At 32.1% G+C, this 72089-nt stretch overlaps 2 protein-coding genes and 1 long non-coding RNA gene across 3 annotated transcripts; all 3 read right to left on the minus strand.

Annotated features, from left to right (window-relative positions):
• Window positions 1-3958: 3958 nt before the first annotated feature.
• LOC139847785 (uncharacterized) lies at window positions 3959-7115 on the minus strand. Its single transcript, XM_071837515.1, has 11 exons — window positions 7044-7115; window positions 6672-6739; window positions 6349-6450; window positions 5994-6083; window positions 5840-5914; window positions 5685-5717; window positions 5517-5597; window positions 5199-5243; window positions 5058-5120; window positions 4915-4962; window positions 3959-4421 (listed from the first exon to the last, which is right to left on the minus strand). The coding sequence occupies exons 2-11, from the start codon at window positions 6714-6716 to the stop codon at window positions 4257-4259; spliced, it is 747 nt and encodes a 248-aa protein (XP_071693616.1). The 5' UTR covers window positions 6717-6739; window positions 7044-7115; the 3' UTR covers window positions 3959-4256.
• A 94-nt stretch (window positions 7116-7209) lies between these two features.
• LOC139847786 (uncharacterized) lies at window positions 7210-8067 on the minus strand. Its single transcript, XR_011759675.1, has 3 exons — window positions 7808-8067; window positions 7405-7478; window positions 7210-7322 (listed from the first exon to the last, which is right to left on the minus strand). It is a non-coding gene; the product is annotated as an uncharacterized lncRNA (long non-coding RNA).
• Window positions 8068-22250: 14183 nt separating this feature from the next.
• On the minus strand, window positions 22251-23583 carry LOC139848132 (probable WRKY transcription factor 75). Its single transcript, XM_071837861.1, has 2 exons — window positions 23143-23583; window positions 22251-22586 (listed from the first exon to the last, which is right to left on the minus strand). The coding sequence occupies exons 1-2, from the start codon at window positions 23520-23522 to the stop codon at window positions 22412-22414; spliced, it is 555 nt and encodes a 184-aa protein (XP_071693962.1). The 5' UTR covers window positions 23523-23583; the 3' UTR covers window positions 22251-22411.
• Between the last annotated feature and the right edge of the window lie 48506 nt (window positions 23584-72089).

Below are 72089 nucleotides of genomic sequence, written 5' to 3' on the forward strand. Positions count from 1 at the left end.
TTGGTCACATGGCAAGATTGGTCCCTCAAGTTTTAATCGGGTGCGTGAATTACCTAAACGAGATAATTTAAAACGCGCATTAACGGGAGGTGTTATAAACACATAACGGACTTTAAATAATTAAACAGAAAATTAAACGGAAAAAGGCGGGATGTTACAAATTACCTTCGAAACGGCATTTCGTATGTGTAAATTGGATTCCCGAATCACCATTTGCATTTTTGAGCTTGAAACGTTAAATAATGATCATTTGGCGAGATTTCGGTTATTGTAAATGATGTTTTTGTTTAATGAAATGTGTTTAGTTGTATTCCTCGTTAAATTACCTTTTCAACGATATAAGATACGTGTTTTGAATATTTACGGTTCATTAGTTGTGTTTGAAAGAAGCTTGGTTCGTGCACTTGAAAATTCAGCAACAACACCTGAAACCAGGGGCCTCGCTATAGCGAGCCCTGGTGTGCACAAAATCTCGCTATAGCGAGAAAACCCCTGACCAAACTCAATTTTTGATTTTTGCACTTTCGTTCCCGCTTACTCGCAACTCCGTTTAACATGAAATTTTGCTAACATGCTTATATATGACTACGTTTTTATGTGTAATGGTCGGAAACCTGACCCGACCCCGTTGACTTTGACTTTGAATTTGATCAAGTTTGACTTTTAGTCAAACTTAACCAAACACTTATGCAATCGTTCTAACTTGCGTTTATACTTATATCTTGCATGAAACTTGACAACATGACTCACATGCTATATCATCGAGTAGTAACGAGCCATAGGACTAATTGAACACATTTCGCCCGACCTTGTATCGTAACTGGAAATTGATACAACTTATTTGTTTAGGTCAAGACTAGCATTCGTTCTTGCACACGTTACTTTGTGAAGTACATTTACTTTCGTGCAATCAAGGTGAGATCATAGTCCCACCTTTTCAACAACTTTTACTCTTTAAACTATGGGATGAGAAACATATACGTATTATACTTTTATGCTTTGAACACAAGTACGAAAACAAACATTTCACGTGCAAGTTAGAACAAAAAGGCCTCAATTCAATTATCATTAGTTACACTTGCAGGGTGTAAACGTGAACTTATGTTATGTGATCACATGGGCTTGACAAGCCCTCATTCAGACGGTTCGCTACCGTTAGCGGATGAAATATATTTTCGAGTATATAGTGTAGGTTCTAACACTATGATAACGGGGTACGTGAACAGTTAAGTCTTGATAATTGGGTGCTCCACAAACGAACAACAACTTTGGAATGCAAACGATTTAGATAATCAACGTTATGGAAATACAAAATCTTGTGGTTCAAAAACAACGTTTACAAATACACATATGATTTCACCAACGTTTTTCGTTGACAGTTTTCTATATGTTTCTCAGGTTCATACGTGGCTACTTGATACATGCTTCCGCACACTTTGATTACTTGCTTGGGGTCAAGCATACATGCATACGCTAGTGATAGCACCTTTGGATCCAAACTTAAATGATTACATGCATACGCTATTGATAGCATTCGAAATTTTTCAACTTATATTATATCGCAAGTTATTTCATTTATACTTGATAACTTTTGTAAACTTAAACTCTTTGTCGAATTGTTTGGTAACTTAAAACTTTGCAAGTCATACACGTTTCAAATGAATGCGACATAATTTTGGTCAAACGCGTCTCATTTAGGGACTATGACCACGTAACGGGACCTAAGTTAACGACGCCGCCAATGACGTTTTTGCCGGGTCGTTACAAGTAATATTCATGCGATTGTTGATTTTTCATGATCAACTTCCAACGAACTAGAAATAAACGTACATGATAGGTAATATTCATGCGATTGTCGATTTTTCGAAGATGCAACATCACACCCTGTTTTAGCTTGAATATAGAAGTTGTAGATCACGATAAAGCGATTAATCTGAAAGTAACCAACTTTACAGGGATGGTCAAGAGTAATAAGATCGATAGTTCAAACAACATGTCTTACACATAAGCCCAAGAGTCCATTGATACTCAAAAATCAATTAGTAGTAGAGAGAATTCTCCCTGGACGTACACATTTGTTTGTTTTTATATCCGGTGTGGGACATTGTTTTGCACACTTACAAACCCCCTCAAACCTAAGTCCATATTTAGCCTCCATTCGAACGATAGTCGGGTTCACTCATTCGTTAACAGCTTGTGAGGGGTGCGCCACGTTGCTCCGTGCGCTCAGGGGTACGCCCACTGCGCCGCGACTTTGGTTTGTGCCCCCCCCCCCCCAAACAAAAAAAAAAAAACCTAAGTCCCTATTAGGCCTCCTTTCTAATGATAGTCGGGTCCACTCATCGTTATCAACTTGCGAGGGTGCGCCATGCCGCTTTGCGATTGCCCAGAATCATCGCAGGTGGCCACATTTGTTTGGGACTTTGGTTTGCATACGTGCAAACCCCCTCAAACCTAAGTCTCTATTAATTAGGCCTCCCTTCGAACGATAGTCGGGTCCACTTATCGTTAACAGCTTGCGAGGGGTGCACCATGTCGTTGTGTGCGCTCACTGCACCGTTCATCACATCTGGGCTATAGCATGGCTATGATCCTGCTAAGTAATAGGATCGATAGCTCACATAACATATCCTGCATAGAAGTCCAAGGGTCACTTAGTAAAATATAGCAGGTTGGACGGAGCTTCAAAGTAAAATATATAAATAGTTTATCTGTAAGTGGACCACTGGAGACTGGTTACGCTTCAAGAAATATTTTTGAATTTAACCTGCTCAATAAAATTAAAAAAGACTTCTTATCCAATATAGAACTTGAATAAAATAAACAAATTGTAATATGCAAACAAACGACATTAGTTCATGAGAATATCTGGAAATATTCATGGATTAAAATAATATGAGTGTGTCTTAAAAAAATTGTTGAAAAGAGTATGAGATAATATAATTAGAGACAAAGAAGTTCCTGACAATTATTTGACAATAATCTTTTTTGTTATTGATCTAATTTGAAGGAATGATATGAAAATTAAATAACTAGTTCCTTGTTTATTAGAAACTGTTATTCACTCCCCAAACTTTTGGAGGGGCCGACGCCCCTCTACCCTTGGAAAGCTTAGTCCATTTCTAGCAGCTTCCTGTTGAGGCCATTTTCTAATCTGTCTTTCATTTATTGAAGCTTTATTTAACTAAAACCCGTATCTTAATGTAGGCATAGACGTATAGTCACCTTCTCAAGTCAAGGCATTACGTTTATTGTTGTTGCAGTTTACCTTGTTTTATATTAGTCATGAGATCGGCTGATAAGATGTTTTGAGTTTGCATTTCCATTTTGACAACATAAGCTAATGATGTCCGCAAATATCATTAAGACGATAAGCATCTCTATTTAGCTGAATGGTACTGCCATTTCCCGAGTGTCCGGAGGTCTCGAGAGCCTCAATTTGAGACTTTCATAATGCAATTTGCTTTGTAATTGGTTAGACAGTCTTCTAGATTTCTTACAAATAATGAGTTGTGCCCATATATAACAAGGTTCTCTCAGAAGTTTTTATAATATTTCCTCCTAAAGGATGTAGGAAGTGATCATAACATCTGATTTCCTTACCCACATCAGTAACCTTAATACCGCTGTTAGAAAAATTATATCATTAAGACGACATTATGAAAAAGAAACTATGTACCATAAGATTAAAAGCATTGATAAAAAAGTTGACTGTTGATATGGATTTTACATCTGATTAAATGGAGGGCTATTTAAAGATACCTCGTTGACTTTAACCTTGTAATATCACCTCCCTAAAGCAAAAATGAAATGACACGAGAAAGCAAAAATAAAGTAGACTTTTTAAAACGTGTGCTTAAAAACTTGCATCCAAACAATATCACTAATTAAAAAAATATAGGTGCCATCAAGCAAATTAAGAAGTCCAAAACTAAGTTTATTTATTAACTGAAAGAAGAACAAAATCAAATTTGTTTACTGAAAATGCAAAATTCCAATAAGATTACTACATTGGACTCAATCACAACTCCGAAATATAAACAGAATTTCAGTTGAGGACTCCCCCATTTCAACATGACTGAGACTACACTAATATTCGCTCTACCTGATCGAGATGGTTCATACGACACCTGGCACCACCAGACATGACCCAACCCCTCAAAGGCTTTGTTTTTAACCTATTTTTCTGTTTAGTACAAAATTATATGTTACGGTTTAAAGCAGTGAACAAAAAAAATAAATATCTTTCATTAACGTCACTGTTTATTTGCTGTACGGGCCCTTGTGAAAACAGAACTGAGACTTGAAAGTGTTCGCCCAAAAACATGAGCACTTGAACTTCCATCTTCTGTAACGTTTAACCCATTTGACGGTCTGGGAGTGCTTTTAGCTTCAGCCACATCTAAGTCCTCGTGAAGAATCTGCAAAATATACCCACAACACCAAATTAGATTATTTCATCCTGTACATTATACATAAATCATGGTTGCAAACAGCGGTTGCAGCGGCCGTTGTGGCGCCCGATGCGTCCCGTTTAACTTATGTCAATTAATTGGTCAACCCTAAAAAGTCAGGTCAACATCAATCAAAAGTCGACTTTTTGTCTGACCTTAATCTAGTGTAAACGAAAATCCCAAGGCCATATAATAATTAGCCGGGAAAATCACCATACATAGTATCCCTTAAAGATATTACATATTATTTAAACCCACACCACATCATCTTATTTGTAAATTATTTATTTTTAAAATATATAAGGTTTAAAATATTTATGTTTGAAATATTTATATTTAATATATTTTTATCTTAAGGTCAACGTCCGTCTCGACCTTTCAAGGTCCTGACCGCCTCGTCTCCATTTCGAGTTGGTTTCAATATGGACAAAAATACACTAAAAATGGGAAAGTAAATAACCATTAAGCCAGAGGCAGAAGAGAAAGTGGTCTCCAAAGGTCGTCTAGCCTGAAAAATCCATAAATTAATTAAGTAAAATACCACACAACGTATTTATTTATTATTTATAACATATATGCTAATACCAAAGTGTGAAAACATACTCTAGGGGATACAGGTGGGGATGACTGTAGCTCATCTAATTGAACAGGTGGCAAAGACATAGCCTGCAAAAGTAAACAGAGGAATAACATATAACACAAATATTGGTCGTGACTAATAGATACAATGGTTTGTAGGTTTACCCTCTGTGGCATTTCAAGAGCTGGCCTCGATGATGACGAGCTTCCCTACAAAGGAAAATGAACGATTATTATCAAGTACAACTCATAGGATAACTATGAAATAATTAGTTACAATAGAACGAAAAAAACAAATAAAGAAAAAGGTTCATATATGAATCATAATAGTAAATAGTAAATTTACTGGTTACTAGTTCTATTTTTTTTAATTTACTGGTTACTAGTTCTATTTAAATAAGAAAAGTTACCTTCAAAAGTGACATACCATGTGAAACCAGTTATATTTACGATTCTTTTTAGTGAGAGAATTTTATATTGTACCTGAATGCGTTCAGCAGTCGCCTGATTCTCCAAAGATGCGGCCGTACGCAGCAACTTTGACACTCCGATGTATGTGTCATCCTGCACATGTTAATAATTAATTGGATGGAGTCATAACATAATAACTTTAACCTGACTTTGTATAACATATGCAAAGAGAGCCAGTACCTGCATCAATTCAATCCTGTTCAGCTTACTCTCCTGTAAAAAAAAAGGGGGAAAAAAAAAACTATTAGAGCCCGTATCTAAGTTCTCATTTATACATATTACAATTAGAGGATGATAAAATTAAAGAGTCAAATTTTAACGAATAAGAACCACACCATGGAGTAAACAGCGTCATGTACGGACTTGATATCCAGAGACATCAGTTTCGATTTGTCATGTACTCCAGATACCTGAATGGTTTTAACAAATAGCATAAATCAATGTAAAGTTTGACACGAAAAGCAAAAACCAAACTTTATCTTGTCGTACCTCGTCTTGTATAGAAGCTGTAAGCTCAGCAACCTCATCTAAACTAGTATTCACACGATCAATTCTTGAAGATAGATACCTCTTTGTAGCCTAAACAACATAGGTAATACACTTAGTTAAAATTAACCTGGTATGAAATAATCACACTAGTTCCTTAATCATTCCATAAGTATCAGACAAAATGTGATAAAGATCACCCAACCCGAGTTAAACACCAATCTTATTTGATTTGTTACCCAACCTGCATGTCTTGCCACCTCTAATGTATGAAAGTTTGCAGTACAAAAAACGCACAATATGATATATAACTGTTAGACATGATATGTGGCAGACCTAGCAGTTTCAAAAGACTTACGGCAACTGAAGTGAAAACATTATCGAGTTGTTTAGATACAGCATTTGTAGCATCAGATAAACTGCGTCTTGTAGCAAACATCATATCAGGAAGTTTCCAACCCTGAGAGCAAACACACAAAGTAAGTTCATCAGATGCTGTGCATATAGTAACTGAATAGAAGTATAAGTAGGTATGTCTAGTAAAAAACAATATAACAGCCCAAGATCATAAACATTTTGATGTTAAGAAACTAGTTCAACAATGAGTATTGTAGATGGACAAAGATGATCTGAATCTCAAGACACATAATTATAGAGTTGCTAGTAGTGTATCATTATTACCTTCCACCAAACATATCCATATCCAACAACTACAACGACAATCATAACACCAAACTTGCGGGTAGTGCCTGCAAGAGAGCAAAATATAATAGCTTTTAAGGAATTGGAACTAGTTGCTTACTTAAACTCATTTTAATATGAACCAAGGTCCTACATGAACATGATGCTTTATTTTGGAAAAATGTTCTTACTTTATGAAGTTATTCAATAATGTTTATGGTATTAGATTTTCAATAAAAGCAGCAAATGGTCGAACAACTACACACACACACACACACACACACACACACAATATTAATAATAATAACAATCAAGTACCAATAATGACAACAATAATAATAAAAGCAAATATAAATAAAGCTAACAAAGCACCTGAACCATTAGTAGTCACGATGGTAACAGGTCTATTAGATGCCAGAAGCTGCAGCTCCTGCCTTAGGCTGTTGACCTAATCAAACCAAACATATAGCAGCTCAATTTTCGACTCACGTGTGACGCGAAATGAAATGAATAGCCATGTATATAGCAAGTTAGCCAAGTGTAACTTTGTCCAATAATGAACATTCAAACCTGTGCGACTAACGATTCGTTCTGTAGTTTTGGCTTTGGCTTTGAGGTTGATTTCCCATCATTGGTAATAATTTTAAATACCTAAAAGAAAAACAATCACAAAACCTCAAAATTATGAAGACTCTTATCGTATGTACTGTATATACACGCAAAAAACGCTTACCTTATTAGCACCAGTATAAACATCATACATGGTGGGCATACGTCCTTCTTTAGCCATAACCGCCCCAAAAAGGCCTACATATATACCATAACATGGTAAATAAAAATATCAAACAACTTTAATTCAATATGATCAATAGTACATAACACCAGAGTTTAATAGCTAAAATAACTACTTTTAAAAATATCAAACAACTTTAATTCAACAGTAAATGGTAAATAAAAAAAACACGAAATATTGCTATCACGAAAGTTAATCTATATAATTAACACACTTTATCATACTAAAACCCTAAAAGTTATACAAACCACGAACAACAAAATTAAAATGAATTAAATACTGTAAAATAATGAAACATAAACACCGGCAATTGTAATTAGGTTAATTGAATGAAAAAGAGTACCAGCTCCGACGATTATTGTCAACTTTCCGAGAGGAAGAGTCATGGTTAGATCGATAGAATTAGGGATAGCTTGAAGAACAAGAAGTAGAATTAAAGAGTGTGATTTGTTGTTAGTGTGATAATTAAAAAAATGAATATGATGAATTGTGGTTGGAAGATGTAACACGAGGCGAAAACAACAAACCCTAGTTCATCATCCCCCCGCCTGCTTCGACCTGGATCATTATACAATCACTCGCACTATTTGTTTTTCTTTTTTATATATGTTTTCTATTTTTTATTTTTATTTTATTAATTTTTATTTTTATAAGTTAAAATTAGTTAGTTAATTAATTAAAGTCAAGTTATTTCCTTTATGGTTAAATGCGTAGATAAACCCTACATTCTTTTCGGCGCAAGTACGTCCACCGTGCACAAGCCCAACACCCCTAGACCCTAGCCCATCAGAAGCCCAAATCAATTACTCCTATATCAGTTATAAATTTTCAATTAAATCCATTGAAAGCAGTGCACGACTTGTTAAATCGTTTAAACATTTGTTTCATACATACAATAAATCATACGTATCATTACCAGATTCAATTATATCACATGTAATTAACTCATTTAATTATGCTACGTGTATTCACCATATTTTCTTTAGAATAAACTTACCATATTTTCTTTACATCATATATTTCTCTAGAATAATCCTACCATATTCTTCTCTATAATAAACTTACATATTTTTCTCTACAATAAACTTACCATATTTTTCTATTGAATAAACTTACCATATTTTTTTTTAACAATTTAATTTTAAGTTTATTTTATTACGAAAATAATTGTATTATTAATAACAAGAAAATATAGCTCAATATCTATTATTCCGTGGTATTTTCAACTCTAGGTAATATATTTTGTTTTATTTCAGTAGCTACCACCACCCGACCGTATTATTATCCATGTTAGAAATATGATTTTATATATAATTCAATGAACATTTAATTAATACAAAATATAAAAAATAATAACATGTACTCGGATGTTAAAAAGAGTATATCTAAAAATTTGCATATAATTTGATTAAATAGTTTATAGTTTATATTTATTATTACTACCTAACTAAATAATTATTTGGTAAATCTTTAAATGATCTCTAGCAAAACCTTTGTATCAAGATTAGTATATTATTATGTAAATATAGCTCGATTAGTATGTTCATTTAACTTTAATGGTGCAATTTAGTTTTGATTAAAGCGATTGATTTCTAAACAAAAAAACTCGAGAAAGCAAAAAATCAAACATCGTCATGTTATGCTAAATTTGTTGTTTTATGACTTTTATGTATCATGTTATACTTATTAATATCAATATCAATATTCTCAACTAACCTAATACGTCTCCTTCAATAAATCTAAATCAATCGCAAGAATATATAACAAATCCTCAAATCACGGGCTCATAAAATGACTGTTTCTTATAATTGATAATTTCTTTAGTTTTTACGTTTTCGTACAACGCACGAGCACATAAAACTATAGATTGTTAGACGAATTAGGTTAGGCCCAAGTCCGTTTGTGAGCGTGGGTCCATTAGGGTTTCCATGACTTTTAGGGTTTGTATTCGCTATAAATATCATATCAATAAAACTGTATCACCATGTGGTTTCACTTTGTTACATGATATTAGACTAGGTTCTCTAATCCACGTACCGCTTCCGCCTACTACCACTAAATATCCTCCGGTCGTCGACTACTTGTCGGTGATTCGGAGGGATCCCAATCAGTCGTTGCTACTAAAGTACTAATCTATTCATCAATTTTCAAACTTCCGTTAGACCACCCCCTATGGTATTCTCTTCCTTCGTTACCAGTTGCCACATCATTCATTACCCACATGGTGCCATAGGCACCAACTCATCATAGCTCTTCACCATAGGACTTCACCATGAATTTAACGAACGTTTCTTAACTTTTTCTTGAGTCCCAACATATCACTTTTTACATTAAAATACCCCCTTTCAACATTTGTACAAGTTGATATGCATGTTGTACAACTTTTATTATGGTAGGTGGAAAAAAAAAGATGAGTAGAAGATTGAAGATGGTAGGTGATGAATGATGATAGATAGATATTTACGGAGTATATTTTTCATTTATATTTAACTTTTCATTATAGTTATAACTAGTTGTACATTATGCATGGGTCATTGTACATTAATGAAGAAACTATCCCGTATTATCCAATTGTACCTCCGACACACTTCTCAATTGCCTTTTTAGGCAAAATATGATTATATGTATGTATTATTTTTTGTGTTAGTCAAAAATTAAAATAAATATAAATATAAATTAATTAATGACGTTGCAGTTAAGAGGATAATGTTTTAGTCATGTTAGGAAGGGTTTAGTTATATAATTTTATGAGTTAGTTATATAATTTGAATGTTGATGTGGCGCTGATGTGGCAGGTTAAGAGGATGAATAGTTTAGTTACGATAGAGAGTGAACTTAATATTATTTTTTATTGTCGCATCACGCTGCCATGCCTTTCTATATATCTTTTTTTTTTGTCAATACCTAACTACACCTTGCTGTTGTTGTCTTTCTAAGACCTATGTTGACTTTCTACAATCTAAAACCAAAAACAACAACCTCGATGTCATTTTTCTATAATCTTTCAAGATTTTTATTTTCTTTATTATTATTATTATTATTATTATTATTATTATTATTATTATTGAAACTCTTTTAATAATCGATGTGAGGATGAGCCGCATAGCTTAACTATGTTCCGAACCTCGAAAAAAGAGGAATATAAGAAAAGAAATAAAACACTCTTTTGCAGCATTGAAAATGACTGTTATCGTCGACAAAAGTTCTATGCCCAAAATCTGCTCAATCATTAGGCAAAGCAAGCCACGTCGTAAAAGGAAAAAAAAACGCTACGGAAAAGGAATACACAGTCAAGCAATATGCAACCACATCCGCGAATATCTGTCTATTTGGCGCATCAAACAAGAGAAAAAAAAGAAGTTACTTTTATTTGTTTATTTTGTATTTAGCGTTTTCTTCCAGTTCGAGCTTTCGCGATTTTGTCGCTCGGACTGCGGGAGAGTGTCAGACGGATTAGGTTAGGCCCAAGTCTGTTTTTGGGCGTGGGTCCATTCGGGTTTCCATGGCTTTAAGGGTTTGTATTCGCTATAAATAGCATATCAATAAAACTGTATAACCATGTGGTTTCACTTTGTTACATAGATCAATCGCAAGAATATATAACATATCCTCAAATCATGGGCTCATAAAACGATTGTTTCATGTAACTGATAAAATCTTTAGTTTTTATGTTTTCGTGCAACGCACGGGCTCATTAAACTAGTACATTATATAAGGCACGTGACAATAATCCTACGTGTCAACTCCTGATTAGTTCATGCCACGTGTCAACTCCTCATTTATTCCTGTCACGTGTTAATCTATCAGTTATTTCTATATATTAATCGAATTTTTAAATTTCCTAATTTAATTTAATTTACAGATTTCGTTACCTAAAATATTATATTATCATATAATATAATATTAATATTATTATTATGAAATTATTTTAAATAATACATTGATTAAATATAAACTGTAGTTGATTTTCATTGTTTATGTTACTTGAGATAGTAAGTTTTTTTTTCATTCATATATATGTACGTAGTTTAATAAAATATGACGTTATCGTTTTCACATTTCAACCCATTACGTGGCGATTAGAAATATGTAATTTATATTTATAATATTATACATATATCATTAAACTAACTAGTAAAATGACTCGTGAAATCACGAATTTGTTTATACGAAATAGTTTAATAATATGTTTTAGATATTAAGAGAATGTACATGCTAAAGTCATTTAGTTTAATGACCCGTGGAACAACGAAATCCGACTAAGAAACTTTTCGTTGTTTTTACAAATATATTGATGTACTTAACTTGGTCAGAATAAATGAACTACCTTGATGTACTTAACTTTGTCATAAAAGCCTACATTAAAACCTTTTATTGAGACATGTATTTCGCAATATATGTAACGTAATTAATCTCATAAAAAGTACTCATATTTGAATAATAATAATATAATAACTACATGCGAGAGATGGATAATGAATTGAACATATGGTCATCAACAAAAGTAAAAAACTATTAAACTGTATTCCTAATGACTCAGTAATTTTGGGTAATCTTGCAAGCACTACTTTAAATTTTTAGTTCTGCAAAGAAATAATGCGTTCATATATGCCTTGAAAACCTCACGAGTACTGTCTCTATTGACTTTAAAAAAAAGTTTTGAGCTTTAGTTGTGGACTTCACCAATATACCTATAAGTAATCGTGACTGTACAATTGCCATTTGAAATGACTTTAACCTATACAGCTAACATATGCTTGGTTTTTATTTGTAGTTAGAAAATAAATGTTTTTCAATATTATTTATTTGTGATTTCTATTCTTGGTTGTGTTACACAGGATGTACTCGACAAGTACTTTTACCTATCAAATTATAGGTGATGAGAAAGTTGTACGTGTTTCCTTGACTTTGTAGTATACAAAAGTTTTATACTAAGAATTATCATATTTCTTTAATGTTCTTTAAGGTACAGAAATAGCTTTAGATATATATTCACGTTTTTGTCAAGGTGTATGTACTTAGTTTGTATGACGTAGGAATTGCAAGGATATTTTCGGGGACCTCCATGTAGTTCGAGACTTTGGAGTAATTCATATGAGCATCAGGTTACTTAGTGGCTTGTGTTGTAAAGTAAATGCATGTTCATGTTTGAAACTGACCTATTCGTTGTTACTGATGATGCGATGAATAATGTGTAGGTATATAAAGAAAGTCTTCCACATGGGAAGTTGATCATAAAAAGAGATCTCAACAAGGTGGACCTGAGTTTAAGATCAAGGATCCAAATGGTAATGAATATATACAGTGACGTTTTCGAGTATTTTTCACGAGTTCACGGAAAGGTCGTTTAGGAGCAATTCGTTCATGGGTTCACAAGAAAGTTATTGATCATTTTATTAAAATCCGTAGCAGGTTAAGTTTTATTTATTTTTGATAATTATTTGGTATTATTACAAGTTTTTGGTTGAATTTTGATACTTTTTGTTTCAGGGGAGCAGAACCTTAGCAGCTAACGTTATCGATTGCACTTGGTATTTCATTACAAGTTTTTTTGATTGTTGATTTGTTTTTGTTCAAAAATTTGCTTATGATGAATAATAGAGTTGTAAATTGGGGTATGTGGCATATATGTTTATTGAATTATAAGTGTTCATTTTACATTCACTAATCACAACGCTCCGTCTGCACATGTAAAGTTGTGGTTGGTAGACACCAATAATTTGTAGAGTTTTCCTCTTTATGGAATGGACACTATGGTATATATTTGGTATATTATTTTGAAAATCGTAGTGTACGATCATTTTTAACTTTTATTATGGTTACAAGTATTCGTTCGACGAGAGGAGTGTAAGATGATTTCTTTCTTGACACCTGTAATTTGAAAAGTTTGTTGGGATAACAGTCAAATGGTCTGAGAACTGAATTTGGGATCCACAGTAAGATTAGGAAACTTAAGGAATAGACAACGTTTAGGTAGTGCACTCTGCGACCCACAATAAGATTAGAAAACTTAGGGAATAGGCAACGTTTAGGTAGTGTACTCGAATAGATTCTCTTAATGTAGTATGAGAATCGATAATTTGAAGAATCATTTTTTAGTTTTTCTACCCATAGTTGAACGATTAGAAAACAGATTCAGCTATATGCTAAACTTTAGGAGATAGAACAGGCAGTTTGTACTATACGATACTCCCTCCGCATAAAAAAAGGTTACAAATAAGTATAATAGGCTTGCCATTTTTATTACATTACTGAGTCATATATAAAAAATTTTATGTATAAGCCCCCGAAGTCGCGGGTTATAAACTAGTTATAATAAATAATAATAAAGTTTGTTTAAAAATTGAGTTTTTATATTTTTAATAATAATTATTAGTAATAACAAATGTCTCTTGAGAATGTTTTATAAGATTAGATAATCCTTTATTAATGATATCATTAAGTAAATTTAATTTAATTATAAAAATAACTCTATTTATGATATCACCTACATGCCCTCGCAATTTTTCCTTTTTTTCTTTTTTGATTTTTTTTTGTAGAAGAAAAAAAAGTAATTATTACATCATCATTTTAGAATTTTAATAGAACTTATAGATAAATTCCTAACATTCAAACCATCATAATCACCAAATCACGAATCCAAATGTTCCCATTAAGGGTGTGTTTGACATACAAGTTTTTATAAGCTTATGAAAGTTTAAGCTTCTTTTTTCATAAGCTCTAGCTTCTAGCTTTATTTGGTAGAAAAATATTCTAGAGCTTATGGAAAAAATAAGCTCTAGAAAAATAAGCTCTAGAAAAATAAGTTAGTTGAAGTAGCTTATGAAGTTAAGCTAGAAAGCTTATGGAAGTAAAATTACATTATTAGTGTGACGCCCCGTACAAAATCATCGTGTACGGATCATCAATAACATGATCATTACAAGGTCAAACACTATATGCTGTTTAAAAACCAGTTTTGCATTCATGAAAAGATAACGTCAAACGTTTTACAAAAGATAACGTGCTTCTACGAATAGAAAGCATAAACATAAGTTCGTGACTCGAAGGTCATTACAAAGCCATTATTCAAAAATAACATAAGTTGTGAATGCAAGATAAAAGTTCCATGATTGAGACATCTCTAAACAATGCAACGGAAGTCTAACACAGCAGTCTATTACAGCGGAAGCAATAAGCGTCTTAGTTACCTGAGAATAAAACATGCTAAAAAGTCAACATGAATGTTGGTGAGCTATAGTTTTGTAATTAACGATATAATGTAGACTACGAGATTTCGTTTTCAAAACAGTATGAAAAATATATGCTTATCCATAGGCACCCGGTAACTAACTTAACGTAAAAATAATATATTACCCCCTAAATGTACACTTGGCGAGTGCGTATGTTCTCGAAGTATTAAACACCCGTTAAATGCTAGCACGACTAGCCCGAGTGGTGATGCCAAACCATATGGATCCATATCTAAGATTCGCGTCTACCGGTTCAAAAACCAATAGTTAAACGTTACCGTGCTAAGGGGGAAGTTTATGCCGTTATATAACCCACACATATATAAAGTTTAAGTACTCGTGTCAAGTAAGTAAAACATAAAAAGCGAATGTATTCTCAGTCCCAAAAATAGTAAAGTGGAAAGGGAAGCTATAACTCACAGTGATAAATGCGGTAAAAGTCGAATGAAAAGTATGCAAGTAGTAAGTCGGTCCGAAAGGTACTCAACCTAAGTCAAAGGTTACTAAGTCAGTATATTGTCCCAAAAGGTTTAAAGTGAATAAATTAAGTCTTAAGTATCATCATCATCATCATTCGTAAAAGATAAAGTAAGTTTTCAACAAGAATAGAGATCGAAACAAAAGGCTGACTTCGGACAGCTGTTACGACCTCTATACAAACTGAAAAGACGCGTGGTCAGTGGCCAAGGCTCCGTATGTGAGTCCTCGTACAGCTGTCCAATTTCCAGATGCGTGCCGTTTGACCGTGGTGACGGTTCAAGCGCGAGTAGGTCAGAATTTTCAGCACGTCGTTACAAAGGCGTAGTGATTTTCGGAAGGCTATAAATCCTAAACCGTATATCGGATTTAGGCGAGTCTTAAACGAAAAGTCATCTACTCGAACCGAACTATCTGAAAATTAATTTTCCAGAAGTCCCAGGAGTCTGATCAGACCCGAAAAACAGAAAACAAATGCTCCGGTGGGTTCCTTGGTGCTTGATGCTCATCACGGTTCTCATCCTTGATGCTCATCACGGTTCTCATCCTTGATGCGTGTAAGCTTCAAGTGTACAACTCTTTGATGTCTTAGCATCACTTTGACCAAGTTTCAACCATCAATACATAATGTCAAGACTAAGAAGTAATACAGCTCACTTAAGAGTTTTAGATGGATGATGAACCAAGGTTACATCATATTCCTAGTCTTAACACAAATACAAGTTCTATTCAAGATTAAAGCTACAAACTTTGATTCAATCAAAAAAGCAAGACATAAATTTGACCAATCAAAGTAATGGAACCCTAAGCTAGAGAGCTTGGATCCTTTAACAAACAATTATGAGATTTCAAAGCTAGAAAGCTTGAATCTTTTATGTTCTTGAAGATCTTTAAAGCAAGAAGCTAGATCTTCAAGTTTTATGAAGATCATAAACACAAGTTTTGATCTTTTAGCAAAAACAAAGTGATCTTAAGCTATAAAGCTTAGATCCATCAAAGTAATGAAGATTCAAAGCTAGAAAGCTTGAATCTTTTATGTTCTTGAAGATCTTTAAAGCAAAAGGCTAGATCTTCAAGTTTCATGAAGATCATAAACACAAGTTTTGATCTTTTTAATAAAATAAAGAGATCATAAGCTAGAAAACTTAGATCCAACAAAATTAATGAAGATCAAAGCTAGAAAGCTTGAATCTTTCATGTTCTTGAAGGATTCAAATCAAAGTTTGAATCTACAAGATATAACAAGATCAAAAAGCTAAAAAGCTTGATCTTATGATGATGATGATGTCGCGTAGAAGAAGAAAAGAAGAAGAAGAAGAAGAAGAAGAAGAAGAAGAAGAAAATTTGAAACTTACAATTTTTAGTGTGAGAAAGACTAGAGAGAATTAGAGAGCAAGTGTGTGTAAAATGTGAATGAGATCAAGTGTGAAATGGGTGAAATAAGCTTGATATATATAGTGGTGGAGGGTGGTGGTGGCCGTAGGTTTGGGGGGACAAAAGGGGGACAACTTTTGCTTTTTGCTTAGTGGTGGTCTAAAGGTGGTGCTTATTGTTGAGATCTCATGCAACATGTGTGGTAATGGTTAACAAAAATGCTAGTATGTTGGCTCATATTAATAGATTTTTGTCCTACATCTTAATGGGTCATAAACTTATTAAAATTGGGCTAACTTAAGAGTCCATTAGCTAGAGTAAGGTGGGCTTAAGTCCAATAAGGTAGAAAGTCCACTAAGACTAACTAGTGAGCATAAGTAAATTACTAAGCGTAATTAAGCAACCAATAAGCCAAGTAATTGTCATTAGAAAATAACAATTAGTATTACGTAGTCATAATATTTCAATTATGACAAAAGTTAAACGTGTACCAAAATAGATAGCTCGTTCTAAACGTCAAGTGACACTAACGGTCATAAAAGCATTCGAGGATCAAGTTAAGTAACTACGTACTTAACAACACATTCTAAAATATAAACGAAAGTAATCAACATGAAATAAGATCCCAGAATATAATCTAACACAGTACGCACAAATACGCAGTTTCGTGAAAGTAACAAGCACAAATATAAGTCGAAAAAGTCGAGTCATTACAATTAGTCCCTAAATCATTATTTATCATTATTTTTTTATCCTTTTATGTAATTTCACATAAATAAGCTCTAACTACTTTACCAAATACTTATAAAACATAAGCTCAAACTTCTTGCTTATAAAAATAGCTCCAGTTCCAAGCTAGGTTCATTCATACACACTTTAAGAGTGTGTTTGGATAAAACTAGCTTATAGCCGGAGCTGAAAGCTGGAGTTTATTTTTAAAGGTAGAAGCTCGAGCTTATGTTGTATAAGTGTTTGGTGAAGTAGTTGTTGCTTATGTATGTAAAATGACATAAAAGGACAAAAAATAAATTATAAATAATGATTTCGGAGCTAATAATGTAATTTTATTTTCATAAGCTATTTCACCTATCTTATTTTTTCAGAGCTTATTTTTTCATAAGCTCTGAAATATTTGTGTGCCAAACAAAACTAGAATGTGGAGTTTATGAAAAATATAATCTTAGGCACCCATAAGATGTTATTTCCTGGGTTGTGATTAGTCGTTTCACACTATTTACTTTATGACATTTTTCTACTATCATTTTTTTTTCTCTTTGCCTAAATTTTTTTTTTTTTGCATCTAATTTTTTTTCCCGAGTATCATTTAGAAAAATTAATTGGAGACATTTCAAAGAGAAATACTGGAAAATAGACTTCGAGACAAAAATAATACAGTTGTATATGTTTATGTTTTTTTATAAATAGTTTTAATATGCTCAAGGAGTACATAAAAATGTATAAATTTTTTATCAACGCATCACAGATAATAGTATAATGTGTTAAATTTATATGATCACTGTAAAGATAATAATTCTAAAACACACACGATACACCATGCATAACGAAGTCTAACAAATGGTTTGTACCAAAGTGATAAATTATGTTATGTAAAAAAATATCGCTCAGATATATGAAAAATAGGCTACACCATTTTGTACATTTATATGTATAACTAGTTCCGGCGGGGTTTTTCGGTCCGCGTATTCATATTTAACGCAATTTTATTTACAGAAGGGAAAACGGCCCATGTGTTATGCGTCGTTGTTATTATTGTCGTCTTTAGTGTTTTTTAAAATATGTTCGGTTCAAACGTAGTTAATTTCGTTTTGTTGATAAAATTATTTCGAGCCTGACGGTGGTGGCGAAAAAATTTAACTCCTGGCGACCAGGAAGATACGGGATGTCATTGTCTTTAGCATTTTTTAAAAAGTGTCCGTTTCGAGCGTAGTTAGTATCGTTTTGTTCATAAAATTATTTCGATTCTGATGGTGTTGTCGGAAAAATTTAACTCGAGGCAAGCGGGAAGATACGAGCTGTCATTTGTTTAGCATTTTTTAAAAAGTGTCCGTTTCGAACATAGTTAGTCTTGTTTTGTTCATAATAATATTTCGAGTTTAATGGAGTGGTCGGTGAAATTTAAATCGGAGCGAAGAGGAAGATACGGGCTGTCGAAGGCGTTGGGGGATTTTTTATTTTACGTTAGGGAATTGACAATTTAACCCCCTTAGTGCAGGTTTTTTTTTTGTAACTTGGTAAAAGTTGAGGGGTGTGTTTTGCCATTTTTGTGAGGAAGATTTGGTCAATGTCGTTTTGACCCAAAAATGAACGGGGGTGGGTGTCAAACGACACATCCTCCCACCCCTTTTAGTATATATAGGATTAACTAGTTCGGTTCAGCCCGCGCGATGCTGCGGGGTCTTTCGGTCCGCGTATTCATGTTTAACGTAGTTTTATTTACAGAAGGGAAAACGGCTCATGTGTTATGTGTTAATGTTGGTGTCGTCGTCTTTAGTGTTTTTTAAAATATGTTCGGTTTAAACGTAGTTAGTTTCTTTTTCCTGAGAAAATTATTCCGAGCCTGACGGTGCTGGCGGAAAAATTTAACTCCTGACGAGCAGAAAGATACGGGCTGTCGTTGTATTTAGCGTTTTTTAAAAAGTGTTCGTTTCGAATGTAGTTAGTATCGTTTTGTTCATAAAATTATTTCGAGTCTAACGGTACTGTCGAAAAAATTTAAGTTGCGGCGAGCGAGAAGATACGGGCTGTCGTTGTTTTTAGCGTTTTTTAAAAAGTGTCCGTTTCGAACGTAGTTAGTCTCGTTTTGTTCATAATAATATTTCGAGTTTAACGGAGTGCTCGATGAAGTTTAAATCGGAGCGAGGAGGAAGATACGGGCTGTTGAAGGGTAGGGGGAAGTTTTTATTTTAAGTTTTGGAATTGACAGTTTATTTTTTTTTTTTGATTAGCCTGAGTTTCCTCCTCGCTATGCGAGTCGACTATATCCCAGGGCGACTAGCCGCTTTGCGGGCAGCCCGGAGTCATCGCGGGTGAACCTCCGTGGCTAAGATGGGGTTTTTAATTGCTTGCATGGATTTGAACCCATGATCCCCTTGTTAAAGGGGTAGGCCCTTGTCCACTCCACCACCACCAACTTGGTTGGAATTGACAGTTTACCCCCTAGAGTACAGGGTATCTTTTGTTAAGGTTCAAAAGTTGAGGGGTTTTTTTGCGTTTTTTGAGGCAATTTTTGGGTCAGTGTCGTTTTGACCGAATTTGTGAGGGGGGTGGGGGTGAAACGACATAGTTTCTCACGTGTTTTAGTAATACTAGAAAAAATTCGACCGCGCGTTGCTGCGGTTGTATTCGACGCGCGGTCCAATTTGGATATACGATGTCCGTTTCGCGTATAGTTAGTCGTGTTGTATATGTATATATATGTATGTAATATAACCCGAAATATTTATTTTTTTTAACGATGTCCGTTTCGCGTATAGTTAGTCGCGTTGTGTTCGTAAAATTATTTCGAGTTGAACGGTGGTTTCGGAAAAATTTAACTCGCACCGAGCGTGAATATAGGGCCCGTTATTTAGTGTTTTTTTAACGATGTCCGTTTTGCATATAGTTAGTCCCGTTGGGTTCGTGAGATTTTTTCGAGTTGAACGGTGGCCTCGAAAAAATTTAACTCGCACCGAGCGAGAAGATAGGACCCGTTATAAATTCGGGTGGAGTAAGGTTTTTTTATTTTAATTAAATTATAAATTTACGTTTTTTACCCCTTAAAAAGTGTAAAGTTGAGGGGTTGTTGTGTAATTTGTGTGAAAGTTGGAGGACCATTTGTAGTGTGAACGCAAACTCAAAACGACAACGCGTTAAAACTGAAACGACCAAATTTGAGAGGAGGTTTAGTATGTAAGTATAGTATAATAAGTATTAAATTAATATTAATATTAATATTAATATTAATAACACATGTAATTAAACAATACAACTTCATAAAATGCCCCTAAATAAAATGCCCCTAATTAGTATAGCGATAACTTCACTTCTCCAACACGCTGACACCTCATCACTTTGTAAACAATATGTAAAAATAGGAGGAAGGTCTAATTGTAGCATGTTGATGCGCAAATATGACTTTTAAAAATGCACTTTTGTAACAAGCTTTTTTCTTCAACAGATCTCCCCAATTCGAACAGCTAAACCCAGATTTCAAAGTGTAAACACTCAAGAACATGTAACCAAGATAGGTAATCTCAACTGTAACTGATAAAGGCGAAACCATTACATCTAGAATTAAGGAAAAACTCCAAACATAATTGATAAAGCAAAGCACCACACTTATAGAGAATGAAACCGAGATTTAATAATATAAACTTTTGAATGATAAATATACTACCACAATCAACAATCTTGAAACACTCCACACCTCGATTATAGTTGATAAATATTTCACCACAACTATAAACTTAGAAATAAAGAATTGATTGATAAAAAACACCACAAACACTGATAAAGAAACCATTCGTAGTCACTGAAATCAAAGATTCGTAAAGACGCAGAGATTTTAGTAAATAGATAAATTCTATCAAATTTTTTTATTCATCAACCTGGTGTTTACAATGATAAAGAGCCTCTATTTATAAAGTTAAAATCTAAATGTACTACAAAGTTAATAGGAGTATATTCAACACACATGCTACAGGAAAATGATTTAAAAGGATCGAAACTATTGTAGTTTTTGTGATTATTAATTACTAATATCAAATACTCGCAGTACATACGTGCACTTCTACTCCTTTTATCTGAAACACTATTTTTCTCCAAATACGACAATTAGTAAAATTGTACGAATCCTCGGCAGCACCTCGAGGTGCATTTAATTGTGTTACATGAGACTCGGGATATTACTCACTCCATGGCATGACACCTTTCACTCATCCGTTCCGCCCGCCCAGACGCGACGCCTTTTCTCATTATCATCTACCGCCTTTTTTTCCTCCGCGCTATTCATGCATGAAGATCGTCGTATGTATGCTCAACTTCGGGTGTCGGTGCTATAGTATAGGTAGGAGTACATTATGACAGGATCAGTCACCAGGGCAAACCAACCCTCCTCCAAGAAGAATCGTGCTATGCCCCCTCTCCCAATCCCTATAGAGCGAAAGAGCTTCATGGTGATCCCTGCACGTTCGGTCGTTAACTCCTCGCGCTGATGCCTCCGTTTCTAGGACCGACCTACGCCTCGCCTGCTAGGTACCTACATAGTGTCGGTCGCACATTCAACATAACGTTCAGACTTATGTGCCTTCCATAATCAGGGGTCTTCAAGCCTGCTGCGTACGATTCGCCAACCTTGCGGCGAAAAAAGGATTCTAAGCCCCCATGCTACGGTTCCCTGCAGTCCGAACCCGGTGGCGCATTAGGTTAGAGAACTGGGCGATAATAGCTCCTCTGCATCTCAAAGCGCGCGGCCCTCTGAGGCGCGCAACACTCAGTAATCCAAGTCAACCCGCATAACTAACTAACGGTGGATAATCAAATTTCTTGGCTCTATACTCGTACTCATAGTTTATTCGAAAGTCTCATTTATCAACAATTAATATAATTAATTAATTAATTTTAATAAAAAGAAAGAAAGAAAAAGGATCATTTACCAGAAGAAAAAGGAACATTTACCACAAGATTTAGGCAAAATGTCAAAAGTAACATCTTATTACTTAGAAGATTTACACGGAGATAGAGATACATACATCTTTATAATATGTTACTGATAAATATATTAAAGTTATGAAGTCAAAATATATCAACATTTTTACATCTTTAAATGCCAACATACTACAAGAAAATGAAGCATTATTAACTAATTAGCGAGAAATGATTTGCATTTGTGTTAAAATTGTTTCAAAATTATCAGTAGATTTCTGAATCGGATGCGAATGTACTCCTTCGTACGTTGTCACCACGACTCCATCATCGTTTGATAGTCGTTGAACTTGCTTCTTCACATTGCATCCTTCATGTGTACAACGATAGTAGTTTCTGTATGTATAACAACTAATTATTGATCGATCACATCACATGGAACACTAATTAATTTAATTAGGTCACAGATGAAACTATTTTTAAAAAATAAACCTATTATGACAACCTAAAACCTAACATCGATCAATTTTTGTGTATATATAGGTCAAATTCGATTGTAATTTACTTTAATTTTCAGATGGAATTAGTGAATTTAAAAGTTTTAATGAGGCATATGTAGAAGGAAAAAAGATCACGATCTCTATTTACTTTAATGTATAACATCTCAAATATCAATCACCTAGATGGAAAAGTAATTAAACAAGTTTAAATCCATTTGTAATTTCAGATTTTGAATGAATTTATCTATTATTTTTTTATGTTAAGTAGCATATATAATCATGTTAAAGCAAGCCAATTTTCATATGGTGATTAGAAATTTGCAAGCTAAATATAAGTACAACAAGCTAACTAAACTCAATTCATCCATCCATTATTCATATATATTATTATGTAGATACAAATATAAAAATATAAGTAAGATGTGAGATATAATTAATTCATGAATGGATACCTTGGGAATTTATTGTTCTTGACGGCTTTTTGACCATATTTTCTCCATTTATAACCATCATCAAGAATATCAACTTGACTCCTTGTTTGAAAAGCATGTTTTGGCTTTCTAATCTTCTTTTCACCTTTTTGTATATTAATACTACTACTCTTGCCGCTGGAACGCATATTAGACATCTCGTTACGATCATCATCGTGTGCTAGACTACTATGATCCGCCACAACGATATCGTCTGAATTTTTGTATGTTTGAGCGTCTTGGTTCGATAATAACCTCGTATCCTCGTAAGTAGCATGATTGTTGTTGTGCATCATGTTTAATGTTAAGTATGAAGAAGATGACGATGAGTTATAAGAAAATATATTGTTATTATTGTTCATTTTGGAAAGAAAAAAAAAAGATGGTGTGGTGGTGTCGGAGAAAAAAAAAATAGAAACGTGATGAAACAATATGTGATTTATATAGGTCAAATTTTGCTTTATTGAAGAAAAAATATAAAGGGTGGCGGCTAGACATCTACTCCAGCAAAAAGATAAAATAAGCAGTGGTTATGCCACTGATATTTATTGAAGTTTTCATTTTCATCTGGTTTAAACTCGGGATTTAATATTTTAATTGTTTGATTATGTTTTAACCTTTAACTTTTTTCTTTCGTACTTTAACACTTATTCTATGTTAGCTAAATTTTTATTGTGTATTATTAACCCTTATACACTAATGTCATGAGAATTTTTGTAGTTTTAGTTATATCGGATTGTAATTTTGAATTTGCATTCACATTACAAACTGTCCCTCAACTTCGGTTATATTTACACAACGACCCCTCAAGTTTACACTTTCTCATGAGTTAAAAGTGTAAATATATAATTTTATTAAAATAAAATAAACTAATTTCACCCGAATTTATAACGGGCCATATCTTCTCGCTTGGTGCGAGTTAAATTTTTTTGAGACCACCTTCGATTACGAAAAATCTTACGAACCCAACGAGACTAACTATACGCGAAACGGACAATTTAAAAAAAAACGCTAAACACAACGACAACCCGTATCTTCCTGCTCGCCACAAGTTAAATATTTTCGACGGCAGCGTCAGACTCGAAATAATTTTATGAACAAAACGAAACTAACCACGTTCGAAACGGACACTTTTTAAAAAACGCTAAACACAACGACAACCCGTATCTTTCTGCTCGCCGCGAGTTAAATTTTTCCGACAGCACTGTTACATTCGAAAAAATTTATTGAACAAAACAAAACTAACTACGTTCGAAACGGATACTTTTTAAAAAACGCTTAACCCAACGACATCTAAAACAGCGCTTAACATATGGGTCGTGTTCCCCTCTGTAAATACACAACGCTACGTTAAATATGAATACGCAGCCCGAAAGCCCCCGTCGCAACGCGCGGGCCGGTCCGGACTAGTTTAAATATAAATTTAAAAGCTATTTTCTATAAAAAAAAAACATAAAATTGCAAAAAGTGTAGATCGGCAAGAACACTTAAACTTCGTATTTCTTATGAAAATTCAATAAACACACCCCGTAAGAATCAGATACTTGTAAAGTACTTTCACCGAATATCTCCTATGACCGGAACGAAACTAATACCAACGAGACAAGAGAGGTGCAAACTTTGACATTGAATGAGGCTCGCACTTGGGCCAATATTTGCTAAGAGCTCCCGCATAGTTTTTTTTGAACGGTGATTCTTTTGGCATCAGTAGATCATTTCTTTCAACGACCCTCATCATTTGCACGTAACACACACGTTCGGGCGGAAACCCGAACCCGATCGACGGAACCCGGGAACACATCCATTCGGGCAGTGGTTCCGGGTAGGGGTCCGTGAACGAATCCGGTAAAACCTCCCTATATGGTCAATATATACCACCATTATTGGTGTTCAATTGGTTTAAAGATAATCATGTCATCTCTAAGGATCGAACCCATGACCTCTCCCTATCCCATGACACAAAGTACATGAAGAGAACCGTTGGACTATGCCCGCAAGTTCAGAGCTCCAGCATAGTGAACACCAACTTTTAAAGCAATATAACTTTTGCGCCAAAGTGTGTTGGTAAAATGGTAATACGTATTACTGCAAAAGATTTACGGTAGCAACATGTGGTAACTCCCTTACCCGTAATTAAAGAATTGTGGAACTTTTATAAGAATTGTATTTTTTTTTTATTTTTTTTTTTAAAAGCAAGCAACTTATGAACATATAAAAAACGATGTCGCCAATTACAAACGAACGCATTAGAGGGCATGACATATACACTTAAAAATAGCCCCCTGAAGCAAAAACAATTACCAATTATACAAACAATGCCAACATGCCGATGTCAACTAATATGTGAACTATAAGAATTGTATTTATATTTATAATTAATTGATTTAATTATAATTAAATTTATTCCATATATATATAACATCACTTCGTTCACTTTGTTAGCTTTAAAGTTTCGCTAAACACTTAAAATATCAGTCATCACTCTACGTGTTTTTATGTGTTTATCGTGTGTAAAGCACTTTTTGATGCTCCATATTTAAAATTTAGTTTTCAAAAATTGTTTGATTCTTACTCCGTATAACATAATCTCAAACCTATCATATCATGTATCATATATGTCACATTACATGGAAATTAATACTCAGTGGTAACTAAAATGTGGTTTAGGTAATTTGTCGAACAAAAAGTTTAAAATTGTGCCCTGTTGATATAATAATTCGTGGCACACATTTTCCTGGTCAAAACTCGTGTGCATTAAGACAATGTATTTCATTTTCTCCCCAAAAGAGACGTTGTTGACCGTTCCTTCGAGTATTATCTGAATTTATATAAATTATCTAGAATTTATAATTTAATAATTTATAACTTACGAGTATAAGTCTTATGTTAAAGAAAATGAAAAACAAGGCAAAATGGTTGGCTACGTCAAACTATTGTATAAGTTTATGTAAAAATATGAAAAATGTTAGACATGTAACTTTTTCTATTATACTTTTCTATACCAAAGTTCGTAACTATAGTCGATGGATACAATGAGAACTCAAATATGACTGGGAATTATGAAAACTTCATATTCGCACAAAATGGGACCACGGTCGAACAATTTAAGCCATGTTCGAACATTTTTTTGTTCCACAAATTTTTGAACAATCATGTTCTACATTTTTCGGCATTTTTTAACAATTTTAGTGTGATTTTAGGGTTAGGGTTTTTGGTTTAGGGTTTAGATTGAGTTTTTAACACGAATTATTTAAAGTTTAGAGTTTATGCTTTTGGGTTTTGGGGCTAAACCCAAACACTAAACCTTAATAAACTCTAAATCGGGCTAAATTTGAAAAAAAAAATGAATACGAACGAAGATTGCCAAATTCGAAAATTTTTATCCATGTTCGAACAAATTTCGTTCTACAGATTGTTCTACATTTGATGAATTCGAACAAAAAAAAAATGGCTAATATGAACAAAAAATGGCCAATGCGAGCAAAAATTGTAGAACAATTTGTAGAACGAGTTCCAATGTATTTCAGCGACAAGCCTTCTTTTACACTGCTAGTTCCAATCTATTTCGAATTTTTAGTTGTTATCAAATCATGGTGTATTAGATGTATTCTCGATGTTCTGTATCTGGTATAGTCCAAATGACTCACCATTCTTTGATGTACTGTTTCGTTGTTCAATATAAAGTGCTTTTCGAAGAAAAGAAAAAAAAGAATGTAGAACGAGTTCCCCATGTGTGTTTTTGTTCGAACATGCCTAAATTCGTTCGATCGTGGCTTGATTTTTTTCGACTACGGAGTTCCATGATTCTCTCCAACTTGAACTTCTCATGGGATCCTCCTCATATATATATATATATATATATATATATATATATATATATATATATATATATATATATATATATATATAGGGATCAAATGAGAACTTTTTTTGTGTGAGAACTCTGAGAACTCAAAAACACACCAAAATATACTGAAATTCGAGCAAAAAAAGTGGCGGGCGAGCAAAAAACAACGAATTCGAGCAAAAATGGGGAAATTCGAGAAAAAATGGGGAAATTCGAGCAAAAAAAAGGCGGGCGAACAAAAAATTGATAGTCGAACAAAAAAAAAAGGCGAGCCAAAAAAAATGTGTTCTACATTTTGAAATTCGAACAAAAAAATGTAGAACACATGATAGTCGAACAAAAATGTGTTCTACATTGTATACATGTCTCAGACTCGATCACAACTCAAAGTATATATATTATTGTAGAATCAACCTCAACCCTGTATAGCTAACTCGAGCATTACTGCATATAGAGTGTCTATAGTTATTCCAAATAATATATATAGATGCGTCGATATGATATGTCAAAATCTTGTATACGTGTCCCGACATTTAAAATGCGTAATTAACAGTATTTAAATGACGATAAATAAAGTGCGTAAAATAAATAACAGAAATTAAATGACAATAAATAAAATTGCGAGAATTAAATTGCGATAAAATAAATTGCAATAAATAAAATGTAATCAGTTAGCTAAGAATAGTTAGCTAGGATTTCGTTAACGTGGATTCTTAACAAAATTTCTCATAGTTAGTTTGTTTGTTTCTAACAAATTTTATTTTGTCCAATGTTTTCTTCATTATGCCACTTGTTGAATTCTGATGAGTAAAAATCCAAATATGAAATTGAATGAAATGGTTATTATGTGGTGAATGGATTCGTATATCTGTGGATGTAAGTAGGATAGTAAATGACTGTTGAATCGAATTGGAAGAATGTACAGTGTAACTTATTAATGTGAAATCTAAATATTCCTCGGGTATTACCTACCCGTTAAAATATTTTCACCATTAACAGTTTGTACAAAAGAATTTTTAATTACAATCTTTATGAAAACATATATACATATATATTTTCTTCAGATGTAATCGTGGATTTAATGAGTCAATATGATATTAAACTCATTTGATTTACAGTTAGAACAAGAATATATAATCTTTAAAACATTAGAGATTACATAATCATCATGTCGAGCGAAGATAAATGATGTAGAACGATATGTAGAACGATGATTATGCTTGAGGTATAGATTGTGATGTTGAGGCGTGTGATGTTGAAACTTAGGTTGTTGGTGGTACTGGTGTGGATGTTGATGTTGTAGACGTAAGTCTATCTTCCAAATTGCGTACTGTACTTTCCAGAAACTCCATTCTTTCTTCAAACCTAGCATGAAGCTCCCTGACTTCTTCGACTAATCCTACCTGATTAGTAGTCGGGAATAGAGGTTGAATCACCAACATAACTATATGAATGCGTTCTTCGAGGCGGAATATTCTGGTAAATAGTGTAAAAACGGTATTGCGGATTGGTTGACCGGTGAGCGCGTCAAGTTCTCCGATGTCGGGAGGTAAATTTGGTTCGCGGTAGGGTTCTTCCTCTTCATTTCTCCAGCGAGTGAGTATGTCTCGAACCCATCCCCATCTCCTCCAGAAAGAAGTACAGTCAACCAGTTGGGGCACTTCTGTCACACTACCTTCAGAGTCTTCAGAATTGTCTTCGGAATTATATGAATTCGAATTTGGTACAGGATCCATCTGACACGATCTGTTAAAGGATTGTCGATATGAAATGATTTTCTGGCTATCGGATGGTATTCTAATTACATAGAATATCTATATATATAGAACAAAAGATTTCGTGGATTACAGAGGAATTTACGGAATATGTCAGGCAAAGTTTACAGTAACAGATACGTTAAGATATGAATTTTGTCTATACACTATTCATGCAATTAATGCAGTAAGATGTGTCTAGACTATGAATAATAAGCAGGTAATTTCCTAAGGATGATAAGCAGATGATTTCCGACTAGAAATGATAAGCAAAACTTTTGACATGCAGACACGGTCGAAGTCCAGACTCACTAATACATCTAAACAACTATCAGTTAGACACACTAATACAAGACCTGGTTCGCTAAGACCACCGTTCTGATACCAACTTTAATGACCCGTCCTAATCCATCTGTACGAATACATTACATTTGGTTACGTCGCGAGGTACTTGACCTCTATATGATACATTTTACAAACATTGCATTCGTTTTTAAAAAGACAAACTTTCATTACATCGAAAGTTGACGGTATGCATACCATTTCATAATATATCCAACTATAATTGACTTTTTAATAATCTTGATGAACTCAACGACTCGAATGCAACGTCTTTTGAAATATGCCATGAATGACTCAAAGTAATATCTCTAAAATGAGCAAATGCACAGCGGAAGATTTCTTTCATACCTGAGAATAAACATGCTTTAAAGTGTCAACCAAAAGGTTAGTGAGTTCATAAGTTTATCGTAAATAATAAAATTCATCATTTTGATAGACCACAAGATTCAAATACAGTACACATATCTCGTGTACGAAACCATTTTTCATAATGCTTAGCAGAGTAGGTTCGTATCCTTTTCTCCCCCGTAGGTTACCTCGCGATTTTTAATAACCGTACACATATCTCGTGCACAAAACAAATACACATAACCTGTGTATAAAAATCATTCTCTCGATACATAACATTCAATTTGATTTCATTGCTCAACATGGTAACCGACCTTAACATATAATGCGCATCAATAATATCCCCAAAAACAGAACATCTCGTCTGTATAATATATAAACTTCGAAGTACTAAACACCACGCCCACTAGCTCTTCCGTCTAGTGAACATTCTGGGTGGAGATGTTAAACCCGGTAGCTACCTTTAGGATTCGCGTGAATTAGGGCCATACCCGTTTTCTAATTCTTAGGTTACCAAGCAATAATAATCAGGGGAAATATTCACAACAATTAGTGGCAATTATAACGTCCAACTAATTCAATAATAATCTACAGAACTTCTGTCTGCATAATAATTCATTCGAGGAATGTTTTGCTTGTGTCTATCTCTTCAAACATTTATAAAAGCATCTCAGTCCAAAAATATAGATTTTAAAGGCATTTAATAAAGCAGTTGTAAAAACAGCGCATGTATTCTCAGTCCCAAAAATATAAAGAGTAAAAGGGAACCAAATGAACTCACAATACGATATTTTGTAGTAAAAATATGCATACGACGATACTGAACAATGCATGGTTGGCCTCGGATTCACGAACCTACATCAATTGTATATTTATTAAAATATGTAATCGTAATCGAGCAAGTTTATATAAATTATTATTAATAATATACTTGTTATAGTATTTGTTATTTAGATCAATTTAATATATTTAATTTATATATATATATATATAATATAACTAATATTTATCGTTCTTTATAATATGTTAATAATAAAAATATATATTAGGGTTTATATATGATAACAATATATATTTACGTATTATCTGATACATTATATATATATATATATATATATATATATATATATATATATATATATATATATATATATATATATATATATATATATATATATATATATAGTTTAGTAATTATCATTTTAATAATAACAGTATGGTGATATGTAATTTTAATATTATTGTAATGTATTTTTATATAAAAAAATATCCGTTTGTAATAATACTGGTAATGATAAGAATGGTAATAATAATGTTAGTAATAATAGTAATAATAATAATAGCAACTATGAATATAACAATTTTACTACTAATGATAATAATGATAATAAATTTATTAATAACAGTACTAAATATTATGTTAATAATAATAATAATAATAATGGTTATAAATGATATCAATAATAATAATAATATTAAAGATAATAAAATTAGATTTTAAATGATGATATTAATATTAGTAACAACAATAATATTAACAATAATCATATTTGTAATTATAATTGTGATAATATTAGTAAACGGTAACTAATAACTATTTTTAGTAGTAATAATAATAATAACTATAATACTTGTATTAATAATAATCATTAATAATAACAATAACAATAACAACAACAACAACAACAACAACAACAATAATAATAATAATAATAATAATAATAATAATAATAATAATAATAATAATAATAATAATAATAATAATAATAATGAAAGAACTTTCTACCTCAAAATAATCTGATAACAAAAAAAATGCCCACGGTCAGGTTCGAACCCGAGACCTCCCGTTCCCCAACAACACCTCTAACCGTCTGAACCAAATCGTTTTTTTGTTATTGTACCACTTCCATATATATTAAATCCCAAATCTGTTTACTCATCTTCTTCCTCACAAAAAAAGAATTTCGACTGGAACATCAATACCATATCATTTTATCACTAAATTTGATTTAAGATTCGAAGTTGAACTATAATAATCGGTATGGATAGTAAAAAATAAAAAATAAAAAAAATACCAGTAGTAGCAACAGCGTTCGAAAATAAAAAAATAACTCCAATCGTGATCTTGAATTTAAGACAGTTTTAGATCGAAGTTACAAAATGAAATTGATAGTAAATCATTTCTAGAAGCTTTTTGAATCATCAATTGAATCTGAAACATCAACAACGATTCAAATTTTCACGAAGAACAATCGGTTGACTTTTAAAATTTAAGTTTGACTCCAAAATTTGGATTCGATAGGACGAATTGGGATTTGAAACTTTGCAGGAAGTTTAAGTGAACGATTCCTAACCACTTTGCATTATTACTTTTTGAAATTTGGTTTGAATTAGAGATTTGGCTAAAAAAATTAAGATCAGAGGTATCAAAGCAGTTTGCAAAATTTTTTATTTAATTTTTCACCAAATAACAGTAGTGAATATATATAACGTGATATTGATCAATTACTACAGCATTAAGATTCGATTTGAAATTGTTTTGTAGTGTTGATTCGATCGACAGACTTCAATCAAGAAGAAAAAAAATACAGAAAAAATTAAATAAAGCCTTAAATTGAATTCGTACAATTAATTTGATGTTGATAGCTAACCAATTCAGATAAGAACAAATATTTAAACAGATTTGAAAGGAACGTGAATCTGAATCTGATTTCCAAATCTATATATACGATTTTTATATACATGATATTAATGAATAATGAATTAATGATTAATAATTATAAATATATTAATTATAATAAAAAATACTAATAATAATAATAATAATAATAATAATAATAATAATAATAATAATAATAATAATAATAATAATAATAATAATAGTAGTAATAATAATAAGAGTAATAATAATAAGTTACAATAATGATAATTTTTGTGAAATTAATAATAATAATGTTATTAATGATAATAATAATAATTATTATTATTATATTAATATTGATAATAATATTTATATATATCAAATTTCATATTTATATTTTTAACATAATAATATTAATAATATTTAATAATAGTAATGATAAACATAATAAGAATTATAATTTTAAAGATAATGATAATTAATAATTTATTTAAGTCATAACTAATTTGTAATTTAAATCTTATAATAATATTTATAATAAGAATCTTTATTATGATAACCCTAATTATTATTATTTATTAATTACCAATATAACAATAATAATAATATAATTAATACTAATATTGATATTAGTATTATTAATAATAATAATGAAAGTAATAATAATAATAATAATAATAATATGATGATATATCCTTAACTTGTAATTATATCTCATATATTAATATTACATATTATTAATTATGTAATATTTAATAATTATATAATTTCCATAACTTTTATATATATCCCAATATACATATAATAATTATGTATAGAATTCACATATATATCTATACATAGATTTATTTTTATAACAACTTCCTTTTCTTGTATATTATTTTACATATTGAGTTCTAATGATTAAATTGTATTTTGTTAATTCAAGTTAATATATATACACTTATATTTACATTTATATCTATATATATTTATATATTTATTTTCACAAAATTGTTCGTGAATCATCGGGAATGGTCGAAGATCAATTGGATCTATGAAAACAGTTCAAAATTTTTGAGATTCAATTTAATAGACTTTGCTTATCGTGTCGAAACAATATAAAAATTAAGTTTAATTTTGATCAGAAATTTCTGGGTCGACACACACACACACAATATATATATATATATATATATATATATATATATATATATATATATATATATATATATATATATATATATATATTATTGTCCTTAATTCAATAATTTAATTTTTTTTAGAATTTAGCTATAAAATAATTTGAAACTGACGATTATTTAACTATACAAAAGAGTTCCACGCATTATTGATAATTTTAATATATAAGTCTGAATAAAAGATTTTTCTAACGGTGCATAAAATTAGAGAATTTATTAACCGTCACAATCTATCTATACATCTACACATTATTATAAAGCGCGTGCCATTATGATTACGTGTCATCTTCTTAATTAATCTAATTTAAATTATCCTATGTGTCAGCCTATTGTTAAACCATATTAAATATATGGTCGATTGTTACCTTATAAAAGATTTATATAAATGTATAAAATAATAATAAAGATCTTAAGCATTTAAAAGATATATGACGAATTGTTTTACCTTAATACAATAATGATAATAAGCGGATTGTTATTTAACATTATCTTATGAATTTATAACATAATTACTTTATTTAATTTAACAATCACTATATACATTAAAAGAGAGTCTCGATTAGCTAATAAATGTTTTCAAAACCCCCTTAATTACCATTAGATTAAAAAATTACATTATAATACCCCTTGATCCAACGGTCCTTAATCATCCACTGATAATATTAATTAATAAATCAATTTTACATACTTTTCATCCCTAAAATACCCTTTTACTAATAAAAAACTCGGAACACCTGCATTACCTTCTCATATTTTTTGTGATAATACCAACCGATCCTCACCAAACCCTAACTAGATGTCGTTCCCTTCATCATCTCATCTTTTTTTTTGTGATGATACCAAAACCGATCCTCACCAAACCCTAACTAGATTTCGTTCCATACGTCTGATGAATCTGATTTACTTGGCGATCTTCAAGAGAGAATTGGATTTGATGATTTTAGTTTAGATCTGATTTCTTAAAATCATACCTAGACAGCACCTGTTTACTTGTTGTCACGTGTTTCATCGATTCTCATTGTGTTATACATTTGTAAGTATTTGATTTGATGAATTTTAATTTTTTTTTATCCCCTTTCGTTCTTAGCATCAATTTTCGATTTTAGAGAATGATATTATTTGGATGTTATCTGTTATTTTGAGTATGTTGTTTGAATTATAATATGTTAAGTTTCTTGGGTATTATTTGATTGATTCGAAAATGTTATAATCGGTGTAGGCTTTTATTGCTTGCATTATTTTTCAGCTCCTTTGTTGAAACTAATGAGGTCATTTGTTCTGAATGTTCTGTTTTCTGTATACGATAATTTTATCTGCTTGATTGATTAATAATTTTACAATTGTTAGTTGCATATTCAAGAAGAAGTGGTGTTTAGGTAACGTTTGAAACTGATTTCAGCAGGAACAATTAAGCATATATACACGAAATGCTATGAATGTAAGCATTTAACTTTTTGTAGCATTACCATTGGGAGAGCTTTATAAAAATAAAATAAAATTAATGATTGATATCTGCTTCACATTGCTGACTTATATACAAAGCATGTATATCAGCTCATATAGTAAACTTTTTTTTTCTACTTTATTAACATTTTTGACTTCTATATATTAGGATATGGGCTTCATATTTATTAAGTCAGCAAACTCAATGTGAGTTTGCAGGTGCAGCTAATGCAATAGTCACAGCTGCAGTATTAGTCAATATTATGTACATAAATTTTGAATTTGAATTTATACTTTCCACTAATTCAATGAATTTTTTTAGTATTTAGAATAATTATGTTTACATGAATAATTGAAGGGTTTGATCAGTTCAAATCAATAGGTTTGACTTCTGTTTACATCAAGTATTAAGTGTATAAACTACATAATTTGAAGTGAAGACTATTTTCTTGCTTAATTCAATTTATTTATACCAAATTCTATTTGCTGCTCCTAATTGTGTTTGTTCAAGAAGCATAATAAAAGTTGCATCAATACGTAAAAGATAACAAATGGAACTAAAAATGTTAAGGCCCATGTAATATATATACGTCAATTTCAAATTAGGGTTCTTTGTTATCGAAGCATTCATCGAAATACAATTAGGGTTCATGTAATATGTATACATCAATTTCTTCCCATTCAGTTCCATCTCTAAGGAAGAAAAAAATTCAATCTTTTTTCGTTTTTGATTTCAATTTTACGATTTTTTGACTTCTTACTTATCTTGATTGTGTTATGAGTTTTAGAAGAAATTTATGGTAACGATGAATACAAGTATAATCTCGATCGACCTGGATGGTTAATGATTTAATAATGTGGAATGATGATATAAAAACAACACTTTGGTTTGGGTTTGGTTCACTTTGTTTCACATCTTCCTGTTTCACAAAAGGCATTCACTTTAGGTGTATGGTGATGATTATATTACCCTCTTTCAATTTCTACTAAATATCATGATTATATATATATTTAAATTAAAGGTTTGATCTTTTTATTCAGCATGATTTCTTTGATATCTCAATTCCCTCTTCTATGTTTGGGCATTTCGTTCTTCTCAAACATAATCCCTCGGAGATAAGAAACAAACCTTGCTGACTTTAAAATCGTGTGATTTTATAATACACAATTACTAGTTTTTGTTTAACTTGTAGGAGTCACAAATTTACAGAAATGATATTCAGAGCAACGGATAAATTATGCTTCAAGAAGATGACATATCAAGGATACAAGAGTTATACTTCCTACACTAAATTTTGCAATCTCGATAACTATTTTCAGGCCAACCGTCGATGATTAATTCGGTACTTATCTTGCATTTCGATTAAAATGTGTAGGTACATGTTGAAAGTAGGGTCTTTCGTCAACACAAATATTCGATATTACATCTGAAAGTATGATTGTGTTTGTGACAGGAAAGAGTACACTTTTGAAGTATTCTTTTTCTACACGAAGTACAACTGTAATCATTTTGGTTGTATGGTATAACATAAAAAGTTCTAATTGCTATTATTTATCTATAAATGTGTTAAGTTAATAGAATATAAGATAAAAAAGTTCTAATTTCTTTTCACTTTCTCTTATTTGAATTGGTTGATAGTGCAAGATGCTAGATTACCTCTATCGTAACCATATCGAGTTTGCAAATACAATAAAACGCAACATACTTATATTTACAATAATGATTTGGCGCAATTTGTGGTTTTAGATGTATCTTCTGAGTTGATTGATCATAATGAAGTAACAATACCCTCTTTGGTACGTATTTTTCACTAGGCTTCCTACATTTACAAACTGAATCGCATTTACAAAAATGCTGATATCACCGTTTCTTCGTATTCCTATCCTTCATCTGGTGCTTTGGGTTGTATTCACTAATAAACTTTAACAGACGAGACCATATATTAGGTGCTTTGGGTGCACTTATTGCAAATAAAAACACAATATGCTGTCAGTAAATTGGATGTGATAATGGGTCAAAATGAGTAATTTTTATTTTCAGGTTAATATGGGTTGGGTTTGTTTTAGCTTATCCACCACCGGTATTTTAGTAGTTGTAATGTGTGATCTCCGTATTCCTATCCTTCATCTATCTGGATCTATCTTGATGTATATTGGCTTGAGTCACGTTAATTTTGTTTCATATTTCTATGATTAGTAGCATTTAGTTTCATATTTACAATAGTTTTTCTATGACCCTAAATTTTTTGAAGTTACCCATTCTAATTGCCTACCAAAATATTTTTGAAGGTACGATCATGGCAACCATTTTTTTTATGTGTAGCACTAGGATTGCCATGTCACTGTTAGCATTTCTAAGGATGACAGGCCAAACCGAATATTTTTTAGGTAATAAAGATATTTGTTGTTCTTTTGACTTTTTTGAATAAACATTTAAGATATATTGTTGTTTTAAAATTTCAAATTGTATAAGTTTTGCAGACCGAAAGTTATTCATCATGTTGAGGTAGCTGCGTCTGCACCGGCCCATGCTGAGCAAATGGACATCATGACTACATTGTAACTTGTGTTGAATAAGAGATCAAAATTTAATTAATGAAAAACGGTTGGTATGTACTTTCTTGGTCTAATGTGTACTTTTCAAACTTATTTTGATTGCATTAGTATCAGAACTTGAGAGCACATAATCAGGAAAAAATAATAGCACCGCCAATTTCCTCTTTAAATATGTCCTCTTGACTATTAGAACACAACCCTTCGTTAGCATAGTTAATTAGTAAAATACATGGCAATTAAGCATTTAAATATTTCCACTGCATTTTAATAAGTTCGGTTTAAATGTTGGTAATCCATGTTACGCTGCAAATGTTTGAGTAGTTCTACTAAACATGCGCTAATATCAGTGACCTTATTGGGACTGTATTGTTTGACAGAGCCTTGTCCTTGTACAGATATTAAATTGACATGAAATTTTAAACCAATATTTTGTTAAGTAATATTTTAATTTTTATTAGCGGCAACGAGAAGTGATTGTAGAATGAGCCGAATAGAAACGAGAAGTGATACGACAACTATGTTTTTCACTCGCTCATTACCGATATGGATGTCAAATGTTGAGACAAGCTTTATTGGGTTATAATAAACGGCGCATCAAGTCATGGGGTCATAGAAGATAGATACTAAATGGGTCAAAGAAGCAATGACGGATCATAATAAGGAACACGAGATGAAAATGGGTATCGAGTGCATCATTGTTTTATCGTTTTGTGTCGTTAAACATGGTTACTTTTTGAGTGTGCAAGTAAATGATTGAATGTTTGAGGTATCCTAATAGAAACCACTGGTCTGTAGTATATCTCATCTTTATCTTTAATTTATACGCTGTCTTGTATGTTTACACTCACTTTTTTTTTTTTTTTTTTTTTTATATTTTTCGTGCAAGAATGAAATAAGGAATGTAACAAGGAATGAAAAAATGGAAATCAACTTTTAGCCTATGATAAGTTACATTTTCCTAAGATTCAAGTTTTTTTAACATCCTTTGACATCTCTTCTTTTATATGTGACATTAATCGAGCTAACCAGAAGATTAGTTAGTTACCCTTTTATCTCTTTTCAGATGCGTGAAAGAAATACACACAGAAAAGGTTTTGGTAGTCAAATCATGGGTTCAACGTGTAACTAGCATCTATGAGTTATTTAATGGTAATATCATACGTTAATAATATCTTAAAAATTGTTAACAGAATGAGCCTCGCGAAATTGCTGGTTATTATATATACTTATAGTACAAACTAAGTTTAAATTGACAACTAATATAAGTTTAATGGATAAAAATGATTAACGTTGAGAGTTAATGGTTAAGGTTTAGGAATTGCTATTTAGGGTTTACGATTTATGGTTTACAGTTTAAGATTTAGGGTTAAGATTTTAGAATTCATGTTTTACGGGTTAGGGTTTAGTGTATAGGGTTTACGGTTTAGTGTTTAGGGTTTAGGATCTAGGGTTAAGGGTTTAGGGTTTAGAGTTTAGGATTTAGAGTTTAGGGTTTAGTTTTTAGAATTTATGGTATAGAGTTTAGGGTTTTATGGTTTAGGATTTAGTGTTTAGGGTTTAGATATAGGGTATAGGGTTTAGGTATTAGAGTTTAGGGTTTAGATGTTAGAATTTATGGTTTAGGGTTTAGGGTATAAGGTTTAGGGTTTATGGTTTAGGGTTTTAGTGTGTAGGGTTAAGGGTTGGTGGTTTAGAGTTTAGGGTTGATTTAGGGTTTAGTGTATAGGGTTTAGGGTTTAGTGTTTAGGGTCTATGGTTTAGACTTTATTGTTTAAGGTTTAGATTTTAGAATTTATGGTTTAGGGTTTACGGTATAGGGTTTAGGGCTTAGGGCTTAGGGTTTAGTTTTTACAATTTATGGTTTATAGTATAGATATAGGGTTTAGGGTTTAGTGTATAGGATTTAGGGTTTAGTGTTTAGGATTTATGGTTTGGAGTATATATATAAGGTTTAGGGTTTAGAATTTAGTGTATAGGGTTTAGGGTTTAGTGTTTAGGGTTTATGGTTTAGACATTAAGGTTTAAGGTTTAGATTTTAGAATTTATGGTTTAGGGTTTACGGTATAGGGTTTAGGGCTTAGGGTTTAGTTTTTACAATTTATGGTTTAGAGTATAGATAAAAGGTTTAGGGTTTAGTGTATAGGATTTAGGGTTTAGTGTTTTGGGTTTAGGGTTTGGAGTATAGATATAAGGTTTAGAGTTTAGTGTATAGGGTTTAGGGTTTAGTGTGTATTTAGAATTTAAGGTTTAAAGTTTAGATTTTAGAATTTATGGTTTAGGGTATGGGGTTTAGGGTTTAGTTTTTACAATTTATGGTTTAGAGTATATATATAGGGTTTATGGTTTAGGGTTTGGTGTATAGGATTTAGGGTATATGGTTTATGGTTTAAAGTTTAGGGTTTAGATTTTAGAATTTAGGGTTTAGGGTATAAGGTTTAGGGTTTAGAGTTTAAGGTTTAGGATTTAGTATGTAGGGTAAAGGGTTGGTGGTTTAGGGTTTAGGATTGGTTTAGGGTTTAGATTTAGAGTTTAGTGTATAGGATTTAGGGTTTAGTATTTAGGGTTTATGGTTTCAGGTTAGGGTTTAGATTTTATAATTTATGGTTTATGATTTAGGGTTTAGGGTTTAAGGTTTAGAGTTTAGCGTTAGTATGTTTAAGGTTTAGATTTAGGGTTTAGGTTTAGGGTTTATTGTTTAGGGAGCGATATATGTTGATTGAATTGCCGGTAGAAAATTAAGATCGGTAGGAGGAGTATATGTACATAATATGTAGGAGGTCACAGATATATGAACAATATATACTCTGGTAAAAGTTCTGAAAGGACAAATGCATTCATAATATGTTTTATTAACTTATAAAGTATGAGATTACAAAAATTGAAATAATTTATTGTAACTACATTTACATGAGTCAAATAAAAGTAATATATTATTTATTTTTTTAAAATTTGGAGAAAGAAAAGAAAAAAGCAAAGAATAGAGAAGCAGTTATGAAACACCGCAAAAAAAAAAAATGAAAAAAAAAACGTTCCAATTGTTAGAATGACAATAGTAATTGTTAATTCTAAACTGTTATAATTAACGTATAATTATATTTTTTATTGTAGACGTACTTCACTAAGATGGAAGAAAAGGTTATACAACTGAACAAGGAAATACAACTAAAAAATGAATTAATACAAAAAGTACTTTTTTAATACATGTTCACCAAAAATAGAAAAAATACGAATTTATGAGTTTCAATTCTCAATCCATGTACAATTACATTGCTAAAGTCTTATATCACATTTACAGTGTAGTGACCCGAACTTTTCCATGTTTATATATATTAAATGAAATTGTTATTTACATGATTAAGTGTTTTCAACATGTTAAGCAATCAAACTTGTTAAGACTTGATTAATTGAAATAGGTTTCATATAGACAATTGATCACCCAAGTTGACCGGTGATTCACGAACGTTAAAACTTGTAAAAACTATATGATGACATATATATGATTATATATATAGTTAACATGATATTATGATAAGTAAGTATCTCATTAGGTATTTTAACAATGAGTTATATACATAAAATTGAGTTTATTGTATTAAGAAACACGAAACGGTATATATAACGATTATCGTTATAACAACGTCTTACTAAATACATATGAATCATATTAAGATATTGATACACTATGTTTAATCATGATAAATGATAAGTAAACATGTCATTAAGTGTATTAACAATGAACTACATATGTAAAAACAAGACTACTGACTTAATGATTTCGAAACGAGACATATATGTAACGATTATCGTTGTAACAACATTTAACTGTATATATATCATAATAAGATATATTAATATATCATAATATCATGATAATGTAATAATTTAACATCTCATTAGATATAATAAACATTGGGTTAACAACATTTAACATGATCGTTAACTTAAAGGTTTCAAATCAACATTTACATGTAACGACTAACGATGACTTAACGACTCAGTTAAAATGTATATACATGTAGTGTTTTAATATGTATTCATACACTTTTGAAAGACTTCAAGACACTTATCAAAATACTTCTACTTAACAAAAATGTTTACAATTACATCCTCGTTCAGTTTCATCAACAATTCTACTCGTATGCACCCGTATTCGTACTCGTACAATACACAGCTTTTAGATGTATGTACTATTGGTATATACACTCCAATGATCAGCTCTTAGCAGCCCATGTGAGTCACCTAACACATGTGGGAACTATCATTTGGCAACTAGCATGAAATATCTCATAAAATTACAAAAATATTAGTAATCATTCATGACTTATTTACATGTAAACAAAATTACACATCCTTTATATCGTATCCATATACCAACGATCAAAAACACCTACAAACACTTTCATTCTTCAATTTTCTTCATCTAATTGATCTCTCTCAAGTTCTATCTTCAAGTTCCAAGTGTTCTTCATAAATTCTATAAGTTCTAGTTTCATAAAATCAAGAATACTTCCAATCTTGTAAAGTGATCATCCAACCTCAAGAAATATTTCTTATTTATAGTAAGATATCTTTCTAATACAAGGTAATACTCATATTCAAACTTTGATTCAATTTCTATAACTATAACAATCTTATTTCGAGTGGAAATCTTACTTGAACTTGTTTTCGTGTCATGATTCTGCTTCAAGAACTTTCAAGCCATCCAAGGATCCTTTCAAGCTAGATCTATTTTTCTCATTTCCAGTAGGTTTATCCACAAAACCTAAGGTAGTAATAATGTTCATAACATCATCCGATTCATATATATAAAATTACCTTATTCGAAGGTTTAAACTTGAAATCACTAGAACATAGTTTAGTTAATTCTAAACTTGTTCGCAAACAAAAGTTAATCCTTTTAACTTGACTTTTAAAATCAATTAAACACCATGTTCTATATCTATATGATATGTTAACTTAATGATTTAAAACCTGGAAACACGAAAAACACCGTAAAACCAGACATACGCCGTCGTAGTAACACCGCGGGCTGTTTTGGGTTTGATAATTAAAAACTATGATAAACTTTGATTTAAAAGTTGTTCTTCTGGGAAAATGATTTTTATTATGAACATGAAACTATATCCAAATATCATGGTTAAACTCAAAGTGGAAGTATGTTTTTCAAAATGGTCATCAAGACGCCTTTCTTTCGACTGAAATGACTACCTCTTACAAAAATGACTTGTAATTTATATTTCTTACTATAAACCTATATACTTTTTCTGTTTAGATTCATAAAATAGAGTTCAATATGAAACCATAGCAATTTGATTCACTCAAAACGGATTTAAAACGAAGAAGTTATGGGTAAAACAAGATTGGATTTTTTTTATTGTTGTAGCTACGGGAAATATTGTAACAATTCTATACAAATCATATCCTAGCTAACTTATATTGTATTATACATGTATTCTAATATATTATGTAATCTTGGAATACCATAGACACGTATGCAAATGTTTTGACATATCATTTCGACCCATCTATATATATTATTTGGAACAACCATAGACACTCTATATGCAGTAATGTTTGAGTTAGCTATACAGGGTTGAGGTTGATTCCAAAAATATATATATACTTTGATTTATGATCTAGCCTGAGACGTGTATACACTGGGTCGTGGATTGATTCAAGATAATATATATCAATTTATTTCTGTATATTTAACTATGGACAACTAGTTGTAGGTTACTAACGAGGACAACTGACTTAATAAACTTAAAACATCAAAATGTATTAAAAGTGTTGTAAATATATTTTGAACATACTTTGATATATATGTACATATTTTTTATAGGTTCGTGAATCGACCAGTGGTCAAGTCTTACTTCCCGACGAAGTAAAAATCTGTGAAAGTGAGTTACAGTCCCACTTTTAAAATCTAATATTTTGGGATGAGAATACATGCAGTTTTATAAATGTTTTACGAAATAGACACAAGTAATTGAAACTACATTATATGGGTGAATGATCGAAGTCGAATATGCCCCTTTTTCTTGGTAACCTAAGAATTAGTAAACCGATCTACTAATTGACGCGAATCCTAAAGATAGATCTATTGGGCCTAACGAACCCCATCCAAAGTACCAGATGCTTTAGTACTTTGAATTTGTTTTCATCATGTCCGAAGGATTTCCCGGAATGATAGGGGATATTCTTATATGCATCTTGTTATTGTCGGTTACCAGGTGTTCACCATATGAATGATTTTTATCTCTATGTATGGGATGTATATTGAAATATGAAATCTTGTGGTCTATTATTATGATTTGATAATATATAAGTTAAACCTATAACTCACCAACATTTTTTTGTTGACGTTTTAAGCATGTTTATTCTCAGGTGATTATTAAGAGTTTTCGCTGTTGCATACTAAAATAAGGACAAGATTTGGAGTCCATGCTTGTATGATATTATGTAAAACTGCATTCAAGAAACTTATTTTTGATGTAATATATTCTTATTGTAAACCATTATGTAATAGTCATGTGTAAACGGTATATTTTAGATTATCATTATTTGATAATCTACGTAATGCTTTTTAAACCTTTATAGATAAAATAAAGGTTATGGTTGTTTTAAAAATGAATGCAGTCTTTGAAAAACGTCTCATATAGAGGTCAAAACCTCGCGACGAAATCAATTAATATGGAACGTTTATAATCAATATGAACGGGACATTTCATACAGATTGCCAGGAACCAAGACCTCAATCGTGGTACATCTTAATTTAATATAATAAAATGATTTTTTATAAAACAATACTATGTATACCTTATAAGTTTTTGTTTAAATATTTCCTAAAGATCCGATTAACTTTAGCAAAAAGTATAGTGATTGATTTGCTGAACATCATCAACGTATATTACAACTACGTAGAAGATTGATTGGAGAATTCATTGAAGACGACATCCTACCGATTATCGAAAACATATTATCACATTTCTATAGCTTATTTAATATGAAAAAATTTGCTACTAAATTTGATGTCTTTAGTATTACAAATGGTACTTGGATGTGTCCTACTCAGCGGGTATAATGTGGATTGATGGATTACGTCAACTAATATGCTACAGGCAAGTACGCGAAACTATTTCTTTACCTTATTTATTATTATTGGTTTTATATTAACTACTTTTTCATATTTCAATTTCGAGATAAACATACATTAACTTAATCTTGATTGTGACAGTTAATCAACAATCATATTGAAGTTTTTGGACATAAACTTGAAACAATGAAATCTTTAACATCTGAAATTACGAACGAAGAGATTGCACTTACTTAGAAATTTAGAAGTCACAATATCAAATACTTTAACATAGAAAGATTTTGTGAATAAAGGAGACGAAGTGGCAATGTCAAGTTATCACAATTCTATATCATTTTTAGTTGTAAAGCTTACCATTATGCAAAACTTTATGGATGAGATATACTAAATCATAAACTTCACACATCTTCTAAATAATTAAAAAAAAATATTACAATATTATGCTTTATATTACAAATATAATGTTTCAACTCATTATAGGCTGAGAATTTATGAAAGAATTTTTTCTCAGAGATGCATAAAGTACTAACAACAAGACAAAGAGTTATTACATTATTCAAAATTCATGATCATCTAACAAGAATAACTACATTGTCGAATATGTGGAAAAATACAATGAATATCTGAGATAACCATCCACAATTCTTAATTCAGTCGCCTAAAACTACATCACGATATCGGAGATGATTTATTTAATTTGAATCATAATTTTGTATTTTATTTATTCGTTAGAACATTTTGAAATTTTAAAAATTTGAATCTCCTATAAAACATTTGGTTTAATGTTCATCATAGACTTACTAATAGTCCGTTAGTACATATTCTGGCTTACCTGAGTGGTCACCGAGTTGCCCAATGAAGCACACCACCCGGGTTCAATTCCTGGCCATGCCAAATTGTTCAAAAAGGGAGTGTGACTAGAGGGTACGCATAATGCGCAATTCACCCGGTACCAGATTTCGCGCTCGGAGGGCTTGATTACCCAAGGTTTTACCTTCTATGAGGGAGCCAATGTGCTCATTCATAAGAGGGTTTTCTCGCTTATCCAAAAAAAGAAATTTCAAGCCCCTAAAAAAACATTTAGTTTAATGTTCATCTAGACATAATAATAGTTTTTTAATTTATATATTTAATTTTATAACTTAAATGATTAGACCTTTCAAAAAGCCCGCGAAATCGCGGGTCTTTAACTAGTTAAATATTTATATATAATGTATGAAAATCAATCCAAACGTAACTTGACACGGCCACGAGGTTCCGAATTTCCGATACATACTCTTTCAAATCAAACATTATTTATTATATTTATAATTAATAATTAATAAATATAAATATACTTGGAATTTGATATTTCCATATTGAAAAAGAGAAAAAACTATACTTCTGGTGTCCCATATTGACTAGGACGATCTAAGTGTGAGAAAAAAAATCAGGTAACTAACGTTTAAGCGTTGTACGGCAGTTAAATAAAACATTAAATTATGACAGAGTTCTTATTAGTTTTATGAGTCCGTACATATCATTACCATATTAATTTTGCCACGTGTCACTATCAATTTTTTTCAGAGTTCAAAACTATTTTAAACAAATAAATAGTACAGTAGTATAATACTATTATTAGCGAAAACGTCTATTAAAAACAGACGGGCTACAAACGAGTTAAATATTTTTCTTTAATTTATTTACATTCATACTAATCAACAAATTTAAAGTTACAGATCAAAAGTAGTTATGACAAATGGTTTGCTTGAATCATGTTGAGTCGAACTTTACGATATTTAAATGTTGGTTGTAATACTATTATTAGCGAAAACGTATATTACAGATTTTCGTCCAACATACGGGCTACAGATGAGTTATCACAGTTTTCTTTAAGTTTATTTTTTCCATCCTTACGGAATCTTAAATTCATGCTTATAGACCAAAAGTAATGATAATAAATGAACTGTTTAAATCAGGTCGAGTCAATCCTTACAATCTGTAAATTTTGGTTGTAATAGTCAAGTTCACAATAAAGATTTATCCGCTAAATGGACAGGCTCATAAAACTGAGTGCATGTATATGCAACAAACTTCAACTGCATCCCAATATGTATTTATGCTATTGTTATATTTTCAATAACTGTAAAAACGTATATTTACAATTTTCGTCCAACGGACGGGCTCATAAAACTAGTTTTAATATAATTCAGCTACGTACTTTAACTACGATCTTAGTCATTCGAAGAACCCACGAAATTAACATACTCTACAAAGTTATAGAACACGTACAAGAAGAATATAAAACATCAATCTCAAGTTTGAAAGAACAAATATACTATTATACTCCGTAATTTATATACGGAGTATTATTTATTTAATTGATAATCAATAAGAAGGTAGTCAGCCGCGCGTTGCAACAACCACCTCATATATCATGTTCGTATTGAATTCATCTCATGTGTTTTGTAGCGTTAAACTCGTTCTCACTAATTGATTACAAACGTGTTTATGAAGGTGTACATAATGCATTCAAAGAATGCCATTGACACAATCATTTAGTATTAGCGCAAACTAATGAAGATAAATAATCAAAACCAAATGACACGACATCAACCTATGACTATGGTATTTTTTTAGGCGATGCGTTAACTTTGCATACAACCTGAAAAAGAAGAAAAAAATAGTTTATAACCAGAGGCGAAACTAGGATTTTTTTCACCGGGGGCAAAAAATTTTTTTTAAACCGTAGCAATTTTTTTGGACAAAATTTGAAGATTTTGGGGCAAAAGTTGGAGATTTGGGGGCAAAATTTGAAGATTTTGGGGCAAAAGTTGAAGAATTTGGGGCAAAATTTGAAGATTTTGGAGCAAAATTTGTAGGTTTGGGGGCAAAAAAATTCACCGGGGGCAAAGTCGAAAAACCCAAAAATTTTACACTGAAAAAAAATCCACTGGGGGCGGCCGCCCCCCTCTGCCCCTACACACTTTCGCCCCTGTTTATAACAGCTATTTCAATTTAATTTGTTTAAATAACCGAAGGCATAATTTTTTTAAAATTTTTAAAACAAAACATGGATCAATTAGGCTCACAAAAGACCATGAGCAGTTATTTGATGACTCAGTTGACGTCGTATGTTTCTCTCGAAATAAAATGTGAAGTTTGTTAATTATTTAACACAATTAATAAAAGCAAATGGTGTTTGCATTATAAGCATTAGTTTATCTTCACAAGGGTACTTTGGTATACAATACTTGACTCTCTGTCAAGTGTACTGTTACCAAAGAGCATACTACCTTCATCAAATGAATTGCAATGAGAAACGTTAAAATAGCATCATTTAGAGCAAAAAATGAGCGAGTGTGTAATGAATGATTCAGGTGACACATAGATAAGTAATAGTAATAAAACACGTAGATACGAAAATCATACGCTTATTTGTTTTTTATATTTTATATGCAATACTTAGAAGCATATTTTTAATGGTATGAGATTGCGAATAAAATAAGGTATTCTTTCATATTATGTTTTCATTAAATATATAATATAATATAATCTTCAACAAATGTCTACTCGTCCGCACATATAAACCTAATAATGTAAAGGTATGTTTTAGTCTATGCATGTGTATATGTATATATATAAGTGATATGTGTGTATTTGTGTAAGTATTATAATATGATGATGAAAGTATGTCTGTGACGATCGCTCCAAATCCATATGGACGAACACGTCATTCATCGATTTCATTGCGAGGTATTTGACCTCTATATGATACGTTTTGTAAACATTGCATTCTTTTGAAAAGGCACACCATAAATGAATATTTAAATCAAAGGTTTTCGACATCTGATGATTTCTACATATAGACAATCACCATAAATAATAGTTTACAACAGTACTTCCGTTGACAATGCAGTCAAAATAAGATACATGATGATGATTTGGTGAATGCAACGTTTCCTTGAAAAATATGCCATGTAAGACTCCATGCACATAGCTTGTCTAACATATAAGCAAACAGCGAAAGACTTCTAGGGAACCTGAGAATAAACATGCTAACAAGTGTCAACACAAAGGTTGGTGAGTTCATAGTTTTAATGTTTTGCATAATCTGTACATAAAGGTGGATCACAAGATTTCAGTTGTTTCATCCAGAAACGTTTATCAAAATATTCTACAAGATTGAGCACCCTGGTAACTAAACTTTAACGTCTTATATAATAAGTACCCCTGTTTTAACATACATGCAACCAACGTGTACAATACACGCAAACCAACGTGTACTAAACTCAAATAGCATACGTCTGTTTTATAGTTCAGGCTAGGGTTTCTATACCTGGAACAGACGGGGATGTCAAGCCCTATGGATCCATATATAACTACTCGCGCCCACCAGTTCTTATAACTGGCAGTTACTAGTTACTAAAGCTAAGGGATTTTCGGTTCAAACTCGGTGTAGTATTTAGTATGTACTTGTATCCATTGCGTTTAAAATAAAGTGCATGTATTTTCAGCCCAAAAATATAGATTGCAAAAATAATTAAAAAGGGAGCAAATGAAACTCACCTTAGCAGCACATAAAAGTCGTTCACCAAAACGTGACTGAAACTCGGATTATCAAATAATCGTAGATATCAACCTAGAGAACATATGTTGGTGAATAAATGTCTATCAAGCTAGGTCAGGTCATAGTGTAACACAATCCTAATGCTCGAGATCGACATACAAAAGTTATCCAAAGTCGTTTCAAAAAGTCAATTTTGACAATAGTTCACAAAACATGATGTACCTTATATAAGGATTCATTTACTCGGTTGGTAATATTCAAAAATCCATTTTATCAATCTCGTAAACAAGTTGTTTAAATATTAATTGCAGATTCAAAAGCAATTCCAATTAACGTCAATCATAATTCAGTTGATCATATCTTTTAATCCGTTCATTGAAACTATTCGATATCTAAATGAAAAGTTATTGATTTTTCGTTAGCTTTCCAAAAACATGCATATCATATATCTTTTTTCAGTAATATATGTATATCTCTTTCCAGTAATATATGTATTTAATTCGTGATTCATTATAAACTGTTTAACGGCGAAATTTAGCATACAAGCATGCATAAATATATATACTCGAGCATTAGACATGGATACACAATTAATATATAAAAGATAAGATATGAATGCTCACGTATCAATATTGAGATTCAATATTGCAGAAAAGTACGTAGACGCAAAAGATATGATAAACATTAGGTTTGACTTGCGAACAATACCCATGAATATTACCCATAACCTCCATAGCAATAACCCATAATTTCCTTAACTCTATCCCGCTAGAAAAACTATTTTGAAAGTGACATGCTCATGACCTCGTCGTAGTATTTTATGTATAATACTAATTAATAATAATACTAATAATAATAATAATAATAATAATAATAATAATAATAATAATAATAATAATAATAATAATAAATATAATAGAGAGATTGAGACGAGAGATATAAGTAAATAAAACTGGTACCAGACTTCGCATTTTATAGCATCTGGCCTGAAAAAGTACCCCATGCAATCGCATGGGATTTGTGCTTCAAGGCCATGCGATCGCATGGCACCCTGGGACAGCTCACAATTGTTTAACTTCTAGTTTGTTGACATATTTTTATATTATATATAATATATTTAATTTATATAATTAATTATATATTATATTAAATTCACGTGCATAGTTGACTTGTAATTTTTGTTCCGATAAGTCGTACGTCGTCACTCGACTTATGTCCCGGTTCTGGTTTTTCGAGTGTCCCTTCGTACGCAGAGAAAACTTGTAATTTACATTTTGGGACACGTACCTTTGTCAAAATATAGCCTTAAATTATCCCTAAATTATATCACTCAAAGTGTATCTTAAACTTTCGAGTGTTTTGGTCAATTACTTCTATAAATCATTGTCTCGCAGTATATACATATACATATATACATTTTTCATTTTGAAATAGTGTTTTACTATAGCAAAGTTTTTTTTACTGTAGCAAATAGTGATTTTCGAAAACACTGTAGCTTTTCCGGTACTGTAGTAATTCGAAAATACTGTAGCAAATTAGTGTTTTACTGGTTCATCTTAAACGTTTTAGTTAACTTATCTAAATGTCAATCGAATCAATAATCGAATGTTACTATCGTTTACTAAATAACTTGAAATCATATATATTCAAATAGATATATAAACCAATAAGTTTAATGTACGGTATCATGCAATTAAAACTTTGTTACGTTTTCAAGTTATAGTATATATATGTATCTATTTACATATAATGGTTCGCGAATCGTTGAAAACAACCGAAGGGTACTTGAATAGTTCAAAAATTTTGAGATTCGGTTTTACAGACTTTGCTTATCGTGTCGGAAACGTTAAATCATTTAAAGATAAAGTTTAAATTTGGTCAAAAAATTTCGGGTTGTCACAGTACCTACCCGTTAAAGAAATTTCGTCCCGAAATTTGAGTGAGGTCGTCATGGCTAACAATAAAAATGTTTTCATGACGAATATGAGTTGGTAAATAGAATTTTATCACCACTGAATAATACTGATAAAACAATCCGATTACTCGAAGCGTATGAGAGAAGTTATCGTAATAGAGTGAAATGGAGAATAGAGATTCGTCTTATCTCTTGATGTAGTAACGATTGATTTCCGGAATTTAAGGAATAGAAAATCTTCATAATTTAAATAAGATTTGATTCTTCGAAATTTAAGGAAATTAGGATTTCCTTTGATTAAATGCGTAATCTGCCTCGATTGCTATGTCTGATATTTTGCTATAAATTGACCTCTTCCGTTTCATTTATTTTCACCGCTCCTATAATCTTCTTTCTTATTTCATACTTACAAAAGATTTGTGAAAATGCTTCATCCAGTTCTGTTTCTTGATATTTTCTTGGCTATCATATCATTCATTCTTCTTTTTCATCTGCCACCAGAGGAGGTTATTTTCTTCTACTATTACCTTGGGGTTATATTGTTTTTCATTCTCCCGTGTCTTTATATTGCTATACGCATTGATATACACGGTTTGTAATTTCGGGGTTATTTTCGAGCTTTATATTTTCCATTATATTTCGGAGCTTCATGCTTTCGTTTTCTCTTCCTAACTTTAAGTCAAGCGAATAATGGTCCAGAATTCGTAGGTATGAATTTCGAAATGAACATAATTAATGTTCTAAGAAAGAAACGGTAATGGCACAATCTGACCTGTCAAATTACCAGAATACCTCGAAAAATACCGAATCATCAAGAAAAATATTTTCTTGATATGTTTAGAGGTTAAATAGAATGAAAGAGTTATGTAACATGGTTCATGATGAGGGTATGATCTGTGAACCTTTATCACGTTCCATTAGAAACTCATCATGACTTACTGTAATATAATCACGTTGATCAAGTGTCATTATATTATACTAACTCATGCTTCAATTCCCAACACTACTTCAAAAACATCCATTTTTTGAAATTTTCAGAAATTATAAACTAAAATAGTTTCTTTTATGATGTAACACAGATAGCGTGAAGAGATAAATAATTTCGAATGATAATAGTTATGAAGATATCTCAGAAATATCGAAGATATTTATAATGAAAGATATGATAATATCTTAGAATTTCTAATATCGAAGGATGATGAAGAAGATTTGTTCGTAACGGATTTTGAGTCAGGAGCAAGGTATTCATTAATGACTTCAGCAGATACTGAATCATTTGTATTCTTTGAAGGCATGTTTAGTCTTTGTGATTTGTCCACAGCCTCCTTCATGGTCTGCTCAATCCGTTTTCAGTTTCAAACCTTCTCTTTTTCTCAGCTTTACCACCATACTATTCTTTATCATCAAACTTTTGACTGTTAAGGTCGTTTACAGTTTTTACTGCTTCATCAGCATTTTTCCAAAATTCGGAGAACTAGTTTCGCAGTTTGGGTGTTTTTCAGAAACTTCACCTTCGAAGTAAATAAGTCTAGGAGATAGACATTATATGTATATATATAACTGTTGGCGTAGAATTTCTACAAAATTCGAAATACTGATTGCTAATTCCCGGTAGTTGGTATGGCAATTACCGTTACAAGATGTGGATGAGTACATGATAGGGTTTCAATGAACAATTATAATGATTTTTCAGAGAGACTTTAAGTCACAGTTTAATGAATTTGCTGGTACATTTACTGTTAATGTGGTGGAACATGAAAGGTTCCCCAGTAACAAAAACGTATATGCCAAAGTTACAAGTCTAAAAGGTCGTCGTTGACTGGTCGAACGGTTGATAATACTGGATACTTTTGAAAAGGAATTGCAAGGTTATTTTCGGTAAAAACAATGCTAATGGATCTTGCACAGATTTAAAGTCAAAGTATAGCTTTGAAAGATGTAGAGATCTAAGAATGATGTCACCGGTTCAGAGTTATGACTTGGATTCAGATCCGTCAATATCAGAATATGTAATTGAATTTGTATGAAAACGATTGTATATCGTTGTGAGCATTGTTAATAATTTTTGAATCAAAGTTGAAGAATGTACAGTGTAATATATTAATTGCGAACTTATATATTTTCCGGGTATTACCTACCCGTTAAAGATTTCACAATTAATACTTTGTACAAAAGAATTTTTATTACCGTCTTTATGAAAATATATGTATGTATATTTTCTTCAGATGTAACACAGATTTAATGAGTTAATATCATATTAAGCTCATTTAATTTTCGGCTTGACTTAGAAATGATTAATCTCTAAAACATTAAAGTTTACATAATCTTTGCGGAGTATTTCGCTAATGTAATCGATACTTCATTATTTATTCTTATTCCTCGGTGAAGGATGTTGATGCTCGTGGAATTTTTGTGAACCTTACAAGGCACAGATGATGTTTTCTGGAAAGTTTCGAGTACATCGAAAATGAAAATGTAAAATCAATTATGTAATTGAATAATACACTTGGTTTATTATGATATGGAATTCATTAAGTTGAAACAGAGATTGTAGTTAACAATGGTTTAGTTGTTAAGGAAGGATGTACATCATTGCATATTAGTAATATGAACTAACCGAGTAGTACCTACCAGTTAAGATTCACACGTAATAGCTTAGTACGAAAAGATTTATTTTGATTTCAAAATTCATATATATTAAATATACATAAAATTTCTTCAGGGGAAATGAGTTAATACTTCATCGGTTATTGTTGCTGGTATTTCTTGGTAACTACGATGCGTATGACGTTGATGTTCAAGGTACATATTGTGATGTTGAGGCTTGCGGTGCGGTTGTTGTTGGTGGTGGTAATGGTACTGTTGGTGTTGTTGTCGGTGGTACTGTTGATGCCGGTGATTCTGCTGGTGCTTGTAACTTTTGCACCATATTCTCCAAAGCCACTACCAGAGCGCGAAGCTCGTTGACTTCTTCTACTACACCGGGATGATTGGCGGTTCGGACGAGCGGATGAATAAGATCCAGAATTTGAGAGTGTATATGATCATGACGAGATATTCTAGAGATGAGAGAGAAAATGGTATTATGAACAGGTTCGCCGGTAAGTGCTTCAGGTTCTTCGCCAAGAGGGCAATGTGGTGGATGGAAGGGATCGCCTTCTTCTTATCTCCAATAATTAAGTAGGCTACGAACCTATCCCCGATTCATCCAGAATAGATGATGGCTAATTGGTTGATCCATTCCGGTTACACTATCTTCGGAATTCAGGTGAATATCCATATCGGAATAGCTGTCAGAGTTTAAGGAATTTGAACTAGATACGGGATCCATCTTGTATAATTAGGGAGATGATTTTTGATATGAATTAGATTATAGAATTTAGTTTGGTATTCTTCAATACATAATTTACATATGTATATATAATACCAAATTCCATAAATCACGGAGAAATTTTCGAGAGATGTCAGGAAAAGTTTACAGTAACAGATACACTAAGATATGAATTTTGTCTATACACTATTCATGCAATCAATGCAGTAAAATGTGTCTAGACTAGGAATGATAAGCAGGTAATTTCCGACAAGAATTGATAAGCAAAACTTTTGACATGCAGACACAGTCTGTAACATCCGTGTTACATCTGTCCCACATCAGTTGGAGAGGGGAACGAAACATGCCTTAAGGGTGTGGAGACCTTTCCTAACATGACGCGTTTTGGGACCACAAGCGCAGCAGATCCCATGAGAACTCTGCAGTTAAGCGTGCTCAGGCGAGAGCACTACCAGGATGGGTGACCTCCTGGGAAAGTACTCGTCGTGTTTGGTCGCCAAGAAAAATCCGTGCGCCTACGGGCAAAGCGGACAATATCATGCTACGGGGAACGTGTTACCTGGGGTGTTACAGATGGTATCAGAGCCAGGCCCCGGACCAAACGTGCACAGCGAGGACGCTGTGTCCCATTAGGGGGGAGGATTGTAACATCCGTGTTATATCTGTCCCACATCGGTTGGAGAGGGGAACGAAACATGCCTTAAAGGTGTGGAGACCTTTCCTAGCATGACGCGTTTTGGGACCACAAGCGCAGCAGATCCCATGAGAACTCTGCAGTTAAGCGTGCTCATGCGAGAGCACTACCGGGATGGGTGACCTCCTGGGAAAGTGCTCGTCGTGTTTGGTCGCCAAGAAAAATCCGTGCGCCTACGGGCAAAGCGGACAATATCATGCTACGGGGAACGTGTTACCTGGGGTGTTACACAGTTGAAGTCCAGACTTACTAATGCATCCTAACAACTATCAGTTAGACACACTCATGCAAGACCTGGTTCGCTAGGACCAACGCTCTGATACCAACTGTGACGATCGCTCCAAATCCATATGGACGAACACGTCATTCATCGATTTCATTGCGAGGTATTTGACCTCTATATGATACGTTTTGTAAACGTTGCATTCTTTTGAAAAGGCACACCATAAATGAATATTTAAATCAAAGGTTTTCGACATCTGATGATTTCTACATATAGACAATCACCATAAATAATAGTTTACAACAGTACTTCCGTTGACAATGCAGTCAAAATAAGATACATGGTGATGATTTGGTGAATGCAACGTTTCCTTGAAAAATATGCCATGTAAGACTCCATGCACATAGCTTGTCTAACATATAAGCAAACAGCGGAAGACTTCTAGAGAACCTGAGAATAAACATGCTAACAAGTGTCAACACAAAGGTTGGTGAGTTCATAGTTTTAATGTTTTGCATAATCTGTACATAAAGGTGGATCACAAGATTTCAGTTGTTTCATCCAGAAACGTTTATCAAAATATTCTACAAGATTGAGCACCCTGGTAACTAAACTTTAACGTCTTATATAATAAGTACCCCTGTTTTAACATACATGCAACCAACGTGTACAATACACGCAAACCAACGTGTACTAAACTCAAATAGCATACGTCTATTTTATAGTTCAGGCTAGGGTTTCTATACCTGGAACAGACGGGGATGTCAAGCCCTATGGATCCATATATAACTACTCGCGCCCACCAGTTCTTATAACTGGCAGTTACTAGTTACTAAAGCTAAGGGATTTTCGGTTCAAACTCGGTGTAGTATTTAGTATGTACTTGTATCCATTGCGTTTAAAATAAAGTGCATGTATTTTCAGCCCAAAAATATAGATTGCAAAAGCAATTAAAAAGGGAGCAAATGAAACTCACCTTAGCAGCACATAAAGTCGTTCACCAAAACGTGACTGAAACTCGGATTATCAAATAATCGTAGATCTCAACCTAGAGAACATATGTTGGTGAATAAATGTCTATCAAGCTAGGCCAAGTCATAGTGTATCACAATCCTAATGCTCGAGATCGACATACAAAAGTTATCCAAAGTCGTTTCAAAAAGTCAATTTTGACAATAGTTCACAAAACATGATGTACCTTATATAAGGATTCATTTACTCGGTTGGTAATATTCAAAAATCCATTTTATCAATCTCGTAAACAAGTTGTTTAAATATTAATTGCAGATTCAAAAGCAATTCCAATTAACGTCAATCATAATTCAGTTGATCATATCTTTTAATCCGTTCATCGAAACTATTCAATATCTAAATGAAAAGTTATTGATTTTTCGTTAGCTTTCCAAAAACATGCATATCATATATCTTTTTCCAGTAATATATGTATTTAATTCGTGATTCATTATAAACTGTTTAACGGTGAAATTTAGCATACAAGCATGCATAAATATATATACTCGAGCACTAGACATAGATACATAATTAATATATTAAAGATAAGATATGAATGCTCACGTATCAATATTGAGATTCAATATTGTAGGAAAGTACGTAGACGCAACAGAGATGATAAACACTAGGTTTGACTTGCGAACAATACCCATGAATATTACCCATAACCTCCATAGCAATAACCCATAATTTCCTTAACTCTATCCCGCTCGAAAAACTATTTTGAAAGTGACATACTCATCACCTCGTCGTAGTATTTTATGTATAATACTAATTAATAATAATACTACTACTAATAATAATAATAATAATAATAATAATAATAATAATAATAATAATAATAATAATTATAAATATAATAGAGAGATTGAGACGAGAGATATAAGTAAATAAAACTGGTACCAGACTTCGCGTTTTATAGCATCTGGCCTGAAAAAGTACCCTATGCGATCGCATGGGATTTGTGCCTCAAGGCCATCCGATCGCATGGCACCCTGGGACAGCTCACAATTGTTTAACTTCTAGTTTGTCGACATATTTTTATATTATATATAATATATTTAATTTATATAATTAATTATATATTATATTAAATTCACGTGCATAGTTGACTTGTAATTTTTGTTCCGATAAGTCGTACGTCGTCACTCGACTTATGTCCCGGTTCCAGTTTTTCGAGTGTCCCTTCGTACGCTGAGAAAACTTGTAATTTACATTTTGGGACACGTACCTTTGTCAAAATATAGCCTTAAATTATCCCTAAATTATATCACTCAAAGTGTATCTTAAACTTTCGATTGTTTTGGTTATTTACTTCTATAAATCATTGTCTCGCAGTATATACATATACATATATACATTTTTCATTTTGGAATAATGTTTTACTGTAGCAAAGTTTTTTTACTGTAGTAAATAGTGATTTTCGAAAACACTGTAGCTTTTCGGGTACTGTAGTAATTCGAAAATACTGTAGCAAATTAGTGTTTTACTGGTTCATCTTAAACGTTTTAGTTAACTTATCTAAATGTCAATCGAATCAATAATCGAATGTTACTATCGTTTACTAAATAACTTGAAATCATATATATTCAAATAGATATATAAACCAATAAGTTTAATGTACGGTATCATGCAATTAAAACTTTGTTACGTTTTCAAGTTATAGTATATATATGTATCTATTTACATATAATGGTTCGCGAATCGTTGAAAACAACTGAAGGGTACTTGAATAGTTCAAAAATTTTGAGATTCGGTTTTACAGACTTTGTTTATCGTGTCGGAAACGTTAAATCATTTAAAGATAAAGTTTAAATTTGGTCAAAAATTTTCGAGTTGTCACAATGTCGAAGATGATGATGAATCTAAATGAGTTTATACCACAACTTATAGTCAAAATTATATGAAGTTTACAAGGTGGGGTTGAAAGAGAATTGGTGTAGTGTATGTTTTGATGGTGTAGGGAATTGGTTACAAAATAGTGTCTAGCTTACATCTTAAGTTAAACTTAAGAGTATTTATACTACATTGAGTTGTAGCTCAACTGGTAGGCTTGCCTCATTTAGTGAGAAGTCAGAAGTTCAACTTCGCCGGGCTGCAATATTGCACTCAATGTTATCTCTGACCTGAAATATCTACCCGAGTTGCCTTTCGCTTAGTGCGGGGACAACAGGGAGGGGAGTTTTACCGGTCATGCTCTCGGATTGGTCCAGGTTTCCTCCAGGGCAGTAATCGGGGGCGAGTTACACAACTACATGAGATAAACGCGTGGGTGGTTTAGTCTCCATGGGTGATCCCAAAATGATATAAAAAAAAAATATTTATACTCTCTAACATATACTACAAATTACATCTATTAATATTCGTAACAGTTGGTGTGTAATACTTATATTCTTCTAAAATGGGAATATTAAATTGAAAAAGATCCAAATAACTGTGTTATACAGTAATTGATATAGATTGATCGAAAATAAGAAAAACCACACAGAAACAAACACTTCAACCAGAGGAGCAATGAATTATTTCAGTAAAAAATGAATTGTCCACCTATAGTGTGCAATCCAAATACAGACTTATCTACTAGATTGTCCACAATCGTGTGCAATCTCAAATACATAAACAACAAAAATACAACCCAATCTGACCCTCTCACACTCAGACTCGATTGAATATGACACACAAACCCTAAAAATAGAGTTACAACCAAAAGGAGAAAGATACCAGAAAAAATACACACACCAATAACTCTCTCAACCCTAATAAGAAAAATGAATGAAATAAATAGCAATCTGCACCGACCCATTTCCAATGTTTCACTTCCAGTCCCTGCATAATGAAACATAAACAGAAATGGAACAAACCTTGAAATAAACAAACTTACCCTTTTTTACCTTAAGTGAGATAGGCAGACTGCAGGTTTGAGCACTTGTCATATTAAGTCCCTGCAAAATATAAACCTCTATTTCCATGATAATTTGTATCTTTTAACATCCCCCCTCAAATTAAACATGGAAAATGTCATGCATATGCAACATTTTACTCAAATGGATTAGTTGTTTAGTAGTGAGACTTTTAGTAAACAAATCTGCCACATTCTCTTTAGAATCCACCTTTAAAATAGAAACAACTTTTTTACTCAATTTTTCTCTAATGAAATGCAGATCTGTCTCAAAATGTTTTGTTCTCTCATGATAAACAGGATTAGAAGCAATAAGAATTGCTGACTTATTATCACAGAAAACAGAAGCAGGAGAAATACTCATTTGACCTAAGTCAACTAAAACTTTCATAATCCATATCAACTCACAAATTACAGCCCCTAAAGCTCTGTATTCTGCCTCAGTAGAGGACCTTGAAACAGTGTCTTGTTTTTTGCTTTTCCAAGAAACCAAGTTATTACCAAAAAATATTGCAAAACCAGTAACAGATTTCCTTAAAAAAGTAGACTTTGCCCAGTCTGAATCAACATAAGCAGTTAATGACAAAGTGTTGCTTCTGGAAAACAAAATTCCTTTTCCAGGAGCAGACTTTAAATATCTCAATAACCTTAATGCAATGTTAAAATGAGAAGTTAAAGGAGCATGCATAAAAGTACTAAGAACTTGCACAGTATAAGAAATATCTGGCCTAGTTAATGTAAGATAGATTAATTTTCCAACCAATCTTTGATATTCAGTAATATTAGAAAGAGGAAGATCACTTTCTGACTTTGTATCAAAGTTAGACACAACAACATTTGGTTCCAAAGGAGTAGAAACAGGTTTTGACCCTAACAAACCATAGTCAGATAACAACTCCAAACAATATTTTCTCTGTGAGAGACACAACCCTTCTGCAGACTCAATAACTTCTATACCAAGAAAATACTTGAGCTTGCCCAAGTCTTTGATTAAAAATTTTGACTTTAAAAACTGTTTGACAGACTCAATTTCTTTTATATCACTACCTGTAACAACTATATCATCCACATATACAAGTAATGCAACAATACTAGCAGAACATGGTTTAACAAACAAAGAATAGTCATTGAGGCTTTGCACAAAACCACATTCTAACAAAGCAGAAGTTAATTTTTCATTCCATTTCCTAGGTGCCTGTTTTAGACCATATAAAGACTTAACCAGTTTGCAAACCTTATTATCACCTTTAGTGCAATAACCTTCTGGCATTTGCATATACACATCTTCTTCTAAATCTCCATAAAGGAATGCATTGTTTACATCAAGTTGAAACAAACACCAATGATTCTGAACAGCTAAGCTTAAAAGACATCTAACAGTAGCCATTTTCACCACTGGTGAAAAAGTTTCATCAAAATCAAGACCCTCTCTTTGGTTATACCCCTTGGCAACCAATCTAGCCTTAAATCTCTCAATTTCTCCATTAGATTTATATTTAACCTTGTAGACCCACTTACACCCTATGGGTTTTCTATCATTTGGTAAATCAGTAACAACCCATGTACCATTTCTATTTAATGCTTCCATCTCTAAATTCATAGCATCTACCCAATTTTGATCTTTACTAGCTTCAAGATATGAAGAGGGTTCAATAACTTTGTTCAGACTAGAAGTAAAACAGAAACACTCAGGTGACAAATTAGAATAATTCACAACTTTTTCAAGACCAAATTTAACTTTTCCTTCAATCACATAATCTTTAAGTTTAGTAGGTAAATTCACTTTTCTACTTGACCTCCTAACATCTGAACTTTCTGGAATATTTTCACTAACAGAACCTTTATCAGAAAAATCATTTGAATTACCCTCAGGGATCACAGATTCATCTTGGGATGTTGCTGCAGGAGCACTACTACTTGTATCCTTATCTGAATACTTAGTAGTATCACTACCACTGCTGCCATCACCATCTGTATTTCCTCTCCCTTCATCATTGGGATTTTGGTCAATTGGAAAATCAAAGAAATTTAAATGGTCAACATTATTAAACACAACTTCATTTGTAACCTGATCAGAAAACTTGAAATCTTTTAACTTGAAAGGAAAAACCTCTTCATAAAACTTAACATCTCTAGAGAACAACAAGGACTTGTTCTCTAAACTAAACAACTTGTAAGCCTTTTTTGTAGAAGAAAAACCAACCAAAACACATTTTTCAGACCTACTTGAAAACTTATCTTTATTATTTAAAACATTTGCAAAACACAGACAACCAAAAGACCTTAAATGGGAGAGATTAGGTTCTTTATTATAAATCAACTCATAGGGACTCTTTCCAGAAAGCACAGAAGTTGGCAGCCTGTTTATTAAGTATGTAGCAGTTAGAACACATTCACTCCACAAATAAAGAGGTAACCCCCCTTGAAACATAAGACTTCTAGCAACATTTAATAGATGTCTATGTTTCCTTTCAACAATCCCATTTTGTTGTGGAGTATAAGAACATGAAGTTTGATGTATGATGCCCTTTTTCTTAAACAGTTGTAACATATTATTATTTGTGAATTCAGTTCCATTATCACTTCTAAAAACTTTTACATATGCATTGAATTGATTTAATAACAAACTGCAAAACTCAACAACATTATCAAACACTTCATCTTTTCCTCTTAACATGTAAACCCAGACAGCTCTTGTAAAATCATCTACAATTGTTAGAAAATATTTATATCCTTCTTTGCTTGACACTTTGTAAGGACCCCATACATCTAAATGAACTAGATCACCAAGCCTATGAGTTTTGTGGTCACTCAAAGGGAATGGTTCTCTAGTTTGTTTAGCCTTGTGACAAATATCACAAGGAACTTCACTGTTACTTTTACTCAACCCTAGTTTATGTTGCAGTACAACTAGAACTTGGTCAGCTGGGTGTCCAAGTCTATTGTGCCACAACTCCCTAGTTAAACAAGTAAACACAGAACAATAACTATTATACACCTTACCATATTGATCAAAAAAATACAGACCACCACTTTGGTTACCAGTCTTTATTATCTTCTTGGACCCCAAGTCCTGAAGATAACAATGATTTTTATCAAAACTTACAAACATGTTATCATCACTAGACAACCTAAAAACAGATAACAAATTCACACAATATTGAGGAACAACTAAAACATCTTTGAGTACAACATCTTCAGACAACCTAAGTGTACCAATTTTAGTTACAAGTGCTTGAGTACCATTTGGATGACCCACTTTTAGACCAAGTTCAGTAACATCAATAATATTTTCCATTTTATCACTAGTTGAAGTCATATGTTGACTTGCACCTGAGTCAACTACCCAAGCATTGCTTGGGTTGTATGACTCTTTAGTAGCAGACAGACAAACAAATTTATCAAAATTCATATTAAAGAAAGCACTACAATTAATAAACCCACCTGCACTATTATTGTAAGCTCCAGCAGCAGGTCCAACATTATTAATCAGACTAAGAAGTTTCTCAACCTGCTCATTTGAGAAAGGAAAACTAGAACTACCACCACCAGAAGAAACATTAGAAGACTTGCCAAGAGTAGCAGTAGCTCCAAACTTAGACTTATTTGTGTTAAAACTTGAATTGTTATTACCAGAATTATTGTTCCTAGGTTTAAAGTTTGGTGGGTAGCCAATTAATTCAAAACATCTATCAACAGAGTGACCAATCATACCACAATGTGTGCATTTAAAATTAGGATTGGGTCCTCTATTAAACCTTCTACCACTATTACTTTGAACCTGAGCAACAAAAGCAGAGGAACTACCAACACTCTTATTTCCTAATCCTCTATGTGACTCTTCTCTAGAAACAATAGCAAATGCAGCCTTAACAGTTGGAGCAACTTCTGACATAAGAAGATTACTTCTAAGAGGGGCATAGACTTCATCTAGACCCATGAGAAATTGCATTAACTTTATCATGTTTAAGTGAGTTGTTAGACCTTTAGATGCATCACAGGTGCATTGTGCACCACAAGTGCAGGGTGGAAGTTTGACAAGTGAATCATATTGTTTCCATAGAGTATTAAGCTTGTTATAATATTCAGACACACTAGAGCCACTTTGAGTTAATGTATTAATCTTTTGATGCACATTAAAAATCACAGAACAATCAAGTTTATCATAAGTTTCTTTAAGTTCTTGCCAAACAACAGCAGCATTCTCAGAAAAAATTTGACCAAGATATAACTCTTCAGAAATAGTACCAAGAATCCAAGATAAGACAACAGCATTACACCTATCCCATTGCCTACTCAAAACTTCATCATCTGTATTTTTTAGACAGGTTTTATCAATAAATCCCCACTTATTTTTAGTTTGTAAAGCCAAAGTCATTGCACTACTCCAAATTTTATAATTCTCAGTACCTTTAAGTTTAAGAGTAATCAATGGGACACTTGTAATATCACTAGCATGCAAATACAAGGGGTCACCAAAATCCAATTTACTAATTAGGGTTTCCCCTCCCAAATCAGACTGTTCCCCGTCAGACATGATAACAATTAATCAAGAACAAGTCACAAAGAAACAGATAAGCACAAAACAATTACTCAGCAAGAAACAACAAATGCAAACAGAATGCAACCCTACAGATACACTGTGCTTGATCAGGTTTTCTTGTAACCTTAAAGGCCAAGATTCAAGAATTGGGCACAGGTATCTCTCTTCTACAAAAAATGGTTAGTATGATGCAAATAAAGAAGGGAAGAATACAATACAGAGTACTCCCTGCTCGGAATTGAAAGCAAGCAACAATTAACAGCGGAAGACAGCACCAACAAACCCTAATTTGAAGAAATTAGAGATTCACCGATGAACACCACCGCACAGTCTTTGTCGAACCCAAATATCAACACCAGTTGACAAACAAACACCCAAATAACCAGAAGGAACCGATCTAAACCCTAGATCTGAATCCAAGAAACCGAGATCTCAAACCCTAGATCTTTAATCCATGAACCACGCTCTGATACCATGATCGAAAATAAGAAAAACCACACAGAAACAAACACTTCAACCAGAGGAGCAATGAATTATTTCAGTAAAAAATGAATTGTCCACCTATAGTGTGCAATCCAAATACAGACTTATCTACTAGATTGTCCACAATCGTGTGCAATCTCAAATACATAAACAACAAAAATACAACCCAATCTGACCCTCTCACACTCAGACTCGATTGAATATGACACATAAACCCTAAAAATAGAGTTACAACCAAAAGGAGAAAGATACCAGAAAAAATACACACACCAATAACTCTCTCAACCCTAATAAGAAAAATGAATGAAATAAATAGCAATCTGCACCGACCCATTTCCAATGTTTCACTTCCAGTCCCTGCATAATGAAACATAAACAGAAATGGAACAAACCTTGAAATAAACAAACTTACCCTTTTTTACCTTAAGTGAGATAGGCAGACTGCAGGTTTGAGCACTTGTCATATTAAGTCCCTGCAAAATATAAACCTCTATTTCCATGATAATTTGTATCTTTTAACATAGATCCTAACAACCATGTACAAAGGAATTCTACGATCTAATTTTTTTTTTTTTTTTTAGAACGGCTTGGTTAGATGTTTAAGACTCACACGCTACACGCTACCGCCGAAGGAAACCCACTCTCGAATCTTCGCACAACCTTATTTCAGGAGATGAACCCGACCGGTTTTGTCTGAGGACCCCACTCACCAGAAGTGGAATGTTGACTCATCCATGTGGGAGAAAACCTCCCCCGTGATTCGAACCTGCACTCAGAAGGTAACAGGCCCGCACACAAGAGGTGGCCATCCAGGCTAGCTGGGATGGTTAATTCTACGATCTAATTGAAATGTCTATGGAGTTAAGTCCTAACTCCTAATAACATTGAAAGAAACAACAATCCAACGATAAATACCATTGATAAATACTCAAATCTTCGCACATCTTTAACCAAGAGATAAACCACACATCGCTCAGTGAAAAGCAATTAATGAAGAGAATTTGTGACAATTCTAATAAATTCGAATTTCTACCCTAAAACTACAAGAATTTAATAAAAATCCAAGTCATCCATCTTACCGAACACCTTCCTTAAATAAGGAATATAGAATCTTAAAAAAAAAAAAAATAATAAAAAAAAATAAAGAGAAAAATTATAAGCCCTCATGATAATATCATTAAAATAATTAGTTATATTTAATAAAAATATTAACATGTTAATTGTATAATATATGAACCATTATGTACAACCTTATAATAAAACACATTCATGATCGTATGTATAATATTTGAAGCATTATATACAACTTTATGCTAAAACACGTTAATGATCATATGTATAAATATGAAGCATAATGTACAATCTTTGGATAAAACGTCATCATTCCATATGTACAACTTTAACACAAATTGTACAATCTTTTATCAAAAACACATGTACAAACTTTGAAACATATTGTACAACATTTATATAATAATTGTAATTTAATTTTTAAAAAAATTAAAGAGACATTTGTTATTACTAATAATTATCATTAAAAATATAAAAACTCAAGCAAGGTTTATTATTATTGTTTAATATTATAAATGTAATAATAATAATAACAGTAATAATAATAATAATTATTGTTATATTATTATCATTCAAATATGGGTTCTATTTATAGGTTAAATTACGTTACATATGTATGTGAAATTCATGTCTCAATAGAAGGTTGTAATGTAGACTTTTATGACAAGAAAAAAGTAATTGTGACGAAAATTGGAAGATGGTGGTGGGAGAATAAAAAATATATCATTCATTTTGATCAAGTAAAATACATCAATATGTTTGTAAAAATAACGAAAAGTTTCTTTTTTTGAACGGCTGTAGAAATTTTATTAGTCAGAATCCGTGATTCAATGTGTCATTAAACTAAATAACTTTAGCATTTACATTCACTTAATACCTAAAACATATCATTAAACTGTTTTATTTAAATAAACTCTTAATTTTACGGGTCATTTCACTTATATACAAAATAAAAGTGAGCTCTTGAGGCTAAAGATATTGAAGCAGTCGACATCCAACAAACGAAAGAATCCAACAAATGTTGAATTTACATTAACAGTCCATTAAATCAGCCTGTTAGTTCAATTCACAAAGATCCAAACAAGCCATGAAACTTTTTTTTAGATCTAATAACTTGTTGCGCAATTATATTTTACAACCATAATCTAAAGTATTTGAATGTCAAAATCAATCAATTAATCTAACTTAGGGACAATTTTGACTATTTACTTGAGGAATACTGGAATATCTGTGGTTTCTTCAGCCTTTGAATTTTATAAGGCTTCAAAAAGTCACAATTACTATTTTCTTGATGAATTTGAATAATTAGCCATATTGTCGTGGGTAATTAAGTATTTAATAGGTATAGATATTATAACTCCCATGTTGAAAGGCTTGTGCCACTGAATCAAATATTAATCTAAAATGTTGTATAACATATTAAAATGGTTGGTTTGATGTGAAGTTCTATAAAAGTAAAATCTCTTTAGGATGTAATTTGTATGAATTTGAATAATAGATTAGTTTTTCTGATAAGATTATTCGAAAAGGACGATAAATATAATTCTAAAATAAGAGATTATGACAAAATACACTATTCTTTAAAGTTTTGTGACGAAAGACACTTTTTATTGTAAAATTGCGCACATACATCATAGGTTCGAACATGGTTCAATTCGAACAAATCCATGTTCGAATCTAATGATCCGGTAAAAAAAAAACTTCGTTGCTCGGACAAATTTCTATTGTGCTCCCGTGCACTAGGCTCGAACAAGGTTTGAACACGACCTTGCTCGAACCTAAGATCTTGTGCGTACTCGTTGTTACAAATAACGAGGTTTAAACCTGAGCAGGTTCGAACATGTTCGATGTTCTAACGTGTTCGAACCTAAATTTTTTTTTATTTTTTTTATTTTTCTTGTTTTGATTGCGTGTTAGCATATTTGATACAAGTCAACTACAAGAAACGTTAGACAAACACTAATTCACTAAAATCTATAAAAAAACAAAACATATGTTAAATGAATAACGTTAAAAAGAAATTTAAGATGATCGTGATGATTCACATATACAAGTTAACTACAAATTCTCCTAATTTATGACGATTTACCATCTTTGAAGAACACGATTACCAAATTCTTTTTAATAATGTTCAGATAATGAGGTGATGAATAATGACCATAATCTTTTAATGAAAACACAGAAACATTTTGAAATACCAAAACAACAGTTCTTACATGTATACCCTTCGAGCTTTGCAATGATTTTGTGACTAATAGTACCGGGAATACACATGTAGCATCTTAAAGATTAAAGTAGACAGATAAGTAACCAACTATTAATATACATAATAATATGCACTTCATAGCATACTGAAGATCTTACTTTCAGCACTACGTGGAGTTCACTTAAAGGAATTGGAACAAGAATTGATGACACCAATAACCTTATCGATTTTTCCATTTTTCAGACAACCCATTATTGCTCCCAAATATGAGTTACCTTGAGTCACAAAATGCAAACAAATGTGACAAAGTATATATATATATATATATATATATATATATATATATATATATATATATATATATATATATATATATATATATATATATTAACAGAATTGTTTATTACCACCATCAGGACACACAAGCTGCATCACAGAGAGCCATAAAGTTTGTTCAAAGTTATCATCCACTTCTGCCTCTTCTAGCATTTCTCTTATAAATTCATGGGTAGACCTCGAATGTTCACCTTGGTTATTGCATCTTTTACAACGCATAGCAGCTTGGAGAACGCCCGCGGGACCTGGAATGTTGTATACTATGGCATCTGATTCCTGCGGCTAAAAACCTGATAAAAATTGATGTTCTAGGAGAGGTGACTTGGTGGGGTAATGGTTTGAGGTTGCAATTGAGATGAACTCCAAGGGGTACCATACAGTTTTGCGTCGTTAACATCAGCAAGAAATGTCCAATCATCTTCCATTTTTTTTTGAATTATATGATTTTGAGGTGAAGATGTGTGTGTTTTTATGTGTTTGAAATGTTGAAAATGGTGGTGCTATATTTATGGAGTTTAAATTTATCCAAAAAATCTATAAAATCTAAGTAAATCTTATTCGAAAATTTTATCCGGATAATAACCATACTTAAGTTCGAACATGAGTTAGTTTGAACCATGTTAGAACCACGTTGAGGTATATCACCTTTAAAATTAATAACGTTGTGTATCATACTTTCTTTATTGTTTAAACAAATTTGAATTTGGTTAATCTTCAACATTAGAGAACAATCAGATAGACACATTTATTTATTAAATTATAACAAATAATAGATGTTACCCCGTTACTGCAGCCATGAAACAACACTACAATTCAGGTTATTAATAACATTATGCTTAAAATGTGTGTACGGTAGACACACTGTAAGAGGGACCATTAGGTTGTAATGTCAAGATAATTAAATATGTTTGTAAGAAACATCTCGTAAGGAAATGACTCTGTCTCAGAATCCAATGCGTCTTGCATCCTAATATTAATGATGTATCCAACATTATATTAGATACCGTTAATTATCCAAAACATCGTTATCGCCTCTATTACAAGCACATAATCAATATAATCATCGTTGAAGGTTCACAACAAGTTATGTTACTGCGGATAATGTCATATATATATTTTTTACATTATTAAGAAGGTGACCAACGCAAACATAGCGAGATGCAAGACATACTAATTCAAAACGAGACTTAATAATTATGCGAACAACTTCCCTATGTTGACATCGTTGAAGGTCTCCAATGTCTGTACATAACGTATGCCATCAATCTTGGAACACACCGTTATCTTTAATGCATCGTTGAAGTTTTTCAACGTACACACAAGTTATCCATGATAAACTCTCTAGCTGCAAATCTTAAACCATTTGGATCTCTCTCTCTCTCTCTCTCTCTCTCTCTCTCTCTCTCTCTCTCTCTCTCTCTCTCTCTCTCTCTCTCTCTCTCTCTCTCACTCTCATAATATATATAGAGCTTGTTTAGAAAGATGTGCAAAATGACAACATTCATCTCTCATGATTTGCCTTGTATTAAGAGACATTTTGTAAATGTAAATTTAATAGTGTTTGTTTTTAATGGTGAAAATAACATATCATAGGGTAATCATTTTAGAGAAATAAAACTTTATCCTAAAAAATCTGAAAAATGCCAGAAAATCTTATCCATAAAATCAGATTTTATCCAAAGGATTTGATCTTATCCTTTAAGTGATATTGTAGTTAGGTTCTAACATGGTTAGAACTAGACCATGTTTTGGCTCAACTATGATTAATACTTATCCAGATAAATTGTTGGATGAGATTTTCAAGTTTTTTTTCTTCCAAATAACGATTCCACTCTATAAATAGGCTACCCGATTTCTCAATTCTTCCCACCTACATATATTATTTATATCACTCATTTGGTTACTAATTAATTTGAAATGTTTTGCCGTGATGTTTATTTGAAATTTCAGTTCCAAACCGTACTATACATTGTCGAAAGTATCGAATGTTTGAGTTACTTGACTTACTTTGTTGTATAAATGACAAATTTCATGTTTTTCCTGATCGTGTTTGGGAGTTCTATAATTGTTTTGAATATAGACGTCGATCATGCGTTTAGATGTTACATCTCAGGCTTGATGGCCAAGCTTATGTATGGGACTCGAAAATCATCAAAAAAGTACTTTGTCTTTCAAACAATGGGATCAAATTTTACTCTAATACTTACACTTTTAGTGATCCACTTGTTTCTAAGCACTATACATGTGTGAACATAAACGACGTTATACAAATTACCGCCAGTGATTCGCTTGTAGACGCATGTCAATATGCTTCAGTAGGTTTGAATAAGGTTGTTTTCGAACCTAGTGCACAGGAGCGCATTGAACTTTGTCGGGGTAACAATGTTTTTTCAACCCGATCACTAGGTTCGAACATGGATTTGATCGAACCATGTTCGAAGCTATGATATATATGTGTAATTTTACTCTAAAAATGTATTTTGTACCAAATCCTTAATAAATAGTGTATTTCATCATGATCACTTAAAATAATGTTAGTAGAATATTGATATCTTGAAGTGTTGGTAATTTAGTGTCATTGAGGAATTTGGTTTTTTCACTTGGAAGTGGTTTAGGGGGTATGGAGTGTACACAATGTCCCTAACACAAAAGCGGTCTAGTAACTATCTTGACTATATATGACTAAAGAGTTACATAATTGAGGTTTAATGACATTAAGACTAATCATTTAACCACTATGTAGTTTAATGTAGTTAATGATACGCATACCCGATTGAATCGTGTTGCGCATCACACTTGCATCATAGGTACACATCCCTCCCGGTCTGGCACTTCAGGCGCAAGCAAATATGCGCTGGGGTGCGCCAGGGTATAACAGCGCGCTGTATATAGATGACGTGTCCTGTACTTACCACGATCTCTGTACAAGGACCGACAGCTAGCAAAAAGTAATAGTACTGTTCCGTGGTCCCCTCCACTGAACAACCAGGTAGTAAAGACAAGAAAGCAACGTGGAACACGTGACTCCAATAAGCGAACATCACTGTAGCTATAAATAACAGACTCAAATCACAAGGAAAGCGATCCGTTTTTTGGGAAGTTACACACATACTATTTTTAGTACCCACGTACAGACTAAATGCGCTATTCACATAGCGCATTTTATACCTGCACTACCGAACTCACAGTATATCACTAGATACTCTCGATATACAGGTAACGTTTTATGAACATAAACCCTATTCTCAGCGCGAGCCATCGCTAACCGGAAGACCCGTCGATGGTGGGCCTATATTTAACCACCCCCGCTGAGATCCTCATCTCGCAGGGGGTTATTCACGGTACTCCAGACCGGAGAGTTAAACCCAATTGACCCTTAAATCCCCCTTCATTGATGTCAAGCATGGACCGAACCCGACCAGATCAATCTATGCTTGATCAGTAGTTATGATAAGTCTTGTAACCATCTTATAGTTTAATGTCATGAAGACATACTCTTGTAACCTACATGTGTGTTAATGCCATTAACATTAGTCTTATAACCATATTTTGGTTTAGTGGCATGAAAATGTAAATTACTCTTATAAGTTTAATGACATTAATATATTACCATGTATCCGCTTGTTGATCATTATGTAGGAGCTTTATGAAGATTTAATTGACCAATTATTTCTCATATGTCTTCCATGTTTTGGATTCCTATATAATAAGGATAAAGGATTCATGGAACAAGAAACAACGAAAAACACATAATACTCTCTAGCGAACGGCTTTTTACTTTGTGTCAAAAAGTAGAACATAATCTCAATCTTATCTCAAAGTGATATTCGTGTAACCCCGAGCATAAGGGTTGAATAATTACTTTTGGAAAATGATACAACGATTCAATGATATAACCGATCATTGCTTATTTTACCCTACACGAAAAGAATCCTAACAACAATCGAAAGTAATTATTCTGTGATAATCAATGGCGGCTACAATTGAGCATATGACTGCTAGCTTCTCCAAACTTGATAAGTTTGAAGAAATGACTATTTGAAGATGGCAAAAGAAGATGCACGTCTAAATTGCTTAAGGTTAAATCATCGATGCTGTGTCTAATTTCTTTTCTTAATTCTTATTAAAACTATGAATCTATTATCAAGTCATGTTTGAATATGATAAGATTGTTTTGTTAAAACATATCATATTGGTTGTATAATTATGTTTACAAACAAGTTACGAGTAATTAATTTGGTAATTTTATTTTGTCAAAACATGGCACATTTGTTGACTGAATGTGTATGTAAAAGAATTTTTTAATCTTGTAAGTTTGTTTTTTTTTTTTTTTTAAATATGGCATGTTTGTTGGTTTTGGTTATTTAAGTATTAGAATGTTTAGACTTAACATTAATAACATGAATGTCAACTTTAAATTTATATCAACATCTAGCATAAATGATTATACTCTTTGGCAT

The sequence above is a fragment of the Rutidosis leptorrhynchoides genome, chromosome 5, assembly GCF_046630445.1.
Source record: "Rutidosis leptorrhynchoides isolate AG116_Rl617_1_P2 chromosome 5, CSIRO_AGI_Rlap_v1, whole genome shotgun sequence".
In the NCBI taxonomy this organism is placed as follows: domain Eukaryota; kingdom Viridiplantae; phylum Streptophyta; class Magnoliopsida; order Asterales; family Asteraceae; genus Rutidosis; species Rutidosis leptorrhynchoides.

What these genes read in the sequence shown, in the direction of transcription:
- LOC139847785 (XM_071837515.1), bottom strand. Translation starts at nt 6,716, where the DNA reads ATGATTGTCGTTGTAGTTGTTGGATATGGATATGTTTGGTGGAAG. An exon ending in CGACTGCTGAACGCATTCAG is followed by an intron (nt 5,244 to 5,516) that starts GTACAATATAAA and finishes TTTCCTTTGTAG; the next exon opens with GGAAGCTCGTCATCATCGAG. An exon ending in CTCTTGAAATGCCACAGAGG is followed by an intron (nt 5,121 to 5,198) that starts GTAAACCTACAA and finishes TTACTTTTGCAG; the next exon opens with GCTATGTCTTTGCCACCTGT.
- LOC139848132 (XM_071837861.1), bottom strand. Translation starts at nt 23,522, where the DNA reads ATGAACAATAATAACAATATATTTTCTTATAACTCATCGTCATCTTCT. An exon ending in AAGAACAATAAATTCCCAAG is followed by an intron (nt 22,587 to 23,142) that starts GTATCCATTCAT and finishes TTATACATACAG; the next exon opens with AAACTACTATCGTTGTACAC.